At 40.1% G+C, this 72089-nt stretch overlaps 1 protein-coding gene across 2 annotated transcripts; it reads right to left on the reverse strand.

The window, feature by feature from the left end:
- Window positions 1-30243: 30243 nt before the first annotated feature.
- On the reverse strand, window positions 30244-53261 carry YBX3 (Y-box binding protein 3). Of its 2 annotated transcripts, XM_082665687.1 has the most exons (10): window positions 52801-53259; window positions 49037-49100; window positions 48016-48049; window positions 45514-45603; window positions 43502-43624; window positions 40278-40487; window positions 35748-35845; window positions 33459-33630; window positions 32780-32878; window positions 30244-30814 (listed from the first exon to the last, which is right to left on the reverse strand). In XM_082665687.1, exons 1-9 carry the CDS (start codon window positions 53051-53053, stop codon window positions 32813-32815), a joined length of 1110 nt encoding a protein of 369 aa, XP_082521813.1. In that variant the 5' UTR covers window positions 53054-53259; the 3' UTR covers window positions 30244-30814; window positions 32780-32812. The 2 variants fall into 2 exon arrangements, with proteins under 2 accessions (XP_082521813.1, XP_082521814.1); XM_082665688.1 differs by lacking the exon at window positions 40278-40487 and having other exon boundaries at window positions 52801-53261.
- Window positions 53262-72089: the final 18828 nt, after the last annotated feature.

Genomic DNA, 72089 nt, shown 5'->3' on the forward strand with positions numbered 1-72089 from the left:
TAAATGCAGGGTTGTTAGAATACATTTGAACTTGAGATCATCAACTTAAATAATCATGTAAATATTTAGGTTGCTGTATTTAAACTTCATGGTAACCACAAATCAAAAATCTAAAATAGATAGACACACACACACAAAAGAAAGAAATCCAAATACAGCACTAAAGATAGTCATCAAATCACAAGGGAAGAGAGCAAATGAAGAAGAAAGGAACAAAAAAGGACAAAAACAATTCAAAAACAATTAACAAAATGGCAAAAAGTACATACCTATCAATAATTACTTTAAATGTAAATGGACTAAATGCTCCAATCAAAAGACAACGAGTGGTTGAATGGATTAAAAAAAAACAAGACCAATATATATGCTGTCTACAGGAGACTCACTTCAGATCTAGAGACACATACAGACTGAAAGCAAGGGGATGGAAAAAGGAATTCCACGAAAATTAAACCAAAAGAAAGCTGGGGTAGCAATACTTAGACAAAATACACTTTAAAACAAAGACTGTAACAAGAGACAAAGAAGGATATTACATAATGATCAAGAGATCAAACCAACAAGAATATATAACAGTTGTATATATAGATGCACCTAACATAGGAGCACCTAAATGCACAAAGCAAATGTTAACAATCATAAAGGGAGAAGTTGACAATAACACAATAATAGTAGGGGAAATTTAACACCCTGCTTCCATCAATGGATAGATCATCCAGACAGAAAATCAATAAGGAAACACTGGCTTAAATGATAGATTGCATCAGATAGACTTTATATATACAGAACATTCCATTCAAAAGCAGCAGAATATACATTCTTTTCAAGTGCATGTGGAACACTCTCCAGGATAGATCACATGGCAGGATAAAAAACAAGTCTCAATAAATTTTTGAAGATTGAATCATATCAAGCATCTTTTCCAACTACAACAGTATGAGACTAGAAGTCAACTACAAGAAAAAAAAACTGCACAAACCACAACACATGGAGGCTACAAAACGTGCTATTAAACAACCAATGGGTCACTGAGGAAATCAAAGAGGAAATCAAAAAATACCTGAGAATAAATTAAAATGGAAACACAATGATCCAAAATCAATGGGAAACAGAAAAAATAGTTCTATGAGGGAAGTTTATAGCAATATAAGCCTACCTCAGGAAACAAGAAAAATCTCAAATAAACATCCTAACCTTGCAACTAATGGAACTAGAAAAGAAAGAACAAACAAAAATCCAAAGTTAGTAGAAGGAAAAAATTATAAAGATCAAAAAAGAGATAAAGTGGGACTTCCCTGTGGTCTGGTGGTTAAGACTCCACTCTTCCACTGCAGAGGGTGTGGGTTTGATCCCTGGTCAGAGAACTAAGATCCCACATGCTGCATGGCATGGCAAAAAAGAAAGAAAGAAAGAAAATAGAGACAAAAAGGGGAAAGAGCAATGAAACTAAGAGCTGGTTCTTTGAAAAAAATAGACAAAATTCATAAACCTTCACCCAGACTCATCAAGAAAAAAAGAGAGGGCCAAAATAAATAAAATAAAAAATGAAAGGGGAGAAGTTACAACCAAAAGCACAGAGATACAAAGGGTCACAAGACACTACTATGAACAATTATACACCAATGAAATGTAAAATCTAGAAGAAATGAATAAATTTCTAAAAACATATAGAGTCCCAAGAATGAATCAGGAAGAATTAGAAAATATGAGCAGACCAATTACCGGTAATGAAATTGAATCAGTAATCAAAAAAACTCCCAAAAAAAGAAAGTCTAGGATCAGACAGATTTACAGGTGAATTCTACCAAACATTTAATGAAGAATTAACGCTGTCCTTACCAAACTATTCCAAAAAATGAAGATAAAGGAATGTTTCCAAACCCATTCTACATAGCAGGCATTACCCTAATATCAAAACCGAGCAAAGACACCACAAAAAAAGAAAACCAGAGGCCAGTATCACTAATGAACATAGATGCAAAAATCCTCAACAAAATATTAGCAAACCAAATTTAACAATACGTTAAAAGGATCATATACCATGAACAAGTGGGATTAATCCCAAGGATACAAGGATGGTTCAATATCCTCAAATCAATCAATGTGATACACCACATTAACAAATTGAAGGATAAAAATTATATGATCATCTCAATAGATGCAGAAAAATCTTTCAACAAAACTCAACATCCACTTATGACAAAAACTCTCAACAAAGTATATATAGAGGGAACATACCTCAATATAATAAAGGCCATATATGTAAGTCCACAGCTCACATCTTACTCAAAAGTGAAAAGCTGAAAGCATTTCCTCTAAGATCAGGAACAGGACAAGAATGCCCATCCTCACCACTTTTATTCAACATAGTATTGGAATTCCTGGCCATGGCAATCAAGCAAGAAAAAGAAATCCAAATTTAAAAGGAAGAAGTAAAACTCTGTTTGCAGATGATGTAATATTATACAGAAAATCCTAAAGAAACCACCACAAAAACTATCAGAACTAACAAATAAATTTAGGATACGAAATTAAAATATAGAAATAAGTTCTGTTTCTATATACTAACAATGAACTATCAGAAAAATAAATTAAGAAAACAATCCTATTTACAATTGCATCAACAGAATACAACACCTCAGAATAAATCTAGCCAAGGAGGTAAAAGACCTATACTCAGAAAACTATAAGTCACTGATGAAAGAAACTGAAAAGGAAACAAACAGATGAAAATATATACAATGTTCATGGATTGGAAGAATTAACACTATTAAAACGAACATACTCTTCAAGGCAATCTACAGATTCAATGTAATCCCTATCAAAATACCAATAGTATTTTTCACAGAACAAGAACAAGTAATTCTAAATTTGTATGGAAGCACAAAAGACCTCAAATAGCCAAAACTATCTTGAGAAAGAACAAAGGTGGAAGTATCACACTCCCTGATTTCCATCTATACTCTAAAGCTACAGTAATCAAAACATATGGTACTGGCACAAACACAATAGGTTACTGGAACAGAATAGAGAGCCCAGAAATGAACCCATGCTTATACAGTCAATTAATCCATGATAAAGGAGGAAAAAATATACAATGGGGAAAAGACTGCCTTTTCAATAAATGTTGTTGAGAAAACTGGACAGCACTATGCAAAAGAATCAAACTGGACTCCTTTCTTACACCATATACACAAAAAATTCAAACTGGATTAAAGACTTAACTGTAAGAACTGAAACCATAAATTCCTAGAATAAAACATAGGTAATATATACATTTTGACACAGAAATATATATATATATATATTTTTTTTTTTTTTTTGCGGTACGTGGGCCTCTCACTGCTGTGGCCTCTCCCACTGCGGAGCACAGGCTCCGGGCGCACGGGATCAGCGGCCATGGCTCGCTCCGTGGCATGTGAGATCTTCCCGGACCGGGGAACGAACCCGTGTCCCCTGCATCGGCAGGCGGACTCTCAACCACTGTGCCACCAGGGAAGCCCTAGAAATATTTTTTGAATATGTCTCCTCAGGCAAGAGAAACAAAAGCAAAAAAGAAAACAAAACAAATGGGGCTACATCAAACTAAAACATTTTTGCACAGTGAAGGAACTCTTAACAAAATGAAAAAGCCACCTACTAAATTGAAGAAGATATTTGCAAATGATATATCTGATAAGGGCTTAATATCCAAAATATATAAAAAACACACACTCATCAAAAAAAAGTAATAAATGGGCAGAGAACCTGAATAGAATTTTTCCAAAGAAGACATACAGGTGGCCAACATACACATGAAAAGATGCTCTTCACTAATCATCATGGAAATGTAAATCAAAACCACAGTGAGATATCAACTCACACCTATCAGAATGGCTATTCTCAAAATAACAACAAATAAACAAGTGTTGGCACAGATGTGCAGAAAAGGGAACCCTAATATACTGTTGATGAGAATGTGAATTGGTACAGCCACTATGGAGAAAAGTATGGAGGTTCCTCAAAAAATTAGAACAGAACTAACATATGAGCCAGCAATTACTCTTCAGGGTATTTTTCTGAAGAAAAAAATACTAATTCAAAAAGATATATGCTCATTGCCCTATCATTCATTGGTCATATTTTTTCTCCTCTCATATATCACTAATAATAATCTTTAGGGAGACAAAGGGTAATGCATGTAAAAAGAGGTGATATGAATACTGAGTGAAATAAGTCAGACAGAGAAAGACAAATATCATATGATATCACTTATATGTGGAATCTAAAAAAATGGTACAAATGAACTTATTTACAAAACAGAAATAGAGTCACAGATGTAGAAAACAAACTTATGGTTACCAAGGGGGAAAGGGGAGGAAGGATAAATTGGGAGATTGGGACTGACATATACACAAAACCATATATAAAATAGATAACTAATAAAGACCTACTGAACTCTACTCAATACTCTGTAATGACCTATGTGGGAAAGGAATCTAAAAAAGTGTGGATATATGTGTATGTATAACTGATTCACTTTGCTGTATAGCAGAAACTAACACAACATTGTAGATCAATTATAGTCCAATAAAAAATACTAAAAAAAGATATATGCATCCCCATATTCATTGCAGCATTATTCATAAGAGCAAATGTATGGAAGTAACCTAACTGTCCATCAATAGATGAATGGATAAAGAATATGTGAGATGGATAGATAGATATACAATGGAATATTACACAGTCATAAAAAAGAATGATATCTTGCCATTTTTGACATTAATGGACCTAGAGGGCATTATGCTAAGTGAAATAAGTCAGACAGAGAAAGACAAATATTGTATGATCTCACATATATGCGGGATCTAAAAAAACAAAGCAAATGAACAAACACAGCAAAAGAGAAATAGACTTATAGATACAGACAACAAACAGGTGGCAGCCATAGGGGAGGAGGGAGGGACAACCAGTGAAGTAGGTGAGGGAGATTAAGAGGTACAAACTTCTAGTTACAAAATAAATGAGTCACTTGGATGAAATATACAACCTGGGGAAGGTAGTCAATAACATTGTAATAACTTTGTATGGTAACAGATGGTAACTAGACTTATTGGGTTGATCGTTTTGTAATGTAAAGAGATACTGAATTACTATTTTGTCCACCTGGAACTAACATAGTGTCGTAGGCCAATTACTCTTTAATTAAAAAGAAAAAGAATCGGCTGTAGTGGCTATTGGCTACATCAAGGCCAAGAACGATTATCATTATAAGTAAGAAAGCAGATTAGGTGCAGGGGCAGACAATGCTTAAAAGCTGAGATAGAACCTAGACTGATGAGGGTTAAAGGAAGCATGAGCATCAGGAAATCCTTCTGTTCCCTGAAATCTCTCGCTTAGGAAGGGGCCTTCACGGCGTTATGTAGCTGGAGTCTACACCGCCCAGTTCAGCTAGCGTTGTAGGCAGGGGAACGTTGTGGAGAAGGCCACCTGAGCTGAGGGGGGTAAGACTAACTTTAGGAAATGAGGTTGAAGCTAAGGCATGGATAGGAACCCTTTCACTTCATCCCCATTTTCCTTTCCTTATCCCGAGTTGACTGTCTCCACAGCTAAATTCTAACCTATCTCCTCATGATCATTCTGGTTAGGAAACTGAGAGAAATTATGAGAAATTCCACAATAAAAGACCCAGTTTTTTAATCTGGAAGAATTCCCAAGATTTGCCAGTCTACCTCAACCCTTTATTTTCTAAGACAGAAAAAAAATAATAATAATAAAACAACTAAGCACACTGAGGTAAGTACCTTGTTCTTTGCTCACAAAAAGTACCAGAGCTTAAAACAGATTTCAGATCCTTGGACTCAGGACAGGACTCTTTCCACTTTACACTATGTATATAATATCTCCTTTTTCTTTGTGTACATTTATTCCCTTCTACTTGTACTTTCCCCAGTTAGAAACTGTATCCAAGAAATGATATGCTAATATAGAGCATTGAATACCCAACTTACTTATTCAGTACTTAATCAGTTTGCCTATGATTATCTGTTTCTTTCTAACCAGATAGTAATTTCCTTGAGGGCATACTCAGTTTCTTTACGTCCTTTCATTAGCACAGCCGAGAAGTAGACACAGAGCAGTAGCCTGGTGGGGAGTTAGAAGGGAAAGCATGAAAGCCTTCATGAGAACAAGAATTTGGGGACTTTGGCTATTTTCTTCCTGGCTGTAGCCCTAGCACTTGGGAACAGGGCTTTTTCCGGGTACTTTTCAGTGTGGGTGTGTTACACATTCCAGTAGCTTAATGCCTTTATCACCATAACTACCGATGGCTGCAAGTAAGTAGTGGGAAGAAAGCTTGGTCTGAAATGTAGAACAACTCAGATGGGAAGAGGATTCGTATCAGGAGTCCACAGTCACAGAAATAACAGGGAAAGATAGGAGACAACATGGGAATGAGGTTGAGGGATTGACAGAAAGGAAAAACAAATGAAGAAAAAGAGAAGACAGAGATGGGATCAATCTAGATGGTGGCGTAGGAGGAGGTGGAGCTCACTTCTCCCCCACGAACACATCAAAAATACATCTACATATGGAAGAATTCTCACTGAAAACTAACTAGAGACTGGCAGAAAGACTCCTGTACAAACAAGGCTATAAGAAAGATCCACACGTAACTGGATAAGAAGGGAAGAGAAATGATCAGGTTAGGACCTGTGCCCCTGGAAGGGGACTCAGGGGAAAAGGAGGATTACACAGGTGAAGACCCATGCTGGGGAGCGAGCAGTTCAAGCCACATATTGGGCATCCCAGTTCTGGGGTCCTACACAGGGGAGATGAGCTCCCTTGGCTTGTGGGAAGACCACTGGGGCTAACAGGAGAGCTGTGGGGAGCCTGGACTCACTCGTGAGGAGTGCACATGTGCTGGCTTGCCCCTGAGGCAAAGTGGAGAGGACGGAGTGAGGGCTACTCCAGTGGCTGCCAGGTTTCCCGAGAAAGCCTCGGCATGTGCCCCAGCCCAAGCAGAGTGAACTCTCCAGCCCCACTTGCTCTGGGTCTCAGTGTGACACTGGATCTGGGGTGGCCACAGCCAGGAAGAAAGCTCAGCTGTTCAATGCAGAGGTGACCTGGGTGGGGCAGTGATCAGCTGTGAGGGGCAAAAGGGACCTGGATCCAAGGCTACTTCTGAGCAGAGCAAGGGAAACAATTGCAGGCATCTGCACGTGCAGCACATCAGAGACAATTCAGACAAGGGTCCCAGAACAGAGGGAGGGGAAAACACACTTAAAGGAAACAGAGCCAGCTTGGCCCAACCCTCAGGGCTTCTGCTCCAGCAACTTGGGGTCATACCCCACCCCCAATAGGGCAGCGATGGCCACTGAGAAGAGGGGAAGTCCCGCCTCACACCAGCTCCAGCTCCAGCCCCTCCATGTCCAGCCCCACCTCCTACCAAAATGATAGCTGCTGGCACGCCCTGAGGAAAGACATGATTGCATACACAGTAAATCCAGCTCTCCCACCAAAGGCACTGGGCACACATAGTCTGTACAGGGATGCTCCTACACAAGAACACCCCTTCAAGACTGCAAGAGGTAACTGTTCATAGAGTCAATACAGTCAGAGAAAGTTAAACCAAAAAAAAAATGCTGAAAAAATAAATAACAAACAGAAATAAACAATTACCAGGTAAAGAATTCGAAGCATTAGTAATAAGGATGTTAACTAAATTAAGGAAAAGAATAGATGAACACCATGGGAATTTTAACAAAGAACTAGAATATATTTTTTAAAAACTCAATCAAAAATGATGAACTCAATAACAAATAAAAAACACACTAGAAAGAATGAATAGCAGACTAAGTGATACAGAAGAACACGTATGCGATCTGGAAGATAGAATTATGGAAGTCACCCAATCATAACAGCAAAAAGAAAAGCAAATTTTGGGCTTCCCTAATGGCACAGTGGTTGAGAGTCCGCCTGCCGATGCAGGGGACACGGGTTCGTGCCCCGGTCCGGGAAGATCCCACATGCTGCGGAGCGGCTGGGCCTGTGAGCCATGCCGCTGAGCCTGCACGTCCGGAGCCTGTGCTCCGCAACGAGAGAGGCCGTAACAGTGAGAGGCCCGTGTACCGCAAAAAAAAAAAAAAAAAAGAAAAGCAAATTTTAATAAATGAAATCAATCTAAGAGATCTCTGGGATAACATTAAGTGCACCAGTATTTTCATTAAAGGGGTTATCAAAGGAGAAGACAGAGGGAAGGGGATCAAAACTCATTTATAATCACTTCAAAAAGAATAAAATACCTAGGAATAAACCTACCTAAGGAGGCAGAAGAACTGTACTCTGAAAACTATAAGACACTGATGAAAGAAATTGAAGATGACACAAACAGATGGAAAGATATATCCTGTTCCTGGATTGGAAGAATTAATATTGTTAAAATGACCATGCTACCCAAGGCAACCTACAGATTCAATGCAATCTCTATTAAAATATCAATGGTATTTTTCACAGAACTAGAACAAATACTTAAGAAAGTTGTATGGAAACACAAAGGACTCCAAATAACCAAAACAATCTTGAGAAAGAAGAGCACAGCTAGAGGAATCACTCTCCCTGACTTCAGACTAGACTACAAAGCTACAGTAATCAAAATAGCACAGTACTGGCACAAAACCATACACATAGATCAATAGAACAGAATAGAAAGCAGAAATAAACCCACGCATTTATGGTCAATTAATCTACAACAGAGGAAGCAAGAATATGCAACAGAGAAAAGACAGTCTCTTCAACAAGTGGTGCTGGGAAAACTGGACAGCTACATAAAACAATGAGATTAGAACATTTCTTGACACCATATACAAGAATAAACTCAAAATGGTTAAAGGACCTAAATGTAAGACCTAAAACCATAAAATTCCTAAAAAAGAACATAGGCAGAACACTCTTTGACATAAATCATAGCAATATTTTATTGGATCAGTCTCCTAAGGCAAAAGAAATAAAAGCAAAAGTGACCAAATGAGACCTAATTAAACTTAAATGCTTTTGCACAGCAAAGGAAGCCTCCAACAAAACAAAAAGACAACCTATGGAATAGGAGAAAGTGTTTGCAAATGACACAACCAACAAGGGCTTAATATACAAAATACACAAACAGCTCATCCAATTCAATATTAAAAAAAACCAAACAACCCAATCAAAAAAATGGTCAGAAGACCTGAATAGACATTTTTCCAAAGAAGTCATACAGATGGCTAACAGGCAAATGAAAAGTTGCTCAACATCACTAATCAGCAAGGAAATGCAAATCAAAACCACAATGAGATATCATCTCACACCTGTGAGAATAGCTTTAGATAACAAATGTTGGAAGGGATGTAGAGATAAGGGAACTCTCGTACACTAATGGTGAGAATGTAAATTGGTGCAGTTGCTATGGAAAACAGGATGGATGTTCCTCAAAAAATTAAACATAGGATTACCATGACCCAGCAAATCCACCCCTGGGTATATATCCGGAAACATGAAAACACTTATTTGAAAAAACATGCACACCAATGTTCAAAACAGCATTATTTATAATAGCCAAAATATAGGAGCAACCCAAGTGGCCATCAACAGACAAATGGATTAAAAAAGACATATATACATTATATAAGTATATATAATGGAATATTACTCAGCCATAAAAAAGAATGAAATTCTGCCATTTGCAGCAACATGGATGGACCTAGAGAACAGCATGCATAGTAAAATAAGTCAGACAGAGAAAGACAAATACTGTATTCACACCTACTTGTGGGATATAAAAAATAAAACAAATGAATGTATATAGCAAAACAGAACAGACCCACAGATATAGAAAACAAAGTAGTAGTTACCAGTGGGGAGAGGGAAGGGGGAAGGAGCAAGATAGGGGTATGGGATTAAGAGATACAAACTACTTTGTATAAAATACATAAGCAACAAGGATATATTGCACAGCACAGGGGATAATAGCCATTATTTTGTAATAACTTTTAACAGAGTAAAATCTATAAAAATACTGAATCACTATGCTGTACACCTGAAACTAATAATATTGTAAATCAACTATACTTCAATAAAAAAGAAAAAGAAGACAAATTAAGAAGGAAACTGAAATTCGGTAAACGAAGAACAGCATTATCAGACTGCACGATTTTTAAGCGTGATTACAGATATTATCTCATCTCATTTAAATATCACAACAACCCCGTGAGGTAATTACGTTCTTCATTATGCATAAGAGATGAGGAACTGAAGCTGACAGCAGGGAGCCCAAGGCGGCACGTCTGAACGACTGTATTGTCCTGTGACAAGTACTGTAATTCCTGTACATGCTTGTTTCTATATATCTCCCTTCTCCTGATGGCCTCCTCTCCAGTAATACACAGAGACCCCTCATCACTTCGCTTTCTGGCTGCCTCTATCCTTGCCAAAATTGCTGAGGCAAGTTTAGCCTCTCCTTAAAAAAAGACAGAAGCCAAAACCCACGAGATGCTTGTTCCAAAGAAATACAGATTCATTCACCTGGTGATCGCTGTTCACATAAAATAGAAACAGCCACTCGCAACCACCCCACTTTCGGCCGCCTCCCTTTTTTTCTTCCCAAACATCAAAGTCCACCCAGAGCTGCATCACTGCCATCCCCCTCCCACCCTTAGTACCCCCAAACCCTTTTTACTACCGTGTCCTTCCTCCGGTCACTCTGTATTTCAGATGAAACGGGCCCAACCAGGAATAAAAAAAAAAAAAGACTGTTTTGGGTAGGGCAAGCTGTGCCGTCCTCAAGGAAATGCTTTTCAGTCCCTCCTTCCCACTGTGGGGCGTGGCTGCCAGCAAAGGATGGAGTTTGGGCGGGGTTCCCACAAAGGAAAGTCTGCGGGCACTGAGGTTTCCGGGACTCACCACACATGAACCAGCAGGAAACCTCTGCCGAAACTGTAAAAGCTGGACTTGTCGCTGATCAACTTATTCAATTCCTTCACTAGCGATTGAAAGACCGGTATAAAGGAGACGCCTGTCCAGGTGAAATCATAGTCATGATAAAGCGCAACAGCGCCACCTCCTGTGCGACCCAATAACAGCTGCCTTCATTGGTGCTCAGAATGGTCAGGATTTGACTTTAGCTCCAGGGACAATCGCAGCCCCAAGTCTTTACTGGGTGCACCAGATTATATTGACCACTGCTATGACATGAGGCAATAGATATGGGACAAGTGAAAATAAAGATCCCAGGAGTAGGTAATCAATCATTCACAAATGCTTTTTACATGATCTGTGTGCTCGGTTCTCCTCTGGGGATATAGTGATGAACAACTAGTTAGGTTACTGGCCCATGTGGAATTTATGTTAACTTTTTAAAAAACTTATTTATTTATCTATCTATCTATTTATTTATGGCTGCGTTGGGTCTTTGTTGCTGCGCCTGGGCTTTCTCTAGTTGCAGCGAGCGGGGGCTGTTCTTCGTTTCCGTGTGCGAGCTTCTCATTGTAGTGGCCTCTCTTGCTGCGGAGCACGGGCTCTAGGCACATGGGCTCCAGTACTATTTGTGGAATGCGGGCTCAGTAGTTGTGGCCCATGGGCTTAGTTGCTCTGCGGCATGAGGGATCTTTCCAGGTCTCGAACCCGTGTCCCCTGCATTGGCAGGTGGATTCTTAACCATTGCGCCACCAGGGAAGTCCCCCCACATGGATTTTACAATCATAGGAGACACTGAAGAAAATACACAGCTGGGAGAATTCCAAATTAGATACTAACACCTAATACACGTTCTATTCAAGAAATATAGGTCATAGATTGAATAGATGACCAGTTCGCTCAGCATTGTTAACAAACTAAGCAGAAATTGGGCATCATTAGAACAGAAAGAATTTGGGTGCAATGTGACGTGACATATTTAGAGACTGAGGTACTTCAGTTCTCTAGTCTTTGCTATTGACAGTTTCATTTCCTTCAGATCTCTTTTAAAATAGGATGAACTGTACTGAATGCCGCTGATAAGAATGGTTGATGGTTAATTCTGTTATGGGAATTTTACCTCAATTTTAAAAAAAGAATGCATGAAGTCTCATCACTCAAATTTTCTTCCCATCCTTTATGTCATAATTGATGAATAAAAGACACATGAACTCATCTGAGCTTTATATTATGTAATCTCCTACTCTACTTCCCCAAGAACCCTGATCTCCTTGAAGGCAGAGACCATGGCTTACTCATTTTTGTAATTCCTGCAGCATCCAACATACTGCTAGATACCCATTCTGATACACAGAATTGTGTTTAAAAATCTAGTTTTTGTAAAGGACCCACTACGGTCACAGAAGTAATAACCTCTAGGACCTAGAAATTTTAAAAAATATATACAGATAGAACAAAGGAGGATTCAAAAGTTTATTCTCCAATTTTAATAAACAATTCAAATAAATTATGAATTTTTAAAATTTCTGAGATAGGGAAAACTCTGGAAATAACTGCACAGACACAGAAACACCTACATGCCTGCTAGATAGAGAATCTTAAACAGAAGATGTAAACAGGAGGCATATATGTATCACTGGTCCCACACATATATGCGTGAATAAGGTGTCTAGATATCCCTTATTTCTCTTTTCTCTCCAAGTGTTCATTCCCTTATAATTTCAATTATTACCTCTGTCCCTCCTACTCATTTTCATCAATGCTTCAGTCCATCCTTCCCTGCCAGATGGCTATTTCTGCCTCGCCATTCGTTCAATCAGCATTTATTGAATGCCCATTTTCCGCTCTGCCAATGTTAAGTGCTGAACAGCAAGAGGTCACTCTGAAATATATACTGGGGACCTCTTCATTCTGCAGTTTAGTCCATACACACCTCTACCAGATCCTCTAAATTCCTACAACAACACTCATTCCTGTGTTATTTAGTGTATTCTGTTGGGTTCTACAAATGTGAGGAGGAACTCCAGCTTGAAGACTGGTGGGGTGGACCCTCCTGAAATCTGTTTACGTGAGGCATGGAGAAAGCCCTAGAAAATTGTTAATTATAAGGAAAGTGTCGGAGCGAGAAGGCGTTGCCCAATGACAAGAATAGAATGATGTTCAACGTTGTGTCTGTCTCTTAAAGTCCTTTGGCCTAGACCTTATAACATAACTGAGCCTCAGGAAAGGCGACCGTAAGTACAACTGGGAGAGTTATTTCACAAAACAGAAAAACAAAACAAAGCCAAAAAACTATGATAGGGCTTCCCTGGTGGCAAAGTGGTTGAGAGTCCGCCTGCCGATGCAGGGGACACGGGTCCGTGCCCCGGTCCGGGAAGATCCCACACGCCGCGGAGTGCCTGGGCCCGTGAGCCATGGCCGCTGAGCCTGCGCGTCCGGAGCCTGTGCTCCGCAACGGGAGAGGCCGCAGCAGTGAGAGGCCCGTGTACTGAAAAAAACAAAAATAAAACAAAACTGTGATAGATTGGGTAGCATTGCTTTGGAACTGTTTCAAAGGAAGTTAACACAAAAGCCAGGCAAATGGATTCTTCCAACTTTATCTGAAAACAATCCAACTTCACCATAGGAGGGCAGCAGGGGACCATACACAGCTTCACAGACCCCGAGGCTTACAAAGAAGGTTTGCATGGCACATGGAAACGGAACAATGATGCAAGCTGTAAACAGTCAGCAATAGACTCGCTGCAGCAATGCCCCCCACCTAAATGGGGCGTCTCAGGAATTGAAAGAACAGTAGATACTGCCAACTAAAATTTGTCACTCGCCGTCAGGTTCTACAAGGCTGAAGTCACTAGCCACAGCAATCCCTGACCTTCAACACACCTTAAAAGGGGTTCAGGGTGGAGATCAGGAATGAGGCACTCTGTGCTCTGGGAAAAACTGGCAGAACAGGCCTTCAGATAGTTAGATATTTTCAGGAGGAGAGTTTATGAGCCCAATTTCTTGCATCTTCTGACATGTGGAAGAGCACTCAAATCACTCACGGAGGCATCTGTTCCTTGTGACCAGCAGTAACCCTCTGCCAAAACGTGAGCTTGACTGCACGTGCCCCCTTCACTAATATCTTCTATATACCGACATTTCCCCCTACCTCTTCAGAGCAGTGAGGACCATAGCCCAGGAGACATCTTCTCATTTGCCCATCTACTGGCTGGATGACAGCAGGACAAGCTGAAACCATGTATTCAAGACAACAGACCCACAGCATGGAAAGAGATTTTATTCCTAAGAAGCCACTGGGAGGAAAAGTGCCCATGGGAACCACTCAACCAAAAGCGTCCATAAGAAAAAAGTGTATTATAGTAAGCCACTGAAATTTACGATGGTTTGTTACAGCAGCTAGAATTAATTACCCTGAGAAATGCAGGCATACCACTTTTTCAGAGCCACTGTTCTCCACATAAATAAAAGGGAAATAAAAAGTCTTGTAGTAAAGGTAAAAGATAATCTATATAGTGCTCGGTACATAGGATACATTAGTGAGATATATGTAAATTGTGAGGAAAATACGAAGATTTGCTTATGTTTTTATCTTGAAGTATATGAAAGTAAGCTTTCTCACTAAAATTCACTGTATTTTTATATAAAAGAGTGACAATGGAATACTCACTGAATCTGCATGTCAGAGGGTCACGTGTCACGTATGCAGGATGAGGTATCCTGAGAAAAGAATTGCAATTATATGAAAAAAGGGGGTGATAACTTACATTTGTTTATACATGTTTAACATAATGCAATCTATAATGATATCAATGTGGTTTATTTTGTAAAATCAAAACTATTAAGTAGTATAATCCTGGAAATACCTTGAAATGAGAAGTAATAATTTAAATTGTCCTATATAGATGCATCTGTATACTTAAGAGAATTGTCACATTTAAAATATCCACTTTTCTTTTATATGAAGGTAGGTCTCCTAAATTTGCTATTTTTCCTGTGTTCAGTGACTGACAGGAATATGCTAGCAGATAGTTGTAGAAAAGATGAACACCTTCAAGGTAAAAGTGATATTTTCACAATGTGTAAAAATTGAACATTTTTGAAAAGAACCCTTGCTATGGGGGTTGAAAATAGGTTTTTGGAGATATTATTCATTATCATGTATTTTTTTGTTGCTGAAATGATATATTTTTCACCTCTGAATTCTCTCATATTTACATATTTCTAAAACTTTTTAAAATTTCTAACCTCTAAAAATTGTATAAATGAATAGTTTCCACTTTGAAAGCAATTATTATATAACAATTTCTAACTAGTTTACATAACTGTTTTGATACCAGATAGATGAAAATTTTCTATGCAAATTCCAACAAAACATTTAAATAGCTGGTAGATGGAATTGAAATATATCATGATAGAAGCAAAATGCTTTTCTTCCATTTGGACCCATACATTTTTTTCAGCTATTACAGACACTGAAATCGACTATCAGATCAAAGTGAACATATAAAACATATTTTCAAATCACATATCACAAAATATTAAGCCAATACTTTTACAAATACTAAAACAATTTAAATCACTTTACTAGTTATTATTAAAATATCATAGTAAGAAGTTTATTACATTAATAAACATTTTCTGCATGCTATCTTGTCTTTCATTTTTAATTTCTTTTTTATGTTTTATAACAGGTACTATAAGTACATACAAATACATACAGAGTTTTTGTATTAAAAAATGCATGCATTCGGATGCACATTCACTTTATTTATCTATTTATTTATTTTTAATTGAAGTTCAGTTGATTTACAATGTGTTAATTTTAGATGTACTGTAAAGTGACTTGCATACTCATTTTTAAAAATTGACTTAAATCCATTTTTTAAATTAGACTGAATGACTAAAAGAATAGAGACAACTATTCTCAATGGTACCTATAGTATCTGAAATTTAAATAACTTCATTTGAAACCACTAGCATAGTATCATGAGAAAAACTGTACAACTGAGTCTTTTCTTATTTCTTTATTAACATCAGGAAATTTATCCCTGAGGGTTGTGGCAGGGGAAAAAACAAACCAACCTCTGACCACTCTAAGTTATAAGTACACAAACTGGGACATTGTGATGAATAAGACTGGAAAGAGAATCCAGATTGAAAGCATTGGAAAACTCTTCCCGTGGTTCATCTGCAACCTCCCAACTATGGTCATATTTGTAAAGGATGCGACACCAGCAGTAACTGAACCTTAAAATGAATGTCTTAAAAGAAGGAAGAGGAGCGGAAGGACTAGCAAAGGAAAAGTGGAGGAAAAAAGAAAAGTTCAGAGTCCATCAAGAAAATGACTTCAGTAGTTCTTAACCATTACTAGTACATTTTAACTACAGCAACTTTAGAGTTATCTCAAACTATACTTGTCAAAAATGGTCTCATATCACAGTTTAAACACACTTCTTTTTTTCCTTTTTTTAAAAACGAATTTATTTATTTTATTTATTTATTTATTTTTGGCTGTGTTGGGTCTTCGTTGCTGAGCGTGGGCTCCCTCTAGTTGTGGCGAGCGGGGACTACCCTTCGTTGCGGTGCGCAGGCTTCTCACTGTGGTGTCTTGTCTTGTTGCAGAGAATGGGCTCTATGTGCGTGGGCACGCGGGCTCAGTGGCATGCGGGCTCAGTAGTTGTGGTGCACAGGCTTAGTTGCTCCGAGGCATGTGGGATCTTCCCAGACCAGTGCTCGAACCCGTGTCCCCTGCATTGGCAGGCAGATTTTTAACCACTGCGCCACCAGGGAAGTTCCTAAACACACTTCTAAACTGACAAAAGTGAGCAAATTGTCCAATCCTCATTCAGCTTCTCCGTTGCCTGTTCCTATTTGTTGCCACATGCTTGGAACACTCTACATTGGCTGTTACCTCTGCTATCATTTCCCCTACAGTTATGTGCAGAGACAGATTTTGGATATCAGCCAGTGAAATATAGTTCTTTGGTGCCATCCCTAGAAGTGATCTTGACAGAGGCACTTACAAAAGGATAATGGCATACTAAAGTTGAGAGAGAGCTGGGGAAAATTCTGCAATTACTTCACCCTGACCCCCAGTTGAAAACCACTGATCCACACAACGTTTTTCTTTTCAGCCAGACATGAAAACCCCGCTGTTGAGTGAGTGGCTTGAGATTAAAGATGATGAAAACTTTGGATCTGAACCCAGATCTTCTGATTCCCAGACTCTTCCTGTCTCCTCCATTTCCGTGGGTTTGAGCCTCCTACTGAATCTGTGTGACCTGGATCCACAACTTTCTCATTTCCTAAATGGCAACAAAAGCTACTAGCCAGGATTGGTGTGAAGGTTTAAAACAATGCTGAGAACATTGGCACTTAATGTATTTTTCATTTATGCAAGAAACCTTAAAGATTAAAAAGTCCCTAAGTTAATAATACCGTATTTCTTTACTTTTTTTCCATACAATTTTTATCATCTTTAATTTGCCTGACCCAGTTTTTTAAATTTTTGAAGGAGTTAAGATAGGTTTAGCTTAGGTCTACATGAGTTCACAAGACAAGTTTCAAAGTGGGGAAGGTGCTAAGATCTTGCCCCTTCTTCACTCAGTCTGGCTGAAACCACATCTTTTTTTTTTGAATTTCTGAATTTTATTTTATTTTTTTATACAACAGGTTCTTATTAGTTATCTATTTTATACATATTAGTGTATATATGTCAATCCCAATCTCCCAATTTGAAACCATATCTTTGGATAAACTCAGTATATAGCTTTGAAGATTTCCTTCGTCTCTGCCAAAACTCAGCACTACATGTTGATGGAGGAGAAACCAGTGGGTCTAGATGGATAGATGGTCTGTTGGCGCAAGAATATAGGAAAAGTTGACAACAACATCAATCAACAGAATCTTGTTCACATTTATAGAACAGTCCACCCAACAAGAGCAGAAATATTTGTAAGAGTTCATAGAACATGCTATATGATAGACCATATCATGAGCCATAAAACCAAAATGACTCAACAATTTTTTTTAACATCTTTATTGGAGTATAATTGCTTTACAATGATGTGTTAGTTTCTGCTATACAACAAAATGAATCAGTTATATATCTACATATGTTCCCATATCTCTTCCCTCTTGCATCTCCCTCCCTCCCACCCTCCCTATCCCACCCCTCCAGGCGATGACAAAGCACCAAGCTGATCTCCCTGTGCTATGCGGCTGCTTCCCACTAGCTATCTACCTTACGTTTGGTAGTGTATATGTGCCCATGCCTCTCTCTCGCTTTGTCACAGCTCACCCTTCCCACTCCCCATGTCCTCAAGTCCATTCTCTAGTAGGTGTGTGTCTTTATTCATGTCTTACCCCTAGGTTCTTCATGACATTTATTTTTTCTTAAATTCTATATATATCTGTTAGCATACAGTATTTGTCTCTCTCTTTCTGACTTACTTCACTGTGTATGACAGACTTTAGGTCTATCCACCTCATTACAAATAGCTCAATTTCGTTTCTTTTTATGGCTGAGGAATATTCCATTGTGTATATGTGCCACATCTTCTTTATCCATTCATCCGATGATGGACACTTAGGTTGTTTCCATCTCCGGCCTATTGTAAATAGAGCTGCAATGAACATTTTGGTACATGACTCTTTTTGAATTTTGGTTTTCTCAGGGTATATGCCCAGTAGTGGGATTGCTGGGTCATATGGTAGTTCTATTTGTAATCTTTTAAGGAATCTCCACACTGTTCTCCACAGTGGCTGTATCAATTTACATTCCCACCAACAGTGCAAGAGGGTTCCCTTTTCTCCACACCCTCTCCAGCATTTATTGTGTCTAGATTTTTTGATGATGGCCATTCTGACTGGTGTGAGATGATATCTCATTGTAGTTTTGATTTGCATTTCTCTAATGATTAATGATGTTGAGCATTCTTTCATGTGTTTGTTGGCAGTCCGTATATCTTCTTTGGAGAAATGTCTATTTAGGTCTTCTGCCCATTTTTGGACTGGGTTGTTTGGTTTTTTGTTATTAAGCTGCATGAGCTGCTTATAAATTTTGGAGATTAATCCTTTGTCAGTTGCTTCATTTGCAAATATTTTCTCCCATTCTGAGGGTTGTCTTTTGGTCTTGTTTATGGTTCCCTTTGCTGTGCAAAAGCTTTGAAGTTTCATTAGGTCCCATTTGTTTATTTTTGTTTTTATTTCCATTTCTCTAGGAGGTGGGTCAAAAAGGATCTTGCTGTGATTTATGTCATAGAGTGTCCTGCCTATGTTTTCCTCTACCAGTTTGATAGTTTCTGGCCTTACATTTAGGTCTTTAATCTATTTTGAGCTTATTTTTGTGTATGGTGTTAGGGAGTGATCTAATCTCATATTTTGACATGTACCTGTCCAGTTTTCCCAGCACCACCTATTGAAGAGGCTGTCCTTTCTCCACTGTACATTCCTGCCTCCTTTATCAAAGATAAGGTGACCATATGTGTGTGGGTTTATCTCTGGGCTTTCTATCCTGTTCCATTGATCTATCTTTCTGTTTTTGTGCCAGTACCATACTGTCTTGATTACTGTAGCTTTGTAGTATAGTCTGAAGTCAGGGAGCCTGATTCCTCCAGCTCCGTTTTTCTTTCTCAAGATTGCTTTAGCTATTCGGGGTCTTTTGTGTTTCCATACAAATTGTGAAGTTTTATGTTCTAGTTCTGTGAAAAATGCCAGTGGTAGTTTGATAGGGATTGCATTGAATCTGTAGATTGCTTTGGGTAGTATAGTCATTTTCACAATGTTGATTCTTCCAATCCAAGAACATGGTATATCTCTCCATCTATTTGTATCGTCTTTAATTTCTTTCATCAGTGTCTTATAATTTTCTGCATACAGGTCTTTTGTCTCCTTAGGTAGGTTTATTCCTAGATATTTTATTATTTTTGTTGCAATGGTAAATGGGAGTGTTTTCTTCATTTCACTTGCAGATTTTTCATCATTAGTGTATAGGAATGCCAGAGATTTCTGTGCATTAATTTTGTATCCTGCTACTTTACCAAATTCATTGATTAGCTCTAGTAGTTTTCTGGTAGCATCTTTAGGATTCTCTATGTATAGTATCATGTCATCTGCAAACAGTGACAGCTTTACTTCTTTTCCAATTTGGATTCCTTTTATTTCCTTTTCTTCTCTGATTGCTGTGGCTAAAACTTCCAAAACTATGTTGAATAAGAGTGGTGAGAGTGGGCAACCTTGTTTTGTTCCTGTTCTTAGTGGAAATGCTTTCAGTTTTTCACCATTGAGAATGATGTTGGCTGTGGGTTTGTCATATATGGCCTTTATTATGTTGAGGAAAGTCCCCTCTATGCCTACTTTCTAGAGCGTTTTTATCATAAATGGGTGTTGAATTTTGTCGAAAGCTTTCTCTGCATCTACTGAGATGATCATATGGTTTTTCTCCTTCAGTTTGTTAATATGGAGTATCACGTTGATTGATTTGCGTATATTGAAGAAACCTTGCATTCCTGGAATAAACCCCACTTGATCATGGTGTATGATCCGTTTAATGTGCTGTTGGATTCTGTTTGCTAGTATTTTGTTGAGGATTTTTGCATCTATGTTCATCAGTGATATTGGCCTATAGTTTTCTTTCTTTGTGACATCCTTGTCTGGTTTTGGTATCAGGGTGATGGTGGCCTCATAGAATGAGTTTGGGAGTGTTCCTCCCTTTGCTATATTTTGGAAGAGTTTGAGAAGGATAGGTGTTAGCTCTTCTCTAAATGTTTGATAGAATTCGCCTGTGAAGCCATCTGGTCCTGGGCTTTTGTTTGTTGGAAGATTTTTAATTACAGTTTCAATTTCAGTGCTTGTGATTGGTCTGTTCATATTTTCTATTTCTTCCTGATTCAGACTTGGCAGATTGTGCATTTCTAAGAATTTGTCCATTTCTTCCAGGTTGTCCATTTTATCGGCATAGAGTTGCTTGTAGTAATCTCTCATGATCTTTTGTATTTCTGCAGTGTCACTTGTTACTTCTCCTTTTTCATTTGTAATTCTATTGATTTGAGTTTTCTCCCTTTTTATCTTGATGAGTCTGGCTAATGGTTTATCAATTTTGTTTATCTTCTCAAAGAACCACCTTTTAGTTTTATTGATCTTTGCTGTCGTTTCCTTCATTCCTTTTTCATTTATTTCTGATCTGATTTTTATGATTTCTTTCCTTCTGCTAACTTTGGGGTTTTTTTGTTCTTCTTCCTCTAATTGCTTTAGGTGCAAGGTTAGGTTGTTTGTTCGAGATGTTTCCTGTTTCTTAAGGTAGGATTGTATTGCTATAAACTTCCCTCTTAGAACTGCTTTTGCTGCATCCCATAGGTTTTGGGTCGTCGTGTCTCCATTGTCATTTGTTTCTAGGTATTTTTTAATTTCCTCTTTGATTTCTTCAGTGATCACTTCGTTATTAAGTAGTGTATTGTTTAGCCTCCATGTGTTGGTATTTTTTACAGATCTTTTCCTGTAATTGATATCTAGTCTCATGGCGTTGTGGTCAGAAAGGATACTTGATACAACTTCGATTTTCTTAAATTTACCAAGGCTTGATTTGTGACCCAAGATATGATCTATCCTGGAGAATGTTCCATGAGCACTTGAGAAAAATGTGCATTCTGTTGTTTTTGGATGGAATTTCCTATAAACATCAATTAAGTCCATCTTTTTTAATGTATCATTTAAAACTTGTGTTTCCTTATTTATTTTCATTTTGGATGATCTGTCCATTGGTGAAAGTGGGGTGTTAAAGTCCCCTACTATGAATGTGTTACTGTCGATTTCCCCTTTTATGGCTGTTAGTATTTGCCTTATGTGTTGAGGTGCTCCTATGTTGGGTGCATAAATATTTACAATTGTTATATCTTCTTCTTGGATTGATCCCTTGATCATTATGTAGTGTCCTTCTTTGTCTCTTCTAATAGTCTTTATTTTAAAGTCTATTTTGTCTGATATGAGAATTGCTACTCCAGCTTTCTTTTGGTTTCCATTTGCATGAAATATCTTTTTCCATCCCCTTACTTTCAGTCTGTATGTGTCTCTAGGTCTGAAGTGGGTCTGTGGTAGACAGCAACTATATGGGTCTTGTTTTTGTATCCATTCAGCCAATCTGTGTCTTTTGGTGGGAGCATTTAGTCCATTTACATTTAAAGTAATTATTGATATGTATGTTCCTATTCCCATTTTCTTAATTGTTTTGGGTTCGTTATTGTAGGTCTTTTCCTTCTCTTGTGTTTCTTGCCTAGAGAAGTTCCTTTAGCAGTTGTTGTAGAGCTGGTTTGGTGGTGCTGAACTCTCTCAGCTTCTGCTTGTCTGTAAAGATTTTAATTTCTCCATCAAATCTGAATGAGATCCTTGCTGGGTAGAGTAATCTTGGTTGCAGGTTTTTCTCCTTCATCACTTTAAATATGTCCTGCCAGTCCCTTCTGACTTGCAGAGTTTCTGCTGAAAGATCAGCTGTTAACCTTATGGGGATTTCCTTGTGTGTTATTTGTTGTTTTTCCCTTGCTGCTTTTAATATGTTTTCTTTGTATTTAATTTTTGACAGTGTGATTAATATGTGTGTTGGCATATTTCTCCTTGGATTTATCCTGTATGGGACTCTCTGTGCTTCCTGGACTTGATTAACTATTTCCTTTCCCATATTAGGGAAGTTTTCAACTATAATCTCTTCAAATATTTTCTCAGTCCCTTTCTTTTTCTCTTCTTCTCCTGGAACCCCTATAATTGGAATGTTGGTGTGTTTAATGTTGTCCCAGAGGTCTCTGAGACTGTCGTCAGTTCTTTTCATTCTTTTTTCTTTATTCTGCTCTGCAGTAGTTATTTCCACTATTTTATCTTCCAGGTCACTTATCCGTTCTTCTGCCTCAGTTATTCTGCTATTGATCCCATCTAGAGTATTATTCATTTCATTTATTGTGCTGTTCATCGTTGTTTGGTTCATCTTTAGTTCTTCTAGGTCCTTGTTAAATGTTTTTTGCATTTTGTCTATTCTATTTCCAAGATTTTGGATCATCTTTACTATCATTATCCTGAATTCTTTTTCAGGTAGACTGCCTATTTCCTCTTCATTTGTTAGGTCTGGTGGGTTTTTATCTTGCTCCTTCATCTGCTGTTTTTCTGTCTTCTCATTTTGCTTATCTTACTGTGTTTGGGGTCTCCTTTTTGCAGGCTGCAGGTTCGTAGTTCCCGTTGTTTTTGGTGTCTGTCCCCAGTGGTTAAGGTTGGTTCAGTGGGTTGTGTAGGCTTCCTGGTGGAGGGGACTAGTGCCTGTGTTCTCGTGGATGAGGGTGGATCTTGTCTTTCTGGTGGGCAGGTCCACGTCTGGTGGTGTGTTTTGGGGTGTCTGTGGACTTATTATGATTTTAGGCAGCCTCTCTGCTAATGGGTGGTGTTGTGTTCCTGTCTTGCTAGTTGTTTGGCATAGGATGTCCAGCACTGTAGCTTGCTGGTCGTTGAGTGAAGCTGGGTGCTTGTGTTGAGATGGAGATCTCTGGGAGATTTTTGCTGTTTGATATTATGTGGAGCTGGGAGGTCTCTTGTGGACCAGTGTCCTGAAGTTGGCTCTCCCACCTCAGAGGCACAGCACTGACTCCTGGCTGCAGCACCAAGAGCCTTTCATCCACACGGCTCAGAATAAAAGGGAAAAAAAGTAGAAAGAAAGAATTAGTAGAAGTAGAAAGAAAGAAAGAAAGAAAGAAAGGAGGGAGGGAAGGAGGGAGGGAGAGAGGGAGGAAGGAAGGAAGGAAGGAGGGAAGGAAGGAAAAAAGAAAGAAAGAAGATAAAGTAAAATAAAATAAAGTAAGATAAAATATAATAAAGTTATTAAAATAAGAAAATAATTATTAAGGGAAAATAAAAATGGACGGATAGAGCCCTAGGACAAATGGTGGAAGCAAAGCTATACAGACAAAATCTCACATAGAAGCATACACATACACACTCACAGAAAGAGGAAAAGGGGAAAAAATCATAAGTCTTGCTCTCAAAGTCCACCTCCTCAATTTGTGATGATTCGTTGTCTAAAGGAGGGAAGGAAGGAATGAAAGAACAAAGATAAAGTAAAATAAAATAAAGTTATTAAAATAAAAAGTAATTATTAAGAAAAAAAACAACAGACGGATAGAACCCTCGGACAAATGGTGGAAGCAAAGCTATACAGACAGAATCTCACACAGAAGCATACACATACACACTGAGAAAAAAAGGAAAAGGGGGGAAAATCATAAATCTTGCTCTCAAAGTCCACCTCCTTAATTTCGGATGATTCGTTATCTATTCAGGTATTCCACAGATGCAGGTACATCAAGTTGATTGTGGAGCTTTAATCTGCTGCCTCTGAGGCTGCTGGGAGAGATTTCCCTTTCTCTTCTTTGTTCTCACAGCTCCCAGAGGCTCTGCTTTGGATTTGGCCCCGCCTCTGTGTGTAGGTCGCTGGGGGGCGTCTGTTCTTCACTCAGAGAGGATGGGGTTAAAGGAGCCGCTGATTCGGGGGCTCTGGCTCACTCAGGCCGGGGGGAGGGAGGGGCACGGAGTGCGCGGCGAGCCTGTGGCAGCCGAGGCCTGCGTGACGTTGCACCAGCCTGAGGTGCACCGTGCATTCTCCCGGGGAAGTTGTCCCTGGATCCCGGGACCCTGGCAGTGCCGGGCTGCACAGGCTCCCCGGAAGGGGGCTGTGGATAGTGACCTGTGCTCGCACACAGGCTTTTTGGTGGCGGCAGCAGCAGCCTTAGCATCTCATGCCCATCTCTGGGGTCCACGCTTTTAGCCGCGGCCCACGCCCGTCTCTGGAGCTCCTTTAAGCAGCGCTCTTAATCGCCTCTCCTCGCGCACCAGGAAACAAAGAGGGAAGAAAAAGTCTCTTGCCTCTTCGGCAGGTCCAGACTTTTCCCCGGACTCCCTCCCAGCCAGACGTAGCGCACTAACCCCGCAGGCTGTGTTCACACTGCCAACCCCAGTCCTCTCCCGGCGCTCCGACCAAAGCCTGAGCCTCAGCTCCCAGCCCCACCCGTCCTGGCGGGTGAGCAGACAAGCCTCTCGGGCTGGTGAGTGCCGGTCGGCACTGATCCTCTGTGCGGGAATCTCCCCGCTTTGCCCCCCGCACCCCAGCTACTGTGCTCTCCCCCGCTACTGTGCTCTCCGCCGCAGCACCGAAGCTTTCTCCCTCCGCCACCCGCAGTCTCCGCCCGTGTAGGGGCCTCCTAGTGTGTGGAAACCTTTCCTCCTTCACTGCTCCCTCCCACTGGTGCAAGTCCAGTCCCTATCCTTTTGTCTGTTTATTCTTTTTTCTTTTGCCCTACCCAGGTACGTGGGGGTTTCTTGCCTTTTGGGAGGTCTGAGGTCTTCTGCCAGCCTTCAGTAGGTGTTCTGTAGGAGTTGTTCCACGTGTAGATGTATTTCCGGTGTATCTGTGGGGAGGAAGGTGATGTCTGCGTCTTACTCTTCCGCCATCTTCCCGGAAGCTCTCAACAAATTTTAAGGAAGTAAAATTATTCAGCACGTTCTCTGACAACAAGGGAATAAAATTAGAAATTAACATCAGAAAGAGAACAGAAAAATCAGTAAACACTTGGAAATTAAGCACCACACTTCTAAATGGGTGAATGAGAAAGTTTCAAGAGAAATTTAAAAATACATTAAACTGTATGAAAATGTAAATACAACATTTTAAATTTGTGGGACACAAGTAAAGTAGTGCTGAGAGGGACATTTATAGCATTAAAATGCTTATCTTAAAATAGGAGAAAAGTCTCAAGTCAATAATCTAAGCTCCCATCTTAAAAAAAGCAGAAACTGAAGAGCAAAATAAACCCAAAGGAAATAACAACGTGCAGAAATCAATGAAATAAAAACAGAAGTCCTAGCCAACCAGCAGAATGAGGCAAGGAGAGGAAATCAAAGGCACACAGACTGGAAAAAAAGGATAAAACTGTCCCTATATTCAGATAATATGATAAAAATCCTGTTTTGTAACTACGGAAAATCCCAATTTACCAAAAAAAAAAAAAAATTCCTAGAACTGATAAATGAATTCAGTGTATTTATAGAATACATGGTCAACATATAAAAATCTATTGTATTTCTATATTTTAAGATTTACAGTAATCAAGACAATGTGTTGTTGGCAGAGGGACAGACAAGCTAGACCAATGGAACAGAATAGAGACCCCATAAATAAACCCACATGAGCAGGGCCAACTGGATTTTGGCAAAGGCATAAGCAGTGCAGCCAAGGAACAATAGTCTTTTCAAGAAATGGTGCTGGGATAATTGGATATTTGTCGGCAAAAAAATGAACCTCAACCTATACCTCACATCTTATACAAAAGTTATCTCAGAGGAAAACATAGAAGAAAATCTTCAAGACCTAGGCTAGGTGAAAAGTTCTTAGACATGACACCAAAAGCACAATTCATAGAGGAAAAATAATAAATTGGACTTTATCGAAATCAAAACCTTTTGCTCTAACAAAAGACACCATTAAGAGGGTGAAAAGACAAGCCACTAACTGGAAGAAAAATATTTACAAACCACATATTTGACAAAGGACTCATACCTAAATTATAAAACATAAGGAACTGTTTTCTTTTTTAAATAAATTTTCCCACCAAGGGAAAAAAATAGACTTTATTTACAAGTAATAACGTTTAGAAAAGATCCACCCCTGGCCCTTAAAAATCTTCCCAGCACTTCAAATTCAGAGTGTTCCCACAAGATCAATGCCCAGTCCCAGACTTCAAGAGCAAGGGCCCTGTTTGGCCCAGCCACCAGGACAAAGAAGCAGGGACCAGGGTCTCCAACGGTCCCTTCTAGATCCTGAGGCTGAAAAGATTGGCTGAGCCAAAGGACTCAGCCACTACATAGCCAGCTTAAAAAAAAAAAAAAAAATTGTAAAAGACATGAAAAGACGTTTCACCAGAGAATATACACACAACAGATGAGCACATGAAAATATATTCAACATTATTAGCCACTAGGGAAATGCAAATTAAAATCACAATAAATATCACCACACACATTATTTACAGAAGAGCTAAATTTTAAAAAGTGACAATACCAAATGCAGATAAAAACTCTCATACATGGCTGCTATGAATGTAAAATGATACAGCCACTGTATCAGATTGCTAGGGCTGCCACAAAAACACACCACAGACTGGATGGTTTAAACAATTTATTTTCTCAGAGTACTGGAGCTGGAAGTCCAAGATCAAGGTGCTGGCTGGTTTGGTTTCTCCTGAGGCATCTCGGCTTGCAGATAGCTGCCCTATTGCCTGCCCCTTCACATGGTCATCCTTCAGCACATGCGAGCCCCTGGTGTCTCTTCCTGGTCTTATAAGGGCACCAATCCTATGGAATTGAGCCCCACCCTAATGGCCTCATTAACCTATCTCCAGATATGGTTATATTCTGAGGCACTGGGAGTTAGGGCTTCAACGTAAGAATATGGAACACAATTCAGCCCCTAACAACCATTCTAGCAAATAGTTTAGGAACTCCTTAAATAAAATACACACACACGCATGCAATTCCCCATGTTTTTATTGCTCGGCAAATTCTGTTCCCGGTGGTACCATGTCAATGTAGCAGGTATAGGAGTCACTCAGAACTCCACAGGTGAAATACTCCATGAATTAAACAGTGAGAAGATCAGTGCATGAAAGGATGATACTATGGCAGTAACAAAGTAGCAATTTCTCATTTCTCACATGCTTCCACTCTATACCCTTCTTAACGGAATACTGCCCAAACTACAGGGGCTGGGGGAAATATTACATTATCAGCGTGGTTTCCATTCCATTACAGCTTCCCATCCCCATTCTGAGTATCTGGGTGGCTCTGGAACTAGTTTATCAGTTAAAATGAAATGTTTTCACCCTGAGAAAGTCACAAAGCTGATGAAGTCTTTACCACTGCCACTGACAAGATCACCTAATTTTCAGAGATTTCTATCAGCACCTGCTTCCCTTCTAGAGTTTTCCTATTAAACCAAACATTCATGCCATAATATATACAATTATTCCTCTAAAGTCAAGAGACTTTTTTCCTCTTTTCAGCTGAAACCAAGTACGAGCTCTTGGATTTAATGTGTCGGTTCTAAGATTCAAAGAACTTTATTACTTCAAAATCTCGAAGTATTAGTCTTTGTAACACATTTCTTCAATCCACTAAGGGCAAAAGTACTTTCGAAAATTGCCTCTGTGCAATAAACGCAGGAATCCCGATAATGCTGATTGCAACTGATATATTTGTGACGTGAAAACACCCAGCATCACTTGGCACATAGCAGGCCCTATCATTTTGAGTTGCATAGGGCTACTTTCCCAATAGGTGCTGGTGCAAATATGCAAAACTCCAGAGCTTCAAATGAATACCGATCACAGCTAATGTGTAATCACGGTATGACAGGCTCTAGTTAATCTCTATAGCTGTGCTCCCACCCAGGGACTGTGTGTCTCTTGGTAAAGTAATTTAAGTCCCTGATTTTGTGCTGTAAAAGAACCTACTTCAGGCCCATCCTCATATCACATCCAATTTGTATTTTCTCCTGTAGCTCCAACCAGCGTGTTTTAGGGTTGTAATTATATACACTACCAAAGTTAAGACTTTTTTCCCCTAACTCTTTGCACTCATTGCTACATTTTTTTCTCTAGAAATAGAATAGCTGTAACCCTGATGGATGGCGGTATTTAGAGGTAAGGGTGTTGGAATGACAAAGTGTTTATAATTGCAATGTTGAAAAACCTTCAATACCCAATAATAGAAGACTGACAAAGGTATGGAGAACTATGCAATGCAAAGTTATGGAGCCAGTACAAAGGATAAGAGGACTCTACATACACTGGTGATGGAACAAGAGGAAAGATATTAGGTGGAAAAAAATCTCAGGGCCCAAATATATATGGTACATTTTTTAAAAAACATTTTAAAAAGTATGTTGGAAATACTCCATAATAATAAAATTGCTTTAAAATGAGCAGAGAAAAGGGGAAAGTCAGAAAAGAGAGCAAACAGCCGGGCAGTAAAGTTACCTACAGAATTATAACAACAGATGTATAAGTCTCATTAGAGACAATTAAGACCCCGTCTCCCCGAATTCACATTAGTTGGTCAGACACACACATGCACACAGACTCACGCACAAAACATATCTGAAACAGATATATGTTTTTAAAACATGCTATTCGGTTGCCTTGAGGGAACCAGGACTGAGATGGGAAACTTATTTCATAAAATACTTTTTAATATCTTTGAACATTTTTGCCTTGTGCATATTACCAATTTTGATTTTGTTTTAAACTTGCAAAGCAATACAAGGTTCTTGAACAATCCACTTTCTCCAGCTTGTGATTTCTCAAACAAGCCACGTATGCTCCCTGCTTAGAGTCTTTGCATCTGCTCCCTCTGCCTGGAATCTTCTTCTCTCCAGATAGTCAAATGGTTATCCATCTCTCACCACAGGACTCCATCTATATATCCTCTTATCTTATAGGAAAGACACCCCCCTTTAAAATAAACATACCTCCCACAATTATGCCAATCTCTGCCCCTTACCATGTTTTATTTTTCTTTATAACATATATTGCCATCTGATATTAAATTTCACATTTGTTTACATATTTGTTGATTCTCTATATTCACTCATTAAAACACAAACTCTGCGGGACTCGGGTCTTTTGTTGGTTTGTGCCACTCGAACAGTGCTTTGCGCAAGCCTAGGCTCAAGTATGTACTTGATTTAGGGAATAAATAATTTGAAAGGTGCAGTGGATCTGAGAAGTTAACTCAACAGAACTGACATACACTGTAGTGTCTCTCAACCTAGGGGCACCATCTACTACCTGGGGAAAGAAATTTGTAGTGCGGTTGCAAAGAGGCCCCCTTCCTCTTTTCTGCAAGACACATATATATAAGCACGACATAGCAGTTGGTGCTGAAAACCTCTGTGGTTAGAAGTTCAAGGATATTAGAACTACTAACCCCTTCATTAATCTAAAGGAAGCTGTTGACCAAAATGTCATCAACCATCTCAACGAGGATTAGTCAAGAGCTAAGAGCACCAAACCAAACAATGCCTACTGCTGAACTCAGATGTGAACTTGTTCATTCCAAAAATAATCCCATTTCCTATGCTCTCAGCTCATATGCCTGCATTTATTAAAGAGCACTATTCCACCTATACATTTGGCTTTGAGCTTACTATTCAGCGAACGAAGTGACGAAAAAAGACCAAAAAAGACAAAACAACTCCAGCTGAGATACGAAAACATACTTCAGCTATACATCTTTTCCTTTCAAGGGTAAAAATTTTATTTTTGAGGAATTTCATACTGCACATTTTCAAAGAGAGTCACATAGGAAAGCAAAATGTTATCCTCCCCTCATCCTCAAAATAAATAAGGGCATAAAATTTCTTTTTAACTCATGACACTTGGAAGTTTAGCACCAGCATCCAAAATGAACAAAAAAGGAAAAAAAAAAAAGCATTTACTACATATTTTAGATTTCTTTGGTTGGGGGGGGGGGTCTCCCCATGTGGTATTAATATTTCTTCTTTCAATTCATATTACCAAAACAGTAAAAACCAGGAAAAAAATATAAACCTAGTGGCTGCTGAAACCGGGGAGGTTGCTCTCTTGTTCTGTGCAGGCATTCCCAGGATCTCAGCTGCTGAAAAACTGGCTGACACTCTCGTCGTGTAGCTGTTTGCTTCGTAAAGAATAGTAGTGAACATTCTAATGTCCACGTTTTGGTTATTAGTCTTCCACTTTATTGCTTGGACGTTTCTTTGGTGTTGGTAAGGTTACGGTCTGCTTTTTGCTTTATTTTTTGAATGGTCATTAATTCTTTAGGTCACCTGGAAAAAATTCAAATCAAACTTATGAAGAGTGACAAGATGATCAAGAGTTAAAGAATAAAAAGGCAAAAATTATGTTTTTTATGTAGTTCAAAAAATCAATTTTCAAAAGCTCTAAACAAAATCTTACACCGTGTATCTTTTATAGATTTGTAAACTGAAACACTAATTTAATGGAAAATTTTTAATAAAACATTTTTACAAACCAGAACAGTCAGTACATAACAGTAAAAATTCTAGAAAATTCTAGAAAAGAAAATTATCATCATGAAGCCTTTTCAAATAAATGGTACTATAGCATTGATAATTCTTCATACTCATTTTAGTGGCCATACAGTATCTCCTAATATGGATATACCACAGTATTTAACCACTTCTCCAACATTAGATTGTAAATAGTAGAAATTTTTCCCCCTATATTTTGGATTATTTCCTTAGGAACAATACCTAAAAATAATGTCACCAAGTAAAAGTTTATGGCCAAATGATTAATATATAATTCCGTCAGTTAATGCAAGCAAGTGTGAATACAGAATTTATTTCTATAATAAACTATCCATACTACCCAGAGATAAAACAGAATATTCTCAGCATAGCAATTGTCTACCTAGTGAAAGGATAATTGAAATCCCAAACCTCTGCATATAAAAGCAGATGGCATTTAAAAAGTAGAAACGTAAAATGATCTCAAAATTTTACGAAATCTGAACAATTTTTGGAAAAATAACACTGCTGCTATGAGCTTTACAACCTTTCAACTAAAAGCGAAGTCCTTATTTATGTAATGAAAAGGGCAACAACCAAGAAATACTAAAAACTTAAACTTTCAGGACTTACTAGATGAAAAACCCAGAATGAAACCAACTATGGCTTATAAATTCTTGTAAGACTCGCTGAGCCAGTCTTTCTAGTATATTTCCACCTGTATAAATACAATGTCCAGGATCTTTAACAAGAAGACAGAAAAAAAGCAGGAAGCAACAATGAAGAAAAACAAGCTTTTTTTTTTCTTTTGGCTGCGCTGGGTCTTTGTTGCTGCACGCGGACTTTCTCTAGTTGCGGCAAGGGGGGGCTACTCTTCGTTGCGGTGCGCGGGCTCTAGGCACACGGGCTCAGTAGTTGTGGCTCGCGGGCTCTAGAGCGCAGACTCAGTAGTGGTGGCGCACGGGCTTAGTTGCTCCGCGGTATGTGGGATCTTCCAGGACCAGGGCTCGAACCCGTGTGCCCTGCATTGGCAGGCGGGTTCTTAACCACGGCGCCACCAGGGAAGCCCAAAACAAGCTCACTTTTATGGAGAGGTTACTCTTTGCCGCATCCTGCTTAGGCACTCATACGTGTTATCTCACTAAGTCTTTGCAGCAACCCTAGTGGGGAATCTAGTCAGTATCATTTTACCAGCAGCCGACAGTACCGCTGCAGAGGATAAATAAACTGCTCGAGATCATTAGGCTAATGACTACTAGCTCCTGCACTGGATATATAAACCCACTGGCTCTCACGTACTACACTTACTGCCTCAAAATAAATAATGTTGGTTATCAAAGGGAAAAGGGAAGAAAAAAACCACATTCTTGTTTATTCTACCGATCACAGTCCTCTGTTATTAAAATGAGGCCTTGTCAGGCACTTTAAAATTATCAAATTGGCCACGAGGTGTCACAAAAGTAAAACTTTCTAAAGTTTTCTGAGGTGGTGATTATAGTTAACAACTGTCTATCTAGAAAAATGAATTTGACTCTCATTAACTCTGTCTGCATATTTGCGTCCCCAATGCCTAGCAAAATAAGATCAGCCTCAGAGATATTTTTACCACCAAAGCTGCTCTTTCTCCAGAATCCTGATGGAGATCAGAAACTTGGCCCAGATGAATTACACAACTAGTTGAGACTGATCTGTGCTACTGTTGAGAAATCAGTGCTACTTAAAGAGAATATCAGCTCCTGTGCCGGCCACCCGAGCTCCTACCTGCTGATGGTGAAGGTGCCTGGGGAGCCGATGTTACTCGACACTGCTCTGCTCGGGGGCTGGAGCAGGGTTCTCAGATGGTGCTTCACCTGCCTTGGTCTGAAAACACAACAAAACCACAAACGAGAAATTAACTGATTCATACGGCAGTGGAAAGTTCAAGACTGAAAGGTCTCACAAGTCGGGATCTGTGAAGGTAAATCACTGTGCAAAATCTTAACTACTCTTAAAGTATGAGGAAAAAATTAGAACCGCAGAAGAATGGCCTCCAAATGGCAACTAAACGCCACCACTCTCCATAGTAAAAAGCCATTAAAAATATACAGTTGCTTCCAACATGTGCTGAGAAGCAGGTTCCTCTCTCTAAACGCTGTCTTTTGTTTGGAAAGCTCTACACGTTTTAGCCAGAATGTTAACTGGTTGAATTCAAGTATTTGGTTTGTGATATGTGCAGGGCTCTCTCTCTCTCTCTCTCTCTCTCTCTCTCTATATATATATATATATTTATACACACACACACATATAAATGAACAATGTTATACACAAAAATATATGATACATATTATACGTATCTTAAGTCTCAGTTTTCAGGTTATAAAACCACTCTTAGAAGGGAACACTAAAGCTTGACATGATTAAGGAGGATCTGGCAGCATCCCCTCTGGCTGGCTGGACTCACCTCTTTGCCATCTTGTGCAGGAGCATTAGGAGGACGGGGGCGACGCCGATAGTTATAGGGGCGCCGGTATCCACGGCGAGCAGGTGGCTGGTTTGGACCATTGGCCGCTTCTTGATTCTCTTTATCTTCAGCCTCTCCAACCGCTGGGGCAGGTCGTGGGCGAGGAGGGCCCCTAGAGCAGAGAACACAGGAGAAAAGAGAACAGATGCCCTCAAGAACATCAGGTTTTATTTATTTATTTATTTTGGCTGCACTGCGCAGCTTGTGGGATCTTAGTTCCCCAACCAGGGACTGAACCTGGGCCCTCAGCAGTGAGAGGGCAGAGTCCTAACCACTGGACCGCCAGGGAATTCCCAGGTTTTATTTTTAAAGATTAAAAAGTCAAGGGATCAAGACTTACTGCTAGAATTATGCACAGGCAAGTGGAACAAAGGTGTGGTAAAAAACCCTATCTTTCTGTCATCTTCCCCCTTCACCTGAACACTGTGAGCAAACATATACCGAACATACACTATGATCCTACCAGGCACTTTGACAGGCACTGAGGATGGAAAAATTAAAAAACAAAAGCGCTCCCGTATCTGCCCTCCACGGACAGCATGCAGTGGAGTCTAAGGGGATTCGACGTGGGAAACAAACGAACATCGCTCACTGTGTGCCAAAGCCTGTGCTGGTGTGTTTTCACGTTAATTATCTAATTTAATTTCAGGGCTAATATTGTGAGTTTAAGATTTACAGTAAGAAAACCAAGACATTTAAAGAGGGTAAGTATTTGGTTGAAACATAAAGGATTGCTGCTTTTATAGGTCAAAAAAGGTCAAATGCAACTTTGATCACACAGCTAGAGATTGACAGAGCTGGGGTTCACATACACTACTGTCTTTTTTCTGTTTTCCTGAAGACATTTCTATGAAGCCTCTTTTATTTCCAAAGTCCTTTGTAATGAATCATTAGAATGACTACGTCTAACACTGAAATGAATCTTGGGAGAAAAGACGACGTAGAGTGGTACAAATCCTTCCCCAAGTAATATACTTACTCGCCTCTCAATAAACCCATATTGCCACACTTCAGGGTGGTATGAACGTCATTCAGGAATGAAGCTCCTCAAGGACAGGGTAAAGGAACAGGAAGGCTTAAAAAGCTTAAAGAGAATCTTAGGGAGTCTAGCCCAATCCAGTCTTCACAAGGGATAAAGCAGAAATAAAATAACACTCCTGCACTAATCTTTTTTTTTTTATAAATTTATTTATTTTATGTATTTATTTTTGGCTGTGTTGGGTCTTCATTGCTGTACGTGGGTTTTCTCTAGTTGCTGAGAGCGGGGGCTACTCTTCGTTGTGGTGTGCAGGCTTCTCATTGCGGTGGCTTCTCCTGCTGCAGAGCACAGGCTCTAGGCACACAGGCTTCAGTAGCTGTGGCTCGTGGGCTCCTGTAGCTGGGGCTCGCAGGCTCTAGGGAGCGGGCTCAGTAGTTGTGGCACACAGGTTTAGTTGCTCCGCGGCATGTGGTATCTTCCCGGACCAGGGCTCGAACCCGTGTCCCCTGCATTGGCAGGCGGATTCTTAACCACTGTGCCACCGGGGAAGTCCCTCCTTCACTAACCTTAACAATGTTGGTAGTAGTACTAATCGATTAATTTATTGAGGGCTTACTATACCAGGCATCATACTGATTACCTGAAACGCCTTAGTACATCTAACCCTACTGACAGCGGTAGAATATCCCTTACTGTCCACTGCGTAAGCTGGCAACTAAGTCTAAGAGGAGTCCTGAAACTTGCCGGAGGACATACAGCTACACAGGGGCTGCTAATCGTAGGGTGGGGATTTAAACACAGACGATATGATCTGCAGGCTGATTTAACCCCCGCATTAGACCGCCCCGGTTATCAGAATATTCAGTGTCCCAAACACTCGCTGGCAGCCAACTCTCCCTCCATTCATAGCATCACCACCGAATGAATGACCCATCAATTCATTTCCGCGTATCTCGTTAAATATAATAAAAATCCAGTATGACTTTACATCATGGGAAAGTTCTCAGAAGCAAATGCCGCTCCGGTACAGGGATACCTAAAAATCCTAATCATTGAGCGGGGGGAATGCCACACGGCCGTGTGAAAACATGATGGCAGAGCCCCTCCCACAACTTGGACATACGGTCCAAACAGCCACATCTTCTCATTACATAATAAATACACAAAACAGACCTGCAACGTCCTCTTCCATCCTACTGTGGCTCACAAGTCCTGCAATCGGTCATTAGCTCTTAGAAAACGTTACCTACCTACGGTACCTTGCGCGGTAAGTCGGATTTCGATGAACTGGTCCCTGAAGTTGTGCTCCCTCTGGGACTCCATCCTTCATGTCTCCAATCTCACCCGCCTAGGAGGAGGCATGGAGAGGCAAACATGAGTGTCAGGCTACAGGATATGAGACACGGCACACAGTTGCCTTCAGAAATTTTTTTAAAAGGAGAAAATAAAAGGCTTCATTACGGAGCTGGGAACTCTCAATTCTAACAGTGAACTATGTACTGATTAGATCTGTGTGAATGACAGGAAAGAAAGAAAGACTCATTCCCACTTGACAGTCTTTTGCCTTATCCCAGTACACCTAAATTTATTTTACAATATTAAAAATTCTGAAGTGGTCCATTCACCTCTTGAAAGAAAACCTCTATTACAAAAGGAAATGGAATGATGTACCACACTGGGGCAAAGAGAATCTTTTCAAACTCAGACCCACTCATTCTACAAACTGGGTATCCCTTCAATACGGTAATGGTTTCTACATTCAAAGGTTCCACCACACCTTCACCTCTGATCGCTTCCTTTCACAATTTTTTCCTTTCATCTGTTTGCATTATTTATTGAAGTATAGCATTAAAAAAATAAAATATCCTTCCTTGAGAAATTTATTTTAAGCTGGGGAAATAATATATTGCAGAACTTCCAGGGGAAGAAAGAGCTAAAAACAAACAAAAAAACCCACCAACAATCTCTGAAATTCTTTATAATACAGCCACATCTCAATCTTTTTTTCTTTTTCCCCTCAAAAGTAATATCCCTTCCTTCTCCGTATTTCACTAAGAAAAGAGAAGCAATTAGAGAAGAATCTCCACATTCTTTCACCATCAAATCTACCAACCTACTGCATTTGCTTTTTCTTCTCTCATTAGACTGATTAAGTGGTCCATGCTCACAGCCAAAGCCAGCCCCTCTTTCTGGCCTGCTAGGGCTCTTGAACTCTCAATCCCCCAGCCCCTTCTCTCCTCCATCATTTCCTTCCAGGCATATAAACATGCTGAAATAGCACCTATTTTCTCCAACTTTTTTCCTTAAATAATCACAAACTTACAGGACAGCTGGAAGTATAGACTCTAACCCTCAGACTCCATTTTCTTGAGTTTCACCAGTAATGTTCTTTACAGCAAAGGGACTCATTTGGAACCATGCCTTGAATCTAGTTGTCTCTTTATCTGAATAGTTCTTCAATCTTCACTTGGTTTTCACAACCTTGACACTTTTAAAGGTTACAGGAGCAGTCATTTTGTAAAATATCCCTCAGTTGGGGCTGTCTGGTGTCTTCTCATGATGTAGCTTAGGCACCTTTGCAAGGGAAGCCACAGAAGTGGCACTGGATTCTTCTCACTGCATCCTGCCAGACGGCATATGGTTTCAACCCGTACCGTTACTGACAGTGTTCACTTTGAGAAGCAGTACGGCTCCTCCATGGTAAGTTTACTCTATCCCCCTTTGTAATTTATGAGGATTCTGTGAAGAAGTACTTTCAAAGTCTGTAAATATTTCACTCCTTATCAAGTTCAATATATTTATTTGTCTATATCTGTAAAGACTCATGGTCTTCTATGCTATTCAGTGAGTTATAACCTGTTACTATCATTAGTGGCCAAAGGGAACCCTTCCCAGCTGGCTCATGGCCTACTGGACGCGTCTCCAGCATTCTCTGAGCGCTTCCTTGCTTTCTGGCACAGCAAGATGTTCCAGGCTCATATTGTACTCTCTGTGGCCTGGCTCCGAAATCAGCCGTTTCTCCAGAGGGGCTTCTTTTTATTGGAGAATGGTATTTATAAACGAAAAACTGGGGGCCAGGCGTGCTCAGTGCTATTAACATGTCATTAACCTCAGGCCATTTTAGTAGGCAGAAATAAGGAACACACACACACACTGTAAGTTACACATGCGTAAATGTGTGTGTGTGTGTGTGTGTGTGTGTGTGTGTGGCATATTTGATCTGCCCAAGAGAAGATCTCCAAATGACCTGTGTTTCCGCGCAAACCTGGCCTTTCTTCACAAAGCTACCCTTTACTCCTCACAGCACACGTTCACCCCATCATCACATGTTGCCCCTTCCATGCTGAAAACATTTCCTAAATCTGACCACTCCTCACACCTCCACTGCTAGCACTCTAATCCATGCCCCCCTGATCCCCTCTCCATGGAGGAAGTACGTTAGCTGGTCTCCCTACTTCTGCTGCTGCTAACCGTGGTCTAGCCTCCTTAAACTGTCCAGTGATTCCTCAAATACGTTTCTTCCCTATTTAGATCCCTTAACTGGCTTTTCATCACATTTGGGGTAGGTCAATAGTTCTTATCTTGGTCTACCCAGCATGCTTGACCTGCCCTAAGATAGCACCTTAATCTCACCTCACCCCTCTCTTCACTCACACCATCCCAAACACATGAGCCTCCCTTACTTCTCTGAACAAGCAAAGCTGCTGCTTCCTCAGGAACTCTGATACACACACACACACACACACACACACACATGCACACACACACAGAAACAGCAACGAACACGTATAAAGGATAAGCCTTTACTGGAATGATAGAATGGGAAGAGACTGGACAGACAGACTGAGTTTAAACCAAGCTCTACCACTTCTTGCCCATGTAACCTTAGGTAAAAGTTGCTAATTCTTTCAACTACTCAAATCCCTTCATTTGTAACAACAACAACAAAAATCTGGATACCACTGCCAACTCCATAAAGCTGTAGGGAAAACTAAGAACTGATTTCAAACATCTGTCCCTTGGTGGATGCCAAACAATGTTGCTCCTTTTCCTCTGTCATATAATTCTTTTCTCACAGACTACAAACAGCTGATTTAGCTCAGTAACCAATTCGACTTATTTTTCAAATACCTAGAATTATTATCTTAAAAAAAATGGAAGTCCTCTGGACACTGATATATCATGCTATATCACGTCCTCGGTACAGAAGGGAAGTACTATGGGCCTGCATATTTTCATTTTTTTCCTGTTGTGTCCAATAAACTTCACAGTTTTGTATATACAATAGTAGAAATTGTTGGCAAAGACTTTTCCACTTGACCTCAACAATATTTACCATCTCAGAGATCTCTCTCTAGTTTTAAGCCATTACATGGACAACCTGGAAGTAGCCTAAGCTATACAGAAGAGAGTTTTACGAATTTTCGTTTGGTGCTGTTGGTTGGCTTAAGCCGACTTCTGTCACTGAACATTAAACATGGTATGTATTAGAAGGGTTCTAAGGAAAGACTGTTGAAGACTTCATGTTAGCTATTAAATGGGTAAGAATTTCAACCCAAGTTAAGAGAACTAAATGTGGTTACCAGAACATGCACATTTTCAAAATTAGTTTTCAACTTGCTCCTCTGCATCGCACCAAAGAATCCCTTTGCTCTGAACCTCCCATTCCTAAGGTGAAATATACTTTATTTCAAACGATCTAGAAAATGATCATCATGGTCTCAAGAAAGTATGATACACACGTATATGCTAATACTAAGAAGGATTATTTCAGGAAGGTACTACTAATGCCCTAAAAATAAATGTGTATTACAATCTCCCTGACTCTTCCTGTCCTCATTTCCTAGAGGCCCAGGGTGCTGCCCTCTGAAGAAACCTACTACGCCGCATGTACCCAATCTCTCCATATATGTAAGGCTACTTGTTATTTTTAGCACATTTGTCAGGGACAGCTGTTAAAGAGTAGAAGGGGAAAAATAACAAGAAGCCATGTAGAAAGAACACAGTCATGCATGATAGGAAGGGAAAAGGGCAGCAAAGAACAGACTGAACATAATGTTCAGTCAAAACACTTAGTAAAAAAACAAAAACCAAGGATACTAAGGGAAGAAGTTGTAGCTGGTAGTAACAAAAATGATGTCCTATCCCGAGATTACCAAGTTTCCTGGGAACTGCAAAGCTGTTAAAAGGCTTATTAATTACAGGTCAAGTTCATGATAGTTGTATCAATGTTTTGCAGTAAAAAGGAGAACCAATCGAGAATCAACAATCTCCACTCTGCGTTAGGTTTTCTTAATAACCAACACTATTTCATCTAAATTAAGGACTATATAGACATTCCCCGTCCTGAGGCACCACACTAAGGTCTTTACCTTTGATTTAATCATCACAACCCCGCAGTGAGGCAATTATCTCCATTCAATGAATGGCCACGTTAACCTCAAAAGCTCACAGACAGAGGCAAGATTCAAATCCAGGCCCGCCTGGCTTCAGGGTTCAGCGCTTACACGTACCAGCTGTCTCTACTCTACGTCTCTCATTCTTCCATACACTAGAACTGTACCCTGTCCACCCAGGGTCCCCGGTTACAGGCACGGCCCAGGTGGTCGTGCTTGTAGAAGTGTGACTGGAATGACTGCTCTGAGAAGTCCGCTTTGGAAGCGTCGGGAAGCCAAAAGCTAGGTTTGATTTCCGGCCACTGGTGCTGGAGGAGGAGGCGGAGGCGGAGGCCGGACAGAGGGGTGAGGACCGCTGAAGAGGAGCCCCCGGTGCAAGTTTACCTGCGTTCCGTTGGGTTGGGGAAAGACCCGGGAGCGGCGGTCAGAGGTCTGTCCCACGTGGTAAGGCGGGAAGCGCCGCGGGTACTGGGGACGGTACTGGGGGCGGTACTGGGGGCGGCGCCGCTGACTCAGGGCCCCAGCGAGCTGCCCGTCAGCGGCTGAGGCGCCAAATCCTTCGCTGCCGCTCCCTTCCTCCTCCTCCCCAGCGCACTAGCGAGGCAAGGAAACAGAGATTCAGAAGATGCTCCAGTAAGGTGAGAACCCAGGAGTACCATGTAGGGTGGATGTCCATGGAAGAGAACCATCTCTCCCCCAGAGGAACAATCCCCTCTATTAGACGGACAAAAATGCATTTAACCCAGATTATCAGGTGATTACCTGGGATAAACCACATTTAGATTTCAGGAGATCTGTGCACATGAAATACCAAGAAGCAGAAAGGCAAGTGCAATCAATCTCTAACGAATTTAGCTCGCATCTAGTTAGAACTGGTGTATATCAGTTGACCAGCCACCCAAAAAACACATACAAGTTTAGAATATTTAGCTCCACCAAATGTATCTCCCCCAACATTGGCTATCCACTGGGGCAAAGGCGAGAAAAATATGTTTTGTGGTGTTATCAACAGGTTGGTCCTAAGTGGTTTGCTTCCTGGAGCAGTTCTCAAAGTAGGGATGGGAGGGGGGTGGTCTCTGAAACCCTTCCCAGGGGGTTATTGAGATCAAACTATTCTCATAATGCCGGTAAGATGCTGTCTGTCTTTTTCCCCTCTCATTCTCTCATGAGTTTGGGGGGGAGGGGAGGGGAATCACCCAGAAACTACAGTGACACGTGGCCTCTTGGCAGCCCCAATGCAGGAGCTGTGAGAATCCAGCTGTCTTCTATTAAACCGGAGATCAGTGATTTACAAAAAAAATCACATAAAGCAACACCACTCTTCTCAGTTAAAAAATATAGTTTTCATGAAAAAAAATGTTTTTTATGTTTACAAGTAATGAGCTTATTTTAAATAAACTCTTTTAAATTTCTGCTTTACTTTCTAATACAATAAATATTAATAGGTATAAACACACGTAAACAAAAACTCTGGGATCCCATATTTAAGCATATAAATGGGTCCAAAAACCAAAAGAGAACCACTGACTTATGGCATGATTCTCTTTATATGTTTAGGAATAAAGTTTTAATTGCACTTTAATAGACAGTAGTAAGTAATAAATACAGACAGTTTCTGAATATAATAAACCTTATTAACAAGGAAAGTACTGACTCATTTTATATTTTTTCCTGTATTTAAACTACCGTATCACATACTAATATTTTCTCTCAAAAAGAAAAATAATAAGCAAACAGCTAAACATCCCTCAAAGAATTTTTTATTTCAAATCCTACTTTACAGGGGGATTGCTATGCCAAAGGTAGTCTTAAGGGAAGCAACTACAATTTTTGAAAATGAAAAAATTTAAAATGAACAAAATAAAATGACTGACATTGGGGTTGAGGAGAGTTAAGATCTAGAGTCCTCCAGAACAAAGCTCACGTGGGGAACTCAAATCCCAAAGAGGAAAAGCTTCAACTACGGCCTCAACTAGTCTAATTTCAGAAAAGCCAAGCCATTCTACACTTTTTGAAGCCTGTATCAGGTACAATCCCCAATTATGTAAAGACATAGTAGCACAGAAAATGTTCACCAAAATAGTGAGGGTTTCTCTTTAGGTTCTCTGTATCTTTTGAGTCCTCTACAGCCAGGTCTTTCGTCAAGAGTTCTACAAAATAAGAACAATGGCACCACCACTGCCAAACATACTCAATAAGCTGTTAGGACTTAAAGACAGCACAACAGAAAACCATCATTTATGTTTACTTTCAGAATTTTGATAATTTTATTTCTAAGTATCTTTCACATGCGTGACTTCAGAATTTCCAGCTGAGGAGAAAAGCCTTCAAAGGAAAAGTTTTCACTAAAGGTTTTCGCCCACTCTTACTTCTGAATTAACCTAGAAATCAAAGTAATTACAACTAGAACTCCGTGAACCTGGTGAACTTGAAAGAGTAAATGCTATGGTAGCTCATTTCTGCCACCCCCTACACAGCTTATTTTTAAAAATCACATAGGATAAGCAAAACATGGGTAAGAGAAATATAGAAATAGAAAAACAAGATGTCATAAGGAATCTGATAAAAATCAGTTTGGGCTGCGTGTGAAGATGACAGAATGAAGAGAGGAAGCATTTAGGTAAGCAGAAAGATATTAATCTATCAAAGTGTAGAGATAAATCATTCTCAATCTGCAAATCCTTTCTTCTGGTGCGATTTTTCAAAAGTTTTCCTTGGATGTTATACATAGCCACAATCCTGTGCTCACAAAGCATCTTGTGATGCTAAACCTTCTTCTTATCCTTGAAACAGACTTAGTGTTCGGATTTTATTCCATAGTACCAATCCCAGGTACTAACTCTAGAAACATCAAAAAATGACTCACATCTAATAGGATCCTCATGACCACAAACTGGACGGGAGTCTTTCTGGGTGCCTTGAGAATACTTTAAACTGAGCCTCCTAAGAAAACTCCAGCCGGACTTGGTTGTAAGCCCTTCCACCTGGATTGGTACCAATCTAAAGAACTAAAAATCCAGAGAATTATTTACTGCTTCTTTACTTTGAAATGATGGGAAATGCTATGCTGAATAAGACAGCTATGTAACTGAGGCAAATGACTTGATATATCTGTGGCCAGCACTGTTCATCACTTATTCCTGAGCCGTTCCCCGTTCCTCCTCGCCAACCAAAGGCTGACTTTCTTAGATGTTAACAAGGGAGGAACAACAGATTCAAGCCGGTCACGGGAATCCCGGTCCCCTTTCCCAGTGAACGCCGCATGCCGCGGCTCTGGCTGGTAAAAGGGCCAAAGCAAGAGAAAACCTTTTTGACAACCTTGGCACAGCGACCTTCATTAAGCCTTCTTGGTACAAGATAATTAAATGACTCTTCCTGGCAGCCAAATACATACAAACTGATACAACTGCTGAACGGCAAGTTTCCCATAAGACCAGTGGCTATAGATAAATTCTGGACATGAAAAATTTCCCGTCTCCCCCCCGCCGCCAAAAAAAACCCAGTGTGTCTCCAGGAGAAGATACAGCATTTATGTGCTCCAAGTATACACACTTGAGTTTAGATGTGTGCATTTCTTCAATCACTGATTAGAGAGAGAGACAACGTACATTACGGGGCGGTCCACGGCGTCTGCCGTAGTAGCCGCGTCTGTAGCGGCGCCGATCTGCAGCATATCGGCTCCCTTCCACAGGAACGCCGTCTGGGCCAGTCACGTTGGCTGCTTCTGCACCCTGAGAAAGGGAAGAAGCAAAGACGGCCTCGGAGTTAAAAAGAAGCCAAAAGCACGGCCTTAGATAGCCAGAGGGTTGAACACTGGCAGAACATACTAGAGATTCCTTCGGTGACCTAAAAAACACACCCATTTTTTAATAAGGTGAGCAAGGTGCTTGACGTCCTGATTTAAATGTATACAGCTTGACACCTGAAAGTAACACAACAATGCTGATCAACTATACTCTAATATAAAATAAAAAGTTAAAGAAATAATAATAATAAATGTATACAGCTTGTCTGCTTCCACAACCTTCGCCTTCTTGTTTGATTCAAGAGAAGTATATATCTGTTTAAGGAACAGAGTGGTAAATACGATGCAACTGTAACAAAGGAATGCTAGACCAGGAGGAATATTCCTCACTGGAAAATAACTGAGATAATGTTCTCTTCCTAGAAAATGTTGAAACCTACGTTACTCTGCGAGGTACTAAGAGAATGCACTTGTGGGCTCACATGGCTCTGTCCAGCACTGAGCTACTGAGAGGGAAACTTCTCCCAGCTTGACGGCAGCAGGAATGAAGGGTCCTTGACTTAGCGTCCGCTTACATACACAGTGTCCACAAATGTAGTCCCTCTCTAAACCTTCTTCTTATCCTTGAAACAGACTTAGCGTTCGGATTCTCATATGGACAGATGGATAAAGTAATGCTTCAAAAGTATAAAAAGTTCGGACAAAGGAGATTCAAAAGAGCACATTTCCCACTCTACATCAATTTGTATAACCTCAAATTCTGAAAATATACAGAGGTAAAATTAACCTGGCAAAACAAAATTTTAAGAGTTGGGTGAGACATTAGAGATCATTACAGGCCAGCATTTGCAGGTAGATAATTTGAAACTCCAAGAGGTTTGCAAGATACCCTGGGGATCACGTTGGTAAAGAAATCATTTAAATTTCTACATTAGGTGGAATAAAGTTGTTTTTCTTTCAAAACAGAAAACAGTTTGAGAGCTGCGAAGAATATGAGCTATGGAATGAATGGTGTGTATGTGAAGAGAGCACTCATTTGGGAGTGAAGCAGTCATTCACTCAGCTTGTAATTCAGCTGCCACGATCAGCCTCCATGGCAGCAGTACCATATATGGCTTTAAAATGTATTTATTCTTATCCTATATTGTTTGACTGATACCTAGAATATGCTGTTGATTAAAAACAAAGCATAAAGGACATTACTAATATTGGAATTAAGTATATAACAGCCTAAAAAAAATCTGTAGATGCGCATCGAGATGACCCATTAGCTTCTTGGGCTGTTCTCCATCTGAAGATGGCTGTTATACAGTCTCTCAGGATGCCTCTGGCTTTCCAAAACCCAAGCCAAAGAGAAAACATAATGATCATATTTGATTTGAATCTTCTTTTATTGAGATTAAAACATTCTTTACTGTGTATTATTTGTGCAGAAGTGCTTACAAATCACAGCCTAAAAACTTTACTCTTAGAAAAAGATATCCTTGTTTTTTGCTTCTTGTGTTTTTTGGTTTCCTATTATGCACACGTTAACTTTTAAGAAATAAATGTTATTTTAAAAACCTTAAAAAGAGATAGCTTTTGCCCCAAAGCAGCTTTTATCTATTTTTAATACTATAAAACAGTTTAATTTTAAACTACACTTGAATATACATTTGGTACCAAAATAAAATATGTCATTTTATACCTTGAGAAGTTAGCTTTTCCTTCCATGATTAAATAGGGTTAATCGTTTATTAAAATAGAAATTAAAATGTTCTTTTGTACTACATCAAACAAGGTACATAATGACAAATTCATAAAGGGCTGAGAGACCATTTACTATGCAAGCGAGTTGTGCCAGCACCCTGGATACCCAGCCACAATTCCTCTCACCTTCTCTCCTTCAACCACATCAAACTCCACAGTTTCTCCATCTCCTACACTGCGCAGGTATTTCCGTGGGTTATTCTTCTTGATGGCAGTCTGTCAAGAGAACAGAAAATTTTAAATGAAGTATGTGCCAAAACTGGCCACAGATTTCATTGCTCTCAAGTTTACTGGCTATACTGAAGAAATTGTTGATCTAACATTACTTTTTAAAATTACTCTCCCAACTAACCTGGATCTCCAAAACAACAACACAACCAAAACAAAAAACTATGTTCCACACTACTGTCTTGATTCATGTTAGCCTTCAAAATTCATCGTGGTAGGTGGGTTAAACATAATGCACAGCTGCAGCCTGATGACCTAGTCGTGATACTGGATAGATGAGTTCCCTCACTCTGCTAAGTGTCTTAGATTCAGACTACATCTCCATCAGTGCAGGGGGCTGGTGGGGGGATGCCTTCATGAAATCTTATATACACACATAAACACAAAAATACGGAGACACAGATTAAAATATGGAGACACAAGAGAAACTGCTAACCTCGAAGAAATTTTAAAAATGCCAAGGGGATAAATATTTCTGACAGAATATACGAAATTACCTCAAGAACAAAACATTGCTGATCACCTTCTCCCCTCCCATTTTACGGATGAGGAAACCAACTGGAGGCTGATAAGGGATTTATCTGAAGTTATAAAAATACAGCCCGGGGGAAGAAGGTGGGGGAAGAGGAGGGGAGATGGGGGACATTTATACCCCTTGTATTGTAACTCTATGATATTTATTCAAATTTTTCTCATCACACCATTAGTATGTCAACTTATCCCTACACACTCCCTGATAATACATTAAAAGTTAATGAAGATGTTATCCTGCATTGAACATCTGCACCTAAATATCTGCTTATGACTAGGCCTCTCTCCTTCAGTCAGTGGCGGGAAGAGAATAATTCCTGCAACGAATTCCCCATTTCTTTAGCTGGTATCTCTAAATAGTTAAAGGGGCTCTGAGTTTCTATGGAACTAGGTCAACCTTATTTTATAAAGCGATTAGGCATGTGTAATCCAGCCCTTCCCTTACTCTGAGTAGGAGGGAGGAAAAAAAAAAAAAAAAAAAAATGAGCCAATAGGGCAGAGACCTCACCCAGAGAGGAAAAAGGCAGTTCAGGACAGGATATACTCGCAGGCCTTGAACCCTCAGCCAGTCCAAAAAGAGCCCCTCCCTGCCGGCTCGTTCCCCTTTTCCTGTTAAACTGGGCAAGCCTCAACACACTGAGGTGACTCACCGCCCAACTTCACAGGGGGCTGGAATCAGGTCAGTGAAGCTGGCCGCGGGCACAGAAACTTGTGAGGTCCTTTTACTCCAGCAGTCACCAAAGGCAGCGTTTGGTGCTGCCCCACCAAACGCCAAAAGGTCTATTAACCTCTAGGTGTTATAAGCAACACTCCCCTTCGGTCTGTTATGACTTTAAAAGTCATTGTGTCTGAACCAAATAATCTACTCCAGTTACCCAGGAGCTACTGAAATATAACTGATAGAAACCACAACCAGAGAGCTTTTTCTTAGCTATCACTCTCGCCAATCTCCAAACCCCACCCCATTACGCACACAATCCTGAACAGAAGGAAACAAAAACACAGAAAACCAGATGCTTGACAGAGCCCTGGAGGTGAACGTGCTGGTATTGGTACCTGCCTCTGTACTTCTCTGTTGTTATACACTGAGAACTGCACACATACGCGAGACAATTCACTGAACACTAAATATACAGAAAGAACAGTAAGCGCACATAATGCTTCTTTTAACCTATTTTGCCAAGCAAGTCCAGGATACAGACCAACAGAATAACATCCTAGGCTAAGAATGTAAAGAAGACTGAACTTTCTGTACAGAGAGGCCCATGTTTTCCATAGTTTACCCATTTTCTACATTTCCTTTGAATCTAGGGGGCTGCGGGCCTTTCTGACCTGGGCCTGAGCCAAGCGTGTCTCATTCTCGCAGGAGAGAGGACTATGCTGGGAGTTGGGAGTTTCCTAATGTCTTAGATACACACACCCTAACCATCTGCTTCCCTGTGCTATTTACTCCAAGTTCAAGCTGCTCTGATGGCGGAGCTTGAACCAATACACAGCCAGGCGAAAGGAAGATGGAGTCCAGCCCAACACAAGGAGGGAACCACAGTCAGGGAGCATAGGATGCTAACATGGAAACAGAAGGGCTTTCGCTAAAGACTCAAAGGCATTAAAAATTAGAAAGTGGTCTGATTATTACTTCATTAGACTGCAAAAATAAAAACTGTCTGAAAACAGTTACTATGATGGGACGGAAGAGCTTATGTGCGAATCTTAAAACATAGAACTGGGCTCTCTTGCCAAAATAAAGTCCCAGAAAGAGTTTCGAGTAGCACAGTAATGTGTAAAACTCCACTTTGGGAAAGGGATAATAGCACATTACAGACGCCCCTCTCCGCACAAAGCAAATGTCACATTTATCATCACTCTTACCTGATGTACGAATACATCTTCTTTGGTATCATTTCTGTTGGAAGACAAAAAGCTCACAATTAAAGGGACTAGGTATGCAGAAAAACTTAAAAGAACGGTTTAGATCCTAAGACCTCAAAACACAGCATAAATGTTTGTTTCTCCTCTAAACTCAATTCAGATGCCTCAAATCAATCCTCCTTAAAAACTTCTAAACCCAAAAGCTATCCACCTCACTCCTCCATACGACAACAGTGCTTGCACCCAAGCATACAGATTCAACCTACAGAAACATCCCTTTCCTCTCATCTCTCTCTAAATCACATGGTGTGTAACCAGAGCCCTAGATTTCCCTCCCAGCAAAAGCAAAGCAAGACAGCTAAAAGGACAGGGCACAGCTGTGAACTAGGCTCTCCTTACACTGAAACCTAAAACACCCCCCCGCCCCAAACTGCCACCACCCACCAAAACATACAAGGAAGAAACTGGAGGAATTTTTTTAAAAGGGAGGCCTGGGAGGGGGGAATAGAGAAAATGATGGTATCGTATAAAAACATCAGAATACCCCCATAGCTTACAGCTGTGTTCTCATTCCTATATGGTTAGAAGCTACTATGGTTTAAAGAAAACACTACGGTTTCTACCGGACTTGGACCAGACCTGGGTTGCAGATCCAGCTCAATTACTCACTAGTTGTGCGACCTTAGGAAAGTTGCATAACCAGTCTAAGACTCCACTTCTCCATCTGTGAAATTGTGGATACCAACTCAATTATCCTGAGGCCCTTCCCATTTCTCAATTTATCCTCCCCACCGCCACCTTTTTTTTCTTTTAATGACTAGATTGTATAAGTACTTATCAATGTTTTAGAAAGGTATTTTAATTAATGTTTAATGATCAGTAGCTTAGAAATGAGAATATTTACGGTGCTCAGAAATCTGAAAACTTACACAAGCCATTCATAAAGTATGGGGAAAGACACCAACAGCAGGTGGCACAGCACAAGGAGGTATTTAAAACATGTAGAGGTGCACACACATACCGATTTATAAATCCATATCCATTTCTGACGTTGAACCATTTGACAGTGCCAAGGACTTTGGTGGCTAAAATAGGATCAAACAGATAAATTAGTATCTGACCTACAAAAAGATAAAGCTCATACCACTAAGGTCTTGATAGCATTATTTAAAGCCTAAACATACCCGAGGAAACCATTAAAAGCTTAACTCCAAAGTATACTGGGAGAAGAAAATGGAGCAAGTGAAGCTATCACAGGGAAATACTTTTCAGAAAGACTAAACCTTTCTTCCTCATGAAACTTTTCAATAAAGTCCTAAGATAAGGAGTGGTCGTAAGTCTATACAATTCTGCCATAATTAAAACTGAGAAACACTGCTTAAAGAGAAACGAAACAAAACATGCTCTTTAGAGCTTTACAACTGAAAAATTTTGTAAGTGCAAAAGAAGGGTCACAACGAAAACAACTGTAGACACGTGAACAAGGTAAGTACCGACCACCTAACACATCACTTTCATCACACTTTGAAATAGTCGGCAAACTACATAGTGAAATAGTAGCTCCTTGTTAATAGCTCATCTACAGGGACCTGAAGAAACTTGTCTGGGTGCCAGACGGGGGCCTAGCAAAGAAGCCAAGAGTAATAATAGAACTGAGGCCGGCTCAGCCCAGTTCTGTACTTACCACCCTGAGACATGATGTAACAGGCCTCTTCAAACCAGTGATGAATTTGGGATTCTGTTTCATTGTTTACCCTACTCTCTCCATTTGGTAGGAATCAAACCCTCAGCACTTTCTTATCACCTCCTCCCCTTTAACTTGATTATTGTCTCTACTTTCCCTCATGAGTAGGACCATTTCTGTAGAATGCCAGATCTTAATAGAACTCAAGAGAAGGAATCTAAACAAATAGTATGGTCATAGAATTTATACTTTGTAGATTCATATTTGTTTCAGCCATTTATTATTTTAGATGACTCCCCTGAATCAACCGTGAATACGAAATCCAGTACCTCTAGAAATGCCTATGCCTAAATTCAGGAAAGGCATAAAGCAATTATCAAGACTCAGTGAAACAGATAATGGGACAATAGAGTACCTTTAAAAAAGAAAAAAGCTTAGTAGAAAATAAAAGTAACAATTAACATTAATCCATGCTACCTTTCTATGCGATATAGAGTGTTTAATTTCCAAGGATAAACAATAAAGATTTGGCTTTCAAATTCAAGACTAAAACAGTAATTAGGACTTACTTTGCTGTGGGCAGGGTTAGTTCTGAGTTTTGCTAGATTGATATGCTTGGGGAAGTATTTTAGCTCTCTTTGTAAAAAAAAAAAAAGAAAAACAAAAAACTCTTTATGTCTTCAAAGTCATTCAGCCCACCATTTGCTGAGGAATCTCCGGCTCTTAGGCTAAGTAAGGAAGATCTCTCTAATGAAGAGATTAAACTATTAAAATCTTCAGTTTTAGGCCATTTAAATTAGAGCAGCAGGGCAAAGAGGAAAAAAACATTTTATGCTTTGGATCCAAATGTACACAGATGACTGGTTTTAATAAATCATATGCTTTTAAATCGCACATTATTTCAAATGATACGCTTTTTGTGTCTCCCTTCATTTGCCCCAAAATTAATGACCTAGAAAAATATAAGGAAAATATAAAGTTAGGAACTCTTTTTGATTCATTTTCATACAGGTACTGTCAAAGGCATTACCTTGATTAGAAAAGCAACACTAAGAGCGAGAAAGATGAAAGTGATTTTCAAGTATAACTTCAATCCAGGCTGCAGGTTATTTTTACTCCCACTGTAGTTTTTAAAAATTTCCTAATTCCACAAATATTTCTAATGATTTCATAAGGCCAAACATATCCATGCACTCTTCTTGCTTTAAAACCATAAACTCACTTTATATACACAGAACGGGAGGTGGGAACGGAGGAAGACGATCAGGCTTCATTTAGGGGGGAAAGTTTTCCCTCAGTCCTGTCAACTACTTTCCCTGGCCTGTGGCTATGCACTGCAGTTTAGAACCATTTGTAAAAACTAGAATGTGAGAGTCCCAAACCAGAATTCCATTTCAGTCAGCACTGCGCCTGGCACATTTTAGGCACCATGTGCTTGCCTGGCTGAGGAAAGGAGATGGCAGAACACACTGGACAGAGACAGTATTGAAATGTCATGCAGAAGGCTGTCCTTGCTTTTGAGAGTTGGAATGACAGTGGAAAGATCCAAGACCTCCAGACTCATCATCACCAGGGATGTGCCTTAAGAGCAGTTGGTGGCTGAGGAAATTGACTGATCTGTTTCCTTCATCTTTAAAGATATCTGCTTCAGTTTAAAATTCAGGAGTTTAGTTAGATCCAGAAAGGTACAAGGATCAAGCGAAAAACTGAAAAATTTCCTTTATGTGAAAATCAGTCAAATTAAGAATATATACTAACACTTCTTTGCATAAGCCAAGGTTGTCTCTCTGACATTTTGCATGGAAGTGTTCCAAGACACACTTGTTGCAAACAATATCACAATATGACACGGACTGGACTGAAGCAACTTTTAGCCCAGGGAAATGAGGGCTATTTTGTTTCTCAACCTGCACATGTTACATTTAGCACGTTGTTTGACAGTAACTGAGTAAAATTCTGCCCTGTGGGGAGGAGGAAAAACAAAAAAACATGAAAACAGGCCTCTCAAGGCTGGAAACATGGAATCTTATTAAACTTTCTTCACGTTATTCCCCCAATTTTCTTCCTAGAAAACTGGGCAGGCAAGGCTCAGAGAGATCAAATACGCCCCATCCAAAATACTGAAAATTTCTCGGAAGCATCCTACACCATCTCTCACCTTCCCCGTTTAAAAAAAAAGAGGGAGTGATAGAGCACACACCCTCTGTAAGCCTGTTTTAAGGCCTCACACAGGGTGTTACTTAAGGAGAGAAGGCTGAAATACGCGACAAAACCAACAACGCCCACCGCCATCCTTTGCGATGCTCTGAGCCCCCACCCGACCTGAACACCTCATCATCCGAGCTCCCTCCCTACGTTACGAGTCCCAAGATAACATTGTGAACTAACGTCATACCCGCACTTCCGACGAAGTTTTTTCAGCTGCTGCACCAAAGGCTTTCCCACAATCCAGGAAGAGAGAGTGATTAGTAAACACTTCAGTGGTTCACGGCAGCAGCGGGCACAGAGAAGGCGGAGGACGCAGGACTAAGACCCAAGTTTCCCGGACAGGATTGCAACACCTCTCCGCCGGCAAGTGGCCGACAGAAGCATGGCCTCGTTCCCGCGCCCCCGTGGGAAGGGCGTCAGGGACAGACACCTGAACCTTCCCAGCAAGAAGCCTTTCTACTTTTCCCTCCCCCGTCTCCTCTGAGCGCCTTCCTCTCCCCGAAGGAAATGCTCTCCTCACCCAGATCCTACGCGAGGACTCCAAAGTCCCCGTCCCACGTGGGTGCCTGTCCCATCCCTACATCCACATCCATCCCAACCCCGTGTCCTCTCTCCCGACTGCCGCTCCTTTCCCCTTCGCACCGACGGATGCTTCGCCACGGGATGCGACAGGGCCCGCCTAGGGGACCCGAGTTAAGAACCCGATCTCCGGGCCCAGGACCAGGAAGAACGCGCTCGGGCGGCCGGGAGCGCAGGGCGCAGCGCGCTCGCTCGGCAGCGCCTGCGGGACCCGCGGCCACCGGCGCCGGGGACCCGACGTCCCCAGGGACCTCGTGCTGTCAGCGATCCCGCCTCCGTCCCGGGCAGCCCCCACCCTCCCGGGCCTGACTCACCGAGAACTTTCTTCTCCGCGTCTTCACTGCCCGCGGCGGCCGAAGAGGCGGGGGCCGCGGTGCCCGGGTCCGCGGGGGCCGCGTCCACGCCGGGGTTGCCTGCGACCAGGGCGGCGGGCGCCGGGGCCGGGGCCTGGGGCGCGCCGCCCGCCGGGCTCTTCGGCGCGGGGTCCTGGGGGGCCGCGGCGGCCGCCTCCGCCGGAGCCTGCGGGAGGGTGGTAGTGGTGGTGGTGGCCTCGCCCGCCTCGCTCATGCCGCCTCCTCCGCTCTCCCTCGGGCGCCTCGTTGGCGGTTGGTCGGCGGTTAGCGCGGCTGGAGGTCGCGGCGGCCGGGGCTCGCTCTCCGGGAGGCCGGTGCGGATCTCGAGGCGCTGGCGGCGGAGGCGGCTCGAGCTCTCGGGCTGCGCGCTAGCTCTTGGGCTCCTCGTTGGATCTTACTGCCCCAAAAATGGCCCCGCACAAGTTTTTCTAGGCGGCGCACGGGCCGGGGAGGGAAGAGGGTGGGGAGAGTTGGCTCCGGAGTTGGGCATCGACTTCATTAGCATTTAAAGGCGCCCGCTGCCCTTTCCGCCCGCCTAGCGGCGCGGGAGGAAGCGCCGGGGCCGAGGGGCCGGGGAAAGGAAGGCAAGGGTGGATCTGAGCTTTGGCAGGCTGCTCTGGAGTCTTCTGCGGAGCACGCGCTGCCGTCCCTTTGTTGGAGCGGGGCAGCGGGGCTCTCCCTCCTCGCCACATCTTCCAGGAGGGGCAAACTAGGGCACCCAAATGACGGGGCGCTTCTCTCTCCCAAACGCTCTTTCTTAAATCCTTTCTAGTTACCCATTCAACATTTATGAAGCACCAGAAACCGTTTCTGATACAGCAATGAGGAGCTGGAATACTACAATCTTAAGGCTATTTGGCTACTTCCTCCTGAAAGATAAGTTACGGATGATTTCCTCTATGAGCCACAGGTGAGGAAACTGAAGTCCAAACCTCTGAGAATTAATGTCAGTATCAGTTTACGGCAATGTAACCGGCAGCAAGTAACGAGCTGTAAATATGCATATAAGAATACTAGGGGAAAAAAATGAATAAATCCACATCCCACCTTCTGCTCTAATTACCTCTGCCAGCTGGTGAAAACTTAAGCAATTGAGCTCTCCGAGCCTCAGGAAGGAGAGCTACCGAGAAACAGATCACCCAATAAACGGTATCCTGAGTTTGAAGCGCCCACTGGCCTTTAGAGAATGGACTGGATTATGCTAAACACCGGCCAGAGGGACTGTGCCCTGTACTCAATAACTATTGGGATACAGGGCTGTTAAGTGTTCTTCACCGCCAGGGTCCAGACAGACCTAGGTATACACTCTAGCGCCGCTCTTAGTTAACGGAGTCAAATTGGACTAGGTGTTCAACGTCCCAGCGTCAGTTTCCTCCTTTATGAGAGTTTCTCCAAGGTACCACAGAAAGCAGAAGGGATTATCATATGTAACTCCAATGTCTGATCCAACAAAAGCTCCTTGTTTTCATTCCCTATTCGCCTAAACCATTTACCCGTTTTTTTTTTTTTCCTGTAATTATGTGTTCTGTGGCTACATCAGGAGGGTATCTACCAAGTGTATTTCCTCACTGTATCTACACTGGTTACCACTGTATCCATCACAGAGCTAGAACACAGTAAATGCTTCCAACACTTTCCAAACTCACTTACTTGTCAACAATTCATTATCAATAATTATAAAACTATCCTGCCTTATTACTTTCTTACTCCATCCATGAAAAATAAAACCTAAAAAAAATTCTTAGGAAAAAAATAGCAAAATATGGAATATCTGACTTTTCCATGTAACTCATCTATATTTTTAAAATTACGAGGTAAATGTTAGATTCATATTTTAGTTTGACTTCAATATGGACCATACAGTGAAAATTATGTAGGTATGTAAAAAAAATATTTTTAATTTAAAAATGCTGGTCCAGTTCTAAGTGTGATTAAATCATGTCTTAATTTTGAAGTGTAGTCTTAATTACGATTAAATAATATGCATGATTTATTCTGGTGAGGACTGGCCATTGACTTTCTTATCTAACAAAATGGTTACCATTGCTATGCAGAACTGGATTGCAGAAGAAAAAAAGAGAGGGCTTGAACTCTTCAAACTCCAATCTAATAGCCAAGCCCTTAAAAAATATATGTATAAATCCCACTACTGGGCATATACCCTGAGAGAACCATAATTCAAAGAGAGTCATGTACCACAATGTTCATTGCAGCTCTATTTACAATAGCCAGGACATGGAAGCAACCTAACTGTCCATCGACAGATGACTGCTGGATAAAGAAGATGTGGCACATATATACAATGGAATATTCCTCAGCCATAACAAGAAACAAAATTGAGTTATTTGTAGTGAGGTGGATGGACCTAGAGTCTGTCATACAGAGTGAAGTAAGTCAGAAAGAGAAAAACAAATACCGTATGCTAACACATATATATGGAATCTAAAAAAAAAAAATTAAAATGGTTCTGAAGAACCTAGGGGTAGGACAGGAATAAAGATGCAGACGTAGAGAATGGACTTGAGGGCACGGAGAGGGGGAAGGGTAAGCTGGGACGAAGTAAGAGAGTGACATGGACATATATACACTACCAAACATAGAATAGATAGCTAGTGGGAAGCAGCCACATAGCACAGGGAGATCAGCTCAGTGCTTTGTGACCACCTAGAGGGGGGGATAGGGAGGGTGGGAGGCAGACGCAAGAGGGAGGAGATGTGGGGATATACGTATATGTATAGCTGATTCACTTTGTTATAAAACAGAAACTAACACACCATTGTAAAGCAATTATACTCCAATAAAGATGTTATATATATATATATATCTCCACCCTTGGAAAATAATTCATAAGTAACAGGTGTGGTCTCCAACCTCTGGAAGGCCCTAAAATAATTACAGATGCATCCTGGGTTTTCCTAGAATTTTGTGCTGGAATGGCTCCCAAAACTAGTCATAATTTTCATCCAAAAAAAAAAAAAAAAAGCAGTGAGCAGCTGGGAGTTCTTGGTACTGTGCTAAATAAACCTAGAGAGAATTAACTAGACCAAACATGATCTATGTTGTTTTAATAACCATAATCAAAAAACAACTTTGATACAGATGCACACGAAGTCTTCCATCCCTTCACTCACTAACTCATGCGCTCACTCATTAGCACATATTTACTAAACTACACACTGTGTGTGTCAAAGTGCTACATTATGAGTATCCGAAGTTGATCAAAATGAAGCTTCTGCTAAGGTTTTTTCCCTGTGAAATCATTTTTTGTCACATCATTTACACCGAAGGAAAGCATCATGTCTTAAATGTGAGATTAGGTGGAACAACAATGAAAAAGAATCATAATCTAATTGTTGACAGCTATCATTTTTAAGCTATGACTGGTTTGGTCATGAAAACAAAAGGCACTCTGTTCCTAGTATGAAAGAAGTTAGAGCTTCCACAACTGTTGGAAGGGCTGTGGGAGAGCCAGTCAGAGAGCAACACTGAGGATCTGAGTCCAGCCCCACCAGTGCGGTACTTCTCAAGAGCTTTCCTGAAACCACCAGAGTCACGGGGTCCCTGGGAGTCTCCCAACTATTCAGGGCTAGAGCCAGGTTTCGTGAGACTTAAAGTTTACATGATTTAGAGAGCTGACTTTGAGAATAAAAAGTGTGAAAACAAAATTGCTAGCCACTTCCAGACTCTTAGAAAGAGCCCATGCAAGAAAGGAGCCCCAAAGTTTAAACTTCATTAGCTTCACCTTGAGTCCACCCGCACCAGCTATCCAAGTCGGCAATGAAGATGCTGGAGTTCCTCAAGAAGTTTATCTGGAAGCAGCTTTGAACCTCCATCTGCCCATGCATCTTCCTGTAACTGACTGGAAAAAAAATGCTGTCCTCTTCTGCCTTCTAAATCTCGAACTGTTGACTCCCATTGATAGTTTCCAACCTGGAACCATACAGGAAAGGAGATTCTGGGAAATGTAGTGCCTGCCTTTGAGGGGGCTTAAGGATGATGCTGAGTTGACAAGAAACTACCCAGCGTATCACCCTAAGGAAGACAGTGCAATTAATTGACTAAAGAGATTAAGGAGAGTTTAAACCATTCAAGAGACTAAAGCTTAAGTATGGAAGCATTACTATATGAGCATATCTAAAACTGGAAAACAGCGAAATATTAATCTACATCTGGTTGATTCTAAAACAACACAGAATTTGGAATTTAAAAAGTAGAGGAATAAGAGATCAAAGGTTTGTCATGGTCTCAAGCAATGTTCATGGGAGAAGGTACCCTGACAAGTCTCTGTCATTCACTAATAATGCATTCAATGCATTTATTGATTAGTCACATTAGGTGCCAAGAATATCATACAAATCAAGACCAGACTGGCCCTGTATTCAAGGAGCTTATGGTCTAGACCAGCACTGTCCAAATGAAATATAATTTGAGCCCCAAATATGATCCACATGTGTAATTTTAAAATCTCTGGCAGCCACAACACATAAAAATAAACAGATGAAATTAATTTTAATACATTTTACTTAACCCAATATATCCAAAATACATATTATCATTTCAACATTTAATCAATATGAAAATTATTAACGATATATTTTACATTCTTTTTTTTTCTTTTGGTACCACCTTTAAACTCTGGCGTGTATTTTAAACTTATAGCATGTCTCGATTTGGACTTGCCACATTTAAAGTGCTCAATGTGGCTAGTAGCTACCGTATTGCCACTAGAAGAGTTATACGAGTCTTCTAGACAACTAGAAGTTTAGCCTGAATAATTCTCCAGAAGCCCATCGTGGAAAACGTCCTGGCCCTTCAATCTGGACGATGCATCAGTCTGTGGTAACCCATCAGGGTAATGCTACCTATAACATGCTTGAGCTTCCTCATGATGTATAATACCCAAAGAATTTACATGAACTATAATTCTGAAGAGCTGTAGAGTATGTATTGATAAAGTGAATTTACAGTATCCATTCCATGTCATCACTGCCTTTGAAAACATACACTCTCCTTCTTTAACTTTAATATATATTGGTACCAAAGTGAAGATATATTGTGGGCTTTCTTCATTTTCATTAAGAGAACTAAGAGTAGGTGTAAGATTGTGACTTAACTCTCTCCTATGGGGAACTGGATTTAGGATTTGGAAAATGTTGCACTTCTAGATCTGAGATTATTGACAGAGGAGAAGCAATTACTGAGAACTTTAAAAAGCAAGTTTAAAAAAATCTGATTATTTCAGCATATGCTGATTTTATATAAAAATTCCGGCTTCTAAAAGACTTTGTTAATAAATTTTAAAAGTTCTCATCACAATAAAAGAATTGTAACTTTGTACGGTGACAGGTGTAACTAGACTTATTGTGGTGATTCTTTTACAATGTATACAAATATTGAATCATTATATCATACACGTGGAACTAACATAATGTTGTATGTCAATTATACTTTAATTAAAAAAGAAGCTAGTCGGGCTTCCCTGGTGGCGCAGTGGTTGAGAGTCTGCCTGCCGATTCAGGGGATGCGGGTTCGTTCCCCGGTCCGAGAGGATCCCACATGCCACGGAGGGCTGGGCTCGTGAGCCATGGCCACTGGGCCTGCGCGTCCGGAGCCTGTGCTCCGCAACGGGAGAGGCCACAACAGTGAGAGGCCCGCGTAGCGCAAAAAAAAAAAAAAAAAAAAAAAAAAAAAAGCTAGTCAAAAAATAAAAGACTTTGTTGCGTTGGTTTTGCTTTCGTTGGTTTTTCCTGAACTACTTAGCTAATGTTTCTCTAAAGACTAGCAAATTGGTGTACTTTTGGTTGAAGAACTTGAAAAGATTTTCTGATAGATAAATAAGAACTGGAAAGAAATCTTAGAAATTACCCATTTCGACACCACTCATTTTACAAATGAGACTCAGAGAGATTAACCAACTTTCTCAAACTCATTCATCTATTTAATGGCAAAGCTAGAACCCGAACCTGAGTCTCCTTCCACTCAATCCAGTGCTCTTTCTACTGTATATATAACTGGCTGAAAAAATCCTCCTGGTCTGGCACTAAGTCTAGTGGTGTTTCAACTCTCCTCTTTGATTAAGTACATAATAATTGGAATCTGATAAAATGTAAGAAACATGCAGAGAAATCTGTAAGCACTCTGAACTCACTTCAGAAATAGACTGAACTGAGCAGGCTCTCTGGATACTGGAAGATGTTCATATCTTCCCAATTAGGAGCCCTGGATAGGAAAACAAGCAGCTGTGTGCAATTTTATTTTATAGCATTTTGGAGCTAACTCTCTGAAACAATGAATAAAGTATATTCTCCTCTTCCTGAAAAAGCTTCCTTCTGTCTCTTTCTGCAGGTTACTTCTTTTTTTTTTTCCTGTTTTAAGCTTTCTCTATTTGTTTTCATCTTCATTACCTCCCTATATGTCCTCACTTGTTTAGGAATTAAATCTCATGGGATATCTAGTCTAAATTCTTGTCTAGAAAATCTAATGTCTTATGTTTCTTGGTGGATATGATAATTCTGGGAAATAAGTCTTCAACCAGCAAAGGAAAAAAGGAAAATCTGCCCGAAGGTCTCTTTTTCAGTTTTGGCTCTTCAACATTCTTTCCCCTCTCCTCTTTAATCTGAAATCTTCCTCTTAGTCAGACTTCCATTTTCCCTCTGTTAGCATCCCTAACTGCTCACTATAATGATCCATTTAGTACTCATTTTTTGGAGACATCTGTTTAGTTTGATTTTGATACTCCCCCCAACATGGGAACTTTAGGGTAGAAATTGAGAAAGAAAATTTGGAAGGGTAAGGAAGAAACTAGCTCCTAATAAGACTGCAAGAGAGAAGGATAAGTCAAGTCCCATCAGAGTTTTGACTTCTGTATGACAAGGGCATAATATTGAAGGGGAAAAAATGTGTATATGTATGTATATGTATATATATATATATATATGCAAAAAATTACCATAAACTAGCAATATTTGCTAGTGTAGTTCTGAGTACTTATTTTGATATTATGAACTAAATATAAACAGAGCAATATCTACCTCTTCCAAGTACTTAGATCTCTAGAAATCTTACTGCACTCTGAGAAAATTTTTCTAGTCCTCTTTCTTTTATTCTGCCTTTGCTGAATCCCTTGCGTCCATCACTATTGGCCTTGATCTTCTAATACATATAGGATGCTGGAGAGCAGAGTGTGAGCAAAAAGAAGTATAATAGTAGGACACCTGTGTCCTTACTAAGTTGTACTGTACTGCAATTTGTAATTACAGATAAGCCTGTTGCAAATTTCCAGAAACACATCCACCTAATACTGTTTTGGATTAAGCCATGAAATACATTTTCAAAAATAGTTTTAGTAAAATAGTCTTTCCTTTATTTGTATTCTTGCTTAGGCAATTTAGAGTAATTTTCAACATCTTGACTCTCAAGCCAGTTTTTTCTTCTCTTTGGCTTATTATGCCATTTCAGGTGAAAAGGAGTAATAAATAAAATGGTTTCATTGATAAAGATGGAGCAATTTTAGAGTTTTTAAAGATGAAAGCAGAACTTTTAGAGTTTAAGCTCTACCACAGTAGGAGTCCCTACAGCGAGAGCTTACATGGATGGAAAATGAAAAAATCTAGGAGTTGTAAAATATCAATGGGGAAATTTAAATTTGGATATAGGCTAATTTTTAAAAACCAGATTGCAAGAATCAAGTGGAATGGTTTTGTTTGTTTTTTGAGAAGGTTACTTTATTTTGGTGGTGGTTAGGGGTGATGATTTTTTGTGTGTATGTGTTACTATTATTATTTTGCCACTGTAAAAAAAAAAAACAACTAAGCTAAAATCCTGTCTTCAGGATGATGGACCATATAAAGAAGTATTTTACAGTAAAGACATATATTACACTGTTTCACTGTGGCTACTCCTATTCTCCTGTATCTCAATTTCATGAGTTTCTATACAGATTCAAGGTCCATAATCTATAATTATAATAAAATGAAATATTGTCCTAAAGCTAAAGTATGGAGCCTGACATTTAAAAAGACCTGAAAGGTGTGTCAGGGCCTAAGAAAATAGAAGAATGCCATTTTCTTTGAATTTCACTAATGTATAATAATGCTAGCCAGCTATTTCTTTATCTTTAACAAGAGTAAACTAAAAGAACCCACGTTAAGTTGTACCAAGAAGGATGTCAGTTTAATAACATCTGACAGTGAGGTGGTGAGAAATTCAGTCATTTGAAAAATGACTTTGAAGCAGCCCTGACTGGAAAGGTTCTAAAGTCAATCTTTGCAGGCAGGAGGTTGTTTGGTGTCTGGATGTAGTCATGACTTACTGTGAAAAGCCCAGAGGGATGGCTTTTTTTTTTTTTTAATAATTTTTATTGGAGTATAGTTGAGTTACAATGTTGTGTTAGTTTCAGGTGTGGAGAAAAGTGAATCAGTTACACATGTACATATATCCACTCTTTTTTAGGTTCTTTTCCCATTATAGGTTGTTATAGAGTATTGAGTAGAGTTCCCTGTGCTATACAGTAGGTCCTTATTAGTTATCTATTTTATATATAGTAGTGTGTATATGTCAATCCCAATCTTCCAATTTATCCCTCCCCCCGCTTCCCACCTGGTAACCATAAATTTGTTTTCTATATCTGTGACTCCATTCCTGTTTTGTAAATAAGTTCATTTGTACCATTTTTTTTAGATTCCACATATAAACGACATCATATGATATGTCTTTCTCTGTCTGACTTACTTCACTCAGTATGACAATCTCTAGGTCCATCCATGTTACTGCAAATGGCATTATTTCGTTTTTTTTTTTTTTTTTTTCTTGCGGTACGTGGGCCTCTCACTGTTGTGGCCTCTCCCATTGCGGAGCACAGGCTCCAGACGCGCAGGCCCAGAGGCCATGGCTCACGGGCCTAGCTGCTCCGCGGCATGTGGGACCTTCCCGGACTGGGGCACGAACCCGTGTCCCATGCATCAGCAGGCAGATTCTCAACCACTGCACCACCAGGGAAGCCCTATTTCGTTCTTTTTTATGGCTGAGTAATATTCCATGGTATATATGCACCACATCTTCTTTATCCACTCCTCTGTTGATGGACATTTAGGTTGCTTCCAAGTCTTGGCTATTGTAAATAGTGCTGCAATGAACACTGGGGTGCATGTATCTTTTCAAATTATGGTTTTCTCCAGATATATGCCCAGAGTGGGATTGCTGGATCATACGGTAGTTCTAAATTTAGTTTTTTAAGGAACTTCCACACTATTCTCCATAATGGTTGTACAATTTTACACTCCCACCAACAGTGCAGGACAGTTCCCTTTTCTCCACACCAGAGAGATGGTCTTAATTGGTATTTTAGTACCTGGATTTGACAGGAGCAGGAGTCTACTCTGGAGGGTGATACTCACTTCAGTTCATCACTCAACTCTTCTTTATAGCTTAGGAAGATTTACTATGGCTGTTCAACAGGTATAACTGGGCACACTTTAGCCTTAGTTTCTGATCTCAATGTATTCTGGTCCCTCAAGACTAGTTGATACTTTCCTGACCTCTTTTATGGCTGAAACTCTTAATCAAGCTGTACATACCTACAGAAATAGGCCATAGTGGTGTTTGAAATAGAAGTCCGTCAAGAAAGTGCTGGATTGGGATTACTGATGCCTTGTCCTCCAGATGGGGACCAAACTAATATTGAGAGCAAGTTCTGTAATCAGAGGATTCCCTGATTCCTCAAACGAAACAGGAAAAAAGAGACAAAAATATCTCCTAGGTAAAAACTTCTTATTCTCTTCGCTTGACCCTTTCCAGTTGCCATTGTTATAATTTCATTTGTCCTTAACTCTAGTTCAGTTCACGTTTGAATCCATCAGATTCTAAGATCTTTCTTTCATTTGTTGTTTTCTATAGTACTGAGGGTGGCACAGCTACCTGAATACTAATAGGAGGCATCATCTATCTGGTATCTCTCATGGTCTAGGTACTGAACAGGGGCCTCACTGTTATTATTTCTAACCCTTACCCCAGCTCTGCAAGATTAGTATCATGACCCTAATTTTACAGATGAAGAAACCAAAACTTAGAGTGGTTATGTGACTTTTCTAAGGTCATAGAGCTGGTAGATCACAGAACAGAGATTCAAACTCAGGTCTCTCAAGGTCCAAAGTCAGGACCATCTCCTCAACTCTACCCTGATGCTTCCTCCCACCCTTATCCATACACAGTATGTGAGGCTACCAGCTCTATAAAGTTATCTACCATTCATTCAGAGAGTTAAGTTTGCTTGAAAATTATAGAGGAAGTCTTATCACTATTTGCTTACCTTTATCCTCCCAAGTCCCTCCACTTCTATCAAACTCAAAGGCTTAGACGCATGGAAGCAAAGTGAGGAAGAGGAAAGGAGAGATACGAGTAAAATAAATGGTGAGGCTATGGCTGTTTTCTGTCTTTTTATACACTAGTTTTCTTTTTTTAGTGTATTTTTTTCTTGTTTCCATCTTACATGCTAGAATTTATCTCAATTTCCCCTTTTCTACAGTACCCCAACACCATTTAAATTTCCAGTTTGATTTATACAAATTAAGTTGCATTTATTTACGTTGCAATAAAAGAATTAGGAAGAATTCTGAACAACTGGGTTTGTTTCTGGGATTTTCTTTTGCCTTATTCCAAAAAGAAAGCCAAGATTTTGGCTGTTAGGTCTTATAGGACTGAAGGCAGAAGCTCACCCAAGACCTCTCTATCATGAACATCCAAACTGACTAAAGATAATGTTCTAGAGTGTCCCGAATGGTAAGGGCAGAAGAGCTAGTGTCTTTGTCAGGAGATATGCAAAAGCAGAAGCCAAGACAAGAAGATTCTGAAGCCTGGGAGAGGGATTCTGAAGCCTGGGAGAGGGACGTTAGGTTACTGTGGGTGACCGGGACCGGGACCTGCTCCCTCTGGCACCCCTGTAAGGACTTCATCCTGTGGGGATGTCTGCATGGTGGGCACACTGGAGTTGCATCACGTTCCCTGGCATTTTCGACTCTGCTAAAGATTCCCATGGACACTGTGGCATAGAGCCAAGGGACCACCAGACTTGGACGTTCTCACAAGCTTGGACAATGCCCATCTCAGCAGCAAGCATGAATACGCTTTGCTCTATGTAATATGTACGTAGGCTGAATATTTTTGTTTGTCTCTTACAGCTAGTCTCCACCTTTCTCTTCCCTGCTCTGTGCCTAGGGGGGTTTAACTTTCTGGATGGTTTCGACAGACTTCTTTGACCTCTGGATTCCAATTGTGTCCAGCCATTGAGAGGCACTGGCAGGAGATCAGAGAAAGGGAGGAGAATAAATTGGGATATTTATTTCCAAAGATCCTTCCCTGTGGGTTGACTGGGTCCCTTTACTGAAGACAGCAGATCCTTTCTCGCTGTATCTGGAGGTTGTGGGCAGGTCCCTCAGATACATGAGCTCTGCAACTTTTGCATTATGAGCTCTCAGACTTAGAGTATTTCTTTTACCGGACTGGGTCCAGAGTTGGACTGCATCCCTCCTAAATCAGACTGGGTCTGGGGTCGAACTGGGTCTAGTTTAAACCAGACTGGGTCCAGTTTTAGGTCTCAGGTTAATAAGAAAAATTTAAAGGGTATAAAAAGAGAAGAAGTGTTCCTTCAAGTCCAGAGAATCTAGGACTCCTCCATCTGGGACTCTGGCTAACTATATGTATGAAAATTATGGGCCCAGAAGTTGCGTTTCTTTGAACAAGTAGGTTAAACTTATGAAAGATAATCTTGAATTACAGTGGCCAGAGTGGAAAACTTTTAACCTAGATAAGCTTACCCATTAATGAGGTGCCCTAGAGGAAAAGGAGTCTCGGCCAGGAACTCAAAAGAGCAGAGGGAAAATTATTTTTCTTCCCCTACAGTTTCTGATCATCCAGATGGGACCTGCTGGGACACCCTTCTCACTCTGGAGCCTGAAGATGGGATCCTGGGAAAACTGGTGGAAGCTGACAAAGGGCAAGAATTCTTACCAAAGTCAGCTTCCTGGATCTCTGTCTGTAGTGCTTGGTCGAGAAAGAGACTTAAAATCTCATATTGTTTCTTCCTTTCCAAATTCAGACTCTTGTGAATTTAGTTTTGGAGTACCTATTGATTATCAATTCTTTCCCTCCCAGGGACCGCGATTGCCTTCATCTTGTTTAGTGTCCTGGCTTTCCTCCCATTAGGGCATGCAGGTGGTCAGTTCTTATGTGTGCAGGCAGCTCAACCATCAGGTTTGGGACCCCAATACGGCTGGATAGGAATGTGGGTTGCACCCCATTTGCAGTAGCATCCTACTGACTGTTGCCAGGTCTCATGGGAATTGTCTAAACCTTTCTTCCTTTTGGTTTTTTTTGGGAGTGGTTCTGGATCTTGGGAGGGGTATCTTTCGAACCCTCTTTGGGGACACATCTTGTGTCCATGATTAAGCCATAAAAGGCTTATTGGTTTTGGTTTTGAGTCACTTTATGGGTATGCCTTTGGTTTAAAAGGAAAAAGGAAAAAAATTTTTAAGGTGTTCAATACAGCCAGAAATATTTACTGTTTGTCCTGGTTAAACCAGATAATAAGATATTTGAAAGCATTTTTTATTTTTTACAGTACTGTACTGTATTTATTGATACCATAAGTTTACATCATCTGTTTACAAGGTGAATCATCTGTCAGCACCTATATCAGTATTGTCTTATCTGATACAAAACATGGTAGATGTTATATGTATTACTAACACTGAACATCAAAAAATGAAAAGATAATGTGAAAAATAAATTGACAGACTTTTTACAATGAGCTCTATGATCAGCTGATGGAAGCTGATATTCAGAGATTGATAGAAACTTTTCTTAAGGCCTTCTTTTCTAAGCTAAAATGGAACAATGTACTCAGAAGAAAAGAAAACATCATGAAGCTATTGTGGAAGGATTTAGTAAAACAGTCCAAAGACACACAGCTCCACATCTAGAACATAGGATTCTTTTGATTTCCATCTTTACTGGAAATCTTCTCCCTGATATAAAGCAACAAGTTAAAAGGCTGCATCAGCCCCTTGATATCTTTCAGGTTGCAACCCAATTCTTTGAGGAATTAGAAACAACTGTATTTTGTTTTACAATAATAGAAATGCAGCACTAGAAGCAATTCAAAGCCCACCAATCCTTTTCAACAATCCTCAAACCTTCATCTCAAAAGGCTTGCAGACATTGTAAAAGATCAGGGCATTGGAAACAAAACTCCTTCTTGGAGAAAAACTTAACATCTATTCTCTGTGCCTTTGAGGTATAAATTTTTGACCCTCTCTTCTCTAAGAACCCAGAGCTATCTTTTTGAAATACAAACTTCAGGGAGATAAGCCTTTTCAGAAGAAAAATAAAAGTATCTATCTCATGGTTGAAATTTTTTAATTTTAATTTTAATTTCTTTGAATTTTATTTTATTTTTTTACAGCAGGTTCTCATTATTTATTTATGTTTTACATATTAGTATATACATGTTAATCCCAATCTCCCAATTCATCCCACCACCCCCACCTCCACCGCCACTTTCCCCCCTTGGTGTCCATACATTTGTTCTCTATACCTGTATCTCTATTTCTGCCCTGCAAACCGGTGCATCTGTACAACTTTTCTAGATTCCACATATATGCGTTAATATACAATATTTGATTTTCTCTTTCTGACTTACTTCACTCTATATGACAGTCTCTAGATCCATCCACGTCTCTACAAATGACCCGATTTCGTTCCTTTTTATGGCTGAGTAATATTCCATTGTATATATGTACCACATCTTTATCATTTGTCTGTCAATTGGCATTTAGGGTGCTTCCATGATCTGGTTATGGTAAATAGTGCTGAAATGAACATTGGGCTGCATGTGTCTTTTTGAATTATGGTTTTCTCTGGGTATATGCCCAGTAGTAGGATTACTGGGTCATACGGTAATTCTATTTTTTGTTTTTTAAGGAACCTCCATACTGTTCTTCATAGTGGCTATAGCAATTTACATTCCCACCAACAGTACAAGAGGGTTCCCTTTTCTCCACACCCTCTCCAGCATTTGTTGTTTGTAGATTTTCTGATGATGCCCATTCTAACTGGTGTGAGATGATATCTCATTGTAGTTTTGATTTGCATTTCTCTAATAATTAGTGATGTTGAGCAGCTTTTCACGTGCCTCTTGGCCATCTGTATGTCTTCTTTGGGGAAATGTCTATTTAGGTCTTCTGCCCATTTTTGGATTGGGTTGTTTGTTTTTTAATATTGAGCAGCATGAGCTGTTTATATATTCTGGAGATTGATCCTTTGTCCTTTGATTCATTTGCAAATATTTTCTCCCAGTCTGAGGGTTGTCTTTTCGTCTTGTTTGTAGTTTGGTTTGCAAAAGCTTTGAAGTTTCATTAGATCCCATTTGTTTATTTTTGTTTTTATTTCCATTACTCTAGGAGGTGGATCAAAAAAGATCTTGCTGTGATTTATGTCAAAGAATGTTCTTTCCTAAGTTTTCCTCTAAGAGTTTTATAGCGTCTGGTCTTACATTTAGGTTTCTAATCCATTTTGAGTTTATTTTTGTGTATGGTGTTAGGGAGTGTTCTAATTTCACTCTCTCACATGTAGCTGTCCAGTTTTCCCAGCACCATTTACTGAAGAGACTGTCTTTTCTCCATTGTATATCCTTGCCACCTTTGTCATAGATTAGTTGACCATAGGTTTATCTCTGGGCTTTCTATCCTGTTCCATTGATCTATATTTCTGTTTTTGTGCCAGTACCATACTGTCTTGATTACTGTAGCTTTGTAGTATAGTCTGAAGTCACGGAGCCTGATTCCTCCAGCTCCGTTTTTTCCCCTCAAGACTGCTTTGGCTATTTGGGGTCCTTTGTGTCTCCATACAAGTTTTAAGATTTTTTGTCCTAGTTCTTTAAAAAATGCCATTGGTAATTTGATAGGGATTGCATTGAATCTGTAGATTGCTTTGGGTATATAGCCATTTTCACAATATTGATTCTTCCAATCCAAGAACATGGTATATCTCTACATCTGTTTGTGTCATCTTTGATTTCTTTCATCAGCGTCTTATAGTTTTCTGAGTACAGGTCTCTTACCTCCTTAGGTTGGTTTATTCCTAGGAATTTTATTCTTTTTGTTGCAATGGTGAATGGGAATGTTTCCTTAATTTCTCTTTCGGATCTTTTGTTGTTAGTGTATAGGAATGCAAGAGATTTCTGTGCATTAATTTTGTACCCTGCAACTTTATCAAATTCATTGATTAGCTCTAGTAGTTTTCTGGTGCCATCTTTAAGATTCTCTATGTGTAGTATCATGTCATCTGCAGTGACCGTTTTACTTCTTCTTTTCCAATTTATATTCCTTTTATTTCTTTTTCTTCTCTGATTGCCATGGCTAGGACTTCCAAAACTATGTTGAATAATAGTGGTAGGAGTGGACATTCTTGTCTTGTTCCTGATCTTAGTGGAAATGCTTTCAGTTTTTCACCATTGAGAATGATGTTTGCTGTGGGTTTGTCATATATGACCTTTATTATGTTGAGGTAGGTTCCCTCTATGCCCACTTTCTGGAGAGTTTTTATCATAGATGGGTGTTGAATTTTGTCAAAAGCTTTTTCTGCATCTATTGAGATGATCATATGGTTTTTATTCTTCAATTTGTTAATATGGTGTATCACGTTGATTGATTTGCATATATTGAAGAACGCTTGCATCCCTAGGATAAATCCCACTTGATCATGGTGTATGATCCTTTTAATGTGTTGTTGGATTCTGTTTGCTAGTATTTTGTTGAGGATTTTTGCATCTATATTCATCAGTGATATTGGTCTGTAATTTTCTTTTTTTTTTTTTTTGGTAGTATCTCTGTCTGGTTTTGGTATCAGGGTGATGGTGCTCTCATAAAATGAGTTTGGGAGTGCTCCTTCCTCTGCAAATTTTGGAAGAGTTTGAGAAGGATGGGTGTTAGCTCTTCTCTAAATGTTTGATAGAATTCACCTGTGAAGCTATCTGGTCCTGGACTTTTGCTTGTTGGAAGATTTTTAATCACAGTTTCAATTTCACTACTTGTGATTGGTCTGTTCATGTTTTCTATTTCTTCATTCAGTCTTGGAAGGTTATACCTTTCTAAGAATTTGTCCATTTCTTCCAGGTTGTCCATTTTATTGGCATAGAGTTGCTTGTAGTAGTCTCTTAGGATGCTTTGTATTTCTGTGATGTCCATTATAACATCTTCTTTTTCATTTCTAATTTTATTGATTTGAGTCCTCTCCCTCTTTTTCTTGATGAGTCTGGCTAAAGGTTTATCAATTTTATCTTCTCAAAGAACAAGCTTTTAGTTTTATTGATCTTTGCTATTGTTTTCTTTGTTTCTATTTCATTTATTTCTGCTCTGATTTTTATGATTTCTTTCCTTCTGCTAACTTTGGGTTTTGTTTGTTCTTCTTTCTCTAGTTCCTTTAGGTGTAAGGTTAGATTGTTTATTTGAGATTTTTCTTGTTTCTTGAGGTAGGCATGTATTGCTATAAACTTCCCTCTTAGAACTGCTTTTGCTGCATCCCATAGGTTTTGGATTGTCCTGTTTTCATTGTCATTTGTGTCTAGGTATTTTTTTAAAAAAATAAATAAATTTGTTTATTTATTTTTGGCTGCCTTGAGTCTTCGTTGCTGTGCACAGACTTTCTCTAGTTGTGGCGAGCAGGGGCGACTCTTCGTTGCAGTGCACGGGCTTCTCATTGTGGTGGCTTCTACTGATGTGGAGCACGTGCTCTAGGCGTATGGGCTTCAGTAGCTGTGGTACGCGGGCTCAGTTGTGGCGCATGGGCTTAGCTGCTCCGCGGCATGTGGGATCTTCCCAGACCAGGGCTCGAACCCGTGTCCCCTGCATTGGCAGGAGGATTCTTAACCACTGTGCCACCAGGGAAGTCCCTCTAGGTATTTTTTTATTTCCTCTTTGATTTCTTCAGTGATCTCTTCGTTACTTAGTAACATATTGTTTAGCATCCATGTGTTTATGTTTTTTACATTTTTTTCCCCTGTAATTGATTTCTAATCTCATAGCAATGTGGTCGGAAAAGATGCTTGACATGATTTCAATTTTCTTAAATTTACCGAGGCTTGATTTGTGATCCAAGATGTCATCAATCCTGGAGAATATTCCACGTGCACTTGAGAAGAAAGTGTAATCTGCTGTTTTTGGATGGAATGTCCTATAAATATCAATTAAATCTACCTGGTCTATTGTGTCACTTGAAACTTTTGTTTCCTTATTAATTTTCTGTCTGGATGATCTGTCCATTGGTGTAAGTGAGGTGTTATAGTCCCCCACTGTTATTGTGTTACTGCCAATTTCCTCTTTTAGAGCTGTTAGCAGTTGCCTTATGTATTGAGGTGTTCCTACGTTTGGGGCATATATATTTATAATTACTATATCTTCTTCTCAGGTTGATACCTTGATTATTATGTAGTGTCTCTCCTTGTCTCTTGTAACATTCTTTATTTTAAATTCTTTTATCTGATATGAGTATTGCTACTTCGGCTTTCTTTTGATTTGCATGGACTATCTTTTTCCATCCCCTCACTTTCAGTCTGTATGTGTCCCTAGGTCTGAAGTGGGTCTCTTGTAGACAGCATATATATGGGTCTTGTTTTTTATATCCATTCAGTGAGCCTGTGTCTTTTGGTTGGAGCATTTAATCCATTCACATTTAAGGTAATTATCGCTATGTATGTTCCTATTACCATTTTCTTAATTGTTATGGGCTTGTTTTTTAGGTCCTTTTCTTCTCTTGTGTCTCCCACTTAGAGAAGTTCCTTAAGCATTTGCTGTAGAGCTGGTTTGGTGGTGCTGAATTCTCTTAGCTTTTGCTTGTCTGTAAAGCTTTTGATTTCTCCGTCAAATCTGAATGAGATCCTTGCAGGGTAGACTAATGTTGGTTGTAGGTTCTTCCCTTTCATTACTTTAAATATCTCGTGCCACTCCCTTCTGGCTTGTAGAGTTTCTGCTGAGAATTCAGCTGTTAACCTTATGGGGGTTTCCTTTTATGTTATTTGTCGTTTTTCCCTTGTTGCTTTCAATAAATTTTCTTTGTCTTTAATTTTTGTCAATTTGATTACTATGTGTCTCAGCATGTTTCTCCTTGGGTTTATCCTGCCTGGAACTCTCTGTGCTTCCTGGACTTGGGTGGCTATTTCCTTTCGCATGTTAGGGAAGTTTTTGACTATAATCTCTTCAAATATTTCCTTGGGTCCTTTCTCTCTCTCTTCTCCTTCTGGGACCCCCATAAGGCGAATGTTGGTGTATTTAATGTTGTCCCAGATGTCTCTTAGGCTGTCTTCATTTCTTTTCATTCTTTTTTCTTTATTCTGTTCCGTGGCAGTGAGTTCCACCATTCTGTCTTCCAGGTCACTTATCCGTTCTTCTGCCTTAGTTATTCTGCTACTGATTCCTTCTAGTGTATTTTTCATTTCAGTTATTGTATTGTTCATCTCTGTTTGTTTGTTCTTTAATTCTTCTAGATCTTTGTTCTTTAATTCTTCTAGTTCTTTATTAAACATTTCTTGCATCTTCTCGATCTTTGCCTCCATTCTTTTTCCGAGGTCCTGGATCATCTTCATTATCATTATTCTGAATTCTTTTTCTGGAAGGTTGCCTATCTCCACTTCATTTAGTTGTTTTTCTGGGGCTTTATCTTGTTCTTTCATCTGGTACAAAGTTCTCTGCCTTTCCATTTTGTCTGTCTTTTTGTGAATGTGGTTTTCCTTCTACAGGCTGCAGAATTGTAGTTCTTCTTGCTTCTCCTGTCTGCCCTCTGGTGGATAAGGCTATCTAAGAGGCTTGTGCAAGCTTCCTGATGGGAGGGACTGGTGGTAGGTAGAGCTGGGTGTTGGTCTGGTGGGCAGAGCTCAGTAAAACTTTAATCCACTTGTCTGCTGATGGGTGGGGCTGGGTTCCCTCCCTGTTGGTTTTTTGGTCTGAGGCGACCCAGCACTGCTGCCTCCCCGGCTCCTTGGTGGGGCTAATGGCGGTCTCTGGGAGGGCTCATGCCAAGGAGTACTTCCCAGAACTTCTGCTGCTATGGTCCTTGTCACCACGGTGAGCCACAGCCACGGCCCACCCCTGCAGGAGACCCTCCAACACTAGCAGTTAGGGACTGTTCGGTCTCCTATGGAGTCACTTCTCCCTCCCCTGGGTCCCGATGCGCACACTACATTGTGTGTGCCATCCAAGAGTGGA

This window comes from Grampus griseus (genome assembly GCF_964374135.1).
Source record: "Grampus griseus genome assembly, chromosome: 11".
In the NCBI taxonomy this organism is placed as follows: Eukaryota; Metazoa; Chordata; class Mammalia; order Artiodactyla; family Delphinidae; genus Grampus; species Grampus griseus.

Coding starts and splice junctions, on each gene's coding strand:
- YBX3 (XM_082665687.1), bottom strand. CDS start 53,053: ATGAGCGAGGCGGGCGAGGCCACCACCACCACTACCACCCTCCCGCAG. Junction 48,050..49,036: donor GGATATGGATTTATAAATCG/GTATGTGTGTGC, acceptor GTCTTCCAACAG/AAATGATACCAAAGAAGATG. Junction 43,625..45,513: donor ATGTGGTTGAAGGAGAGAAG/GTGAGAGGAATT, acceptor TCCCTTTCTCAG/GGTGCAGAAGCAGCCAACGT.